General features: G+C 41.3%; 2 protein-coding genes across 2 annotated transcripts; both read right to left on the reverse strand.

Annotated features, from left to right (window-relative positions):
• Window positions 1-1,149: 1,149 nt before the first annotated feature.
• On the reverse strand, window positions 1,150-10,795 carry ccnl1a (cyclin L1a). The gene is made up of 10 exons (XM_073480711.1): window positions 10,468-10,795; window positions 10,145-10,219; window positions 9,247-9,356; window positions 7,067-7,187; window positions 6,810-6,874; window positions 4,271-4,370; window positions 4,032-4,136; window positions 3,581-3,834; window positions 3,366-3,464; window positions 1,150-3,206 (listed from the first exon to the last, which is right to left on the reverse strand). Exons 1-10 carry the CDS (start codon window positions 10,711-10,713, stop codon window positions 2,735-2,737), a joined length of 1,647 nt encoding a protein of 548 aa, XP_073336812.1. The 5' UTR covers window positions 10,714-10,795; the 3' UTR covers window positions 1,150-2,734.
• A 4,186-nt stretch (window positions 10,796-14,981) lies between these two features.
• On the reverse strand, window positions 14,982-43,398 carry LOC141020083 (uncharacterized). Its single transcript, XM_073495139.1, has 6 exons — window positions 43,226-43,398; window positions 32,998-33,073; window positions 28,647-28,811; window positions 26,342-26,545; window positions 16,422-16,741; window positions 14,982-14,985 (listed from the first exon to the last, which is right to left on the reverse strand). Exons 1-6 carry the CDS (start codon window positions 43,396-43,398, stop codon window positions 14,982-14,984), a joined length of 942 nt encoding a protein of 313 aa, XP_073351240.1.
• Between the last annotated feature and the right edge of the window lie 23,239 nt (window positions 43,399-66,637).

The following is a 66,637-nucleotide window of genomic DNA, read 5'->3' on the forward strand; positions in this document are numbered from 1 at the left end:
CCCAAAAGAAATCCGAGTGTTATCCATCCTCTGGCAGCCCAGAGACCCAACTGATTTTAAAAGTCATTATTTACACCCTCGATGTGCAGTCGAGCTTGTGCACCCACTTAAGATGTAGTGGGCACTAACACTTTTAGCTAAGCAGTCACAGTAAAGACTCTGGTTTAAAAGAAGGTGTAAATAACATCTTTTCAAAATCAGTTTGGGATCTCGGGGCTTTCGGAGACTTGACTTACGCTGGACGAGCTGTATGGAGCCATTTTATAGTTTGTTTTTTGTTGTTGTTGTTGTTGTTGTATGATATCATAATATTGTGTTTTTAGTCCCCATCTGCTTCAGTTGTTTAGGAGGATGCTACAACTCTGTTTTGCTGTGAAGCTCCAGAAATGTTTTGTGGACTATGAAACTTCATCTGACTTTCCATCATCACGAGGGTGAGTAGATAATGACTGTATTTTTAATTTTTGGGTGAACTTATCCTTTAAGTGGATTTATTGCCAGAAAATGACTTTGATACTGAAGTAAATTCAATATGAGATACTTTACTCAGGTACTATTCATATGGTTGACCTTTACTTTTAACAGGGTATCTTTACATGATGTTTCTGGCACTAAGACTAAAGATGGTCCCTGGGATATTTTCAAATGCTAAATCTGTTTGGAACAAATATCTATAAATTGGCCAGATGGGACTTTGATAAGGGTATTTAATTGTTCTTACTTTCTTACATGTGACTAGTCCTGTGCTGCATACTATTACAACTTATTTTCTTATTAAAACCTAGTGTATGGAATTGTCCAATCAACAAGTATGCTATGTCTGTGGGAAGACATGAGTATTTATATAAGTAAGGCCAGCAGCGCCCTCTGGCTGCCACAATACAAACTTACACCGAGTTTAATTCTACCTGCTGCTGCAGTATTCAGCTTCACAGCCGCAGTAGATGTGACTCAAATTCAATTACCTCAAACAACAAGAACCAGGATCGTACCATGAGGGTTCATGCAGCTCCGTATAATGTGATAATTAAGCGTTCTTTTAAATCCGATACAACAAAATGAATACAAATCGAGTCATGAGTCTTTACTTCTCTCACAAGACGTAGTATGTAATGTTGTTCAACAGGATACATAATAAAGACAATACAGTTAAGTGGCTTAACTCATTTATTATTGAATAAAAATCGAACATGAACACGTGCAGACTAAAAACCAGTGTAACAAATTGACGACCCTAAAATGTTCTGAAATCAAGTCTGCATCCCCTGCTGTAAAAAAAAGAAAAACATACTACTATACGTTTGCTTTTTTTAAACTGTACAAAACACAGCTTTAGCAACACATATCTGTCAAAAAAAAAAGGAAAACAAAAACCACTCTCCTGCCTGTCCCCTAATGTGCAAACATATTGATCTTTCCTGAATGATCATTTTTATTTTACATTTATTCATTCAATCCTTCCACTGAGCAGTTGGCTTTTATAAATCAAAGCGTTCACGTATTGTCAGTGGATATCGATCCATCTTTACACTGTAAATAAGTTCCTTTTCCCAAAGTCAATAACTTTACATGTAAAACCAATAACACAAAGATAGGCTAGAGGGATGGTAGTGGTGTGTGGTGTATCATGGGAAAAGAAAGAAAAACCTATAGGCGGCGGAGACTGACAGCCTGGGACTGATGTCATACTGCACTGGTGCCTTCCTTCAACCACTAATCATGTCTGACCAGCTGGGTGAAAAAATGGCTAGTTAACCACTGCATGCTGGTATTTACTGCTGCAGCCTGGGTTGCTCAGATGCACACATTCAATCTACATAAACACATCAACCACCTCTGCTAAATATCAGCTACAGGTGTGTTGCTGTGTCGACTGAGAGTCAAAGCAAAGAAAAGTCTATTGCCAAGACATTTGTGCATGCAGAAGCTATTATAGGATTCAGGCAATTCCAACAATGTTTCCATGAATGCCTTCAATGTCGAGGCTTTATTAGTTTTTCACAGAGACAAATTTATCATAACAAAACTAAATGTTGTGGTATTTGGTTCACGCCAGTAAAATTAAAGAAATCAACATTCCTGTAAATTATATAGTTCCAACTGACAGGTTCAGGATGCATAAGAGAAACCCAGAAACAAAACTTTGTTGGTATTAGGTTGGTAATATACCCAAAATTAAACCAAACATGGCGTGTTCTCTTAATGACGGCTGAATTGTAGCATTTGTCTTCGACAGCAGCTGAATGTGTTGACTTTTTTTCTTTATGCAAATTCTCGGTCACATGAATGGTTGGAGGTATTTGGTTTACTTCCGGTACGAGTGTCAATATTCTGAGAGTGGACTCTACAGTGACGCAGGAGACATCTTGTGTCCATCAGGAAAACTTTAGAAATGACGCATTTGCAAAATCATAGATGGAGGGTCTTTTTAATGAGTACATGTAATTTTTAGGATTTTAACAATAGAGTGTTTTTGTGGAAAAAAACAAACAAATTATTAGTCAAAGTTAATTAGACAAAAGGTATGTACATCTATAAAAAGTCTGGAGGGGATCTCTAATCTTTTGAAGAAAATGCGAGATGTGTCTGCTGACAAGACTCCAGCTAACAGTGAACTGTATTCAACAGCTTTCACAGAACACGCCACATCTGATTCAGTTTCAAGTATACTGAAAATACTTCAGTGACCATCAGTCCTAGAGCTCGTCTCTGTGTGTGTTTGTGTGTGTGTGTCTCAGCGCCGGTGACGGCTATGTCCTGAGTGCCCACTACTGCCGTGGTGTTTGCTCTTGTGGCTACGCTCCCTCTCTCTGTCCCTGTCATAGGACCGAGATCTCTCCCTCTCCCTCCTTTCTCCTCGATGACCACCTCCTCGCTCGTGTTTGTGTTTCTTTGTGGAGAGGTCATAGGAGCCGCGGTCTCTGTCTCTTTCCCGGTCCCTTTCTCTGTCCCGGTCTCTGTCTACTTTGACCGGAGTGCGGGACCGTGTCCGAGAACGCGAGCGCTTCCTCTTGTGACCAGATCCCCCGCTGTTGCTGTGGCGTCCGCTGGGCTTTGAGTCGCTGTTGCCATGGTGGCTGGTCTTGGACTTGAGGTGGGGGAGGAGGGGTGAGGGCGGATGCCGGCGCGGCGATGGACTGCGACTGTGAGAGCGAGATCGTGAGCGAGAACTGTAGGTCCCTGAGCGACTGCGTCTGCTGTTGTAACTGTGGAAACAGGAGAGAGAGGAGGAAGATGAGGCACACATTCAGGTAGTTAAACATAAAGACCTGTTAACAATCCCTGTAATAAAAGTTATTGATCACACAAGTTAATACTTAAACCATTAGACTAAGAATGTCTTTACATATTGTTGGCAATCTTACTGTCTGCGAGGGGATCGAGATCTAGACCGGGAGCGTGTTCTAGAACGAGATCGACTTCCACTCCTGCTGTTCCTCCCAATCTTCACATCTTTCCTTAAACTGGAAAAAAAGAAAAAAAAGATCAGACTTGTGAGATTTCAAAGACACACTTATACAAACACTGGATGTTTACTGGCAATAACAGCCAGCTCTTAAAATGTACACGTGTTTCTTACCCATTGTGTGGACTCTTGTTGGCCTGAGTCCGGTTGTCTGGCTCCTTCTTAACTGGTTTGAGGGTCTGGGGGTTCGGGGACTTCTCTTCCACCTTGACCACATTTGGGGAACAGGGCTTGGAAGCAGGAGAGAAGCCTCCCAGTGTCGACAGCGCAGGGGTACCATCAGGGTTCAGACCTTTGGCCTTCAGCTTAGCCTCCGCCAAGAACACCTTCCTCCTCTCCACCTCCTTCTCCAGATGGTCATAGTTGGGCTGGGGAAGGAAGAAAAAAAAAATCACTGTCACTTTACACATTGACAACACTCAGGCACGCTTATTTTAAGACATTTGTTGTGACAGGCAGTTCCCCAGGAGTCTTTGACATGTGTCACTGTATTTCCACTGGGTAGAATGTGATGACCAAAGGTCATATCAATACAGAGGTAAGAAAACCACCTCCCAAAACCTACCTTCTTCCTGGTGTAGAGTCTGAGGGTGGTCACACAGATCTCTTTGACCTCATCGTCAGTGGCTCCAAACAGCAGGTACCAATGAGGTCTGGATGGCAGAGGTATCTGGGAAAAACAGGCACAAAAGGTTAAAATATTTAAAGCTGCTATGTTGAATGAGCTATTGTGACAGCATCTAGTGTCAAAACAAGACCAACATAATAAGCATTCATGGGAAGATGGAAAAGGTGTCCTCTTACCTGCAGCGCGCGGGCAGCGAGGAATATGCAGGCACAGGCGATCGTCTCTGCTTGGAACCTCACAAACACATTTGTCCTCAGGGTATCATTCATGTAGTTCCTATAAAGGCAAAAAGATCACAAAAACAAAAACATAGCATCTTCTCTACACAAAGTCACTTCACACTCATACACACGTTTTAAGTCATTTCACAGCTTTAACCACACGTTATCACTGTAGGTCAATGCTCGGAAACATTCATTATCTATAGAACTAAATCCTGATCAGGGCTTTATTTTACTTTATATATTGTCTGCTAAACATTTATATTTTTCCATTACCGATTAAGCCCAAGCTTAGTCTTACATATAAAATCTTCATGACCAAGAATTCTGAGGTCACTGCTTTCTGAACATTAATACTGTAAATGATAATTATAAAAGAGGCACAACCAGCACTTCAAATTAATCAGAAGCCCTGATAAATATTTAAGAAACAGCTACATATTTTTAAATTACGCAGAGCCGAAAGATATGCATCCAGATCTGCAGAGTTTAACTTTGTCCATTTCTCTCTGGGGCATCCATGGGAGTGCTGTATGTCACAGGTAAAGCATGAAGACATAAATGGGAAAAAAGCTACTGAAGACCTGCCAAGACCACCTTACCACAGTATGACCTGGGAGTAACTAGATTAAGAAATGTGATGATCAAGACAATGACACATGCCTTGTGGGGGACGGGAGGGGGGCACATGCAGGCACACGGATGTAACACACTCACTGAGAATGCATTCTGAGGGAAAAGGAAGACAGCATGTATGGTGGCATGCACGACAGCTAGACTGTTAGAGACAGTAGCAGGTAGATGTACATGATGCAACACTGTACAAATATTCTGACAACTTTAGAGTTTGTATGTTGAACCATGAGGTCCGTGGCATTCAGGTTAGAGAGTTTAACCACAAAACAGCAACCGCTTTCCACTTTAAATAAATGCTTTCCAACCAAGAGTTGAAACTGAGCCCCATAAGACCGCTGATACTGCAAGCCCTGTTCTACCCTGTGGCATTGTAAGACACTAAAAAACATTAGCCGACAAGCTATGCCTCGCTACTCAGGCAGAGTGAAATCTCTGTGCTACAAAACAGATTATGTGTCAGTGGGTTGTCTAGGGCGATGGATAAATTAGATTAGAGAGCATTAGGAAAGACAATATGGAGAGTACAGGGTGGTGTGAGCATCTATGTCCTCAAGAGACATAGAAGTCAGAGAGACAAAAAAAGTGAACAGAAACATGATGGTGAACCCCAATAAACTAACAAGAGGCCCAAAAACAGGCAAAAATACTAATCACAAAGCAGTGAGAAGTCATTTCTAAAGTGGTGACACTTCTCCATATGCATTCACTGTGTATGTCAATTTTCACCCATCAAAATCACATGTTCTTCTCCTCAAGTAATTGGAGAAAAACCTGCCACGCGATAACTTCCAGTCTAACCTGCCTTCAAAAACGACCTGACCTGCACTTTGGCAGGTTGGTGTCAACTGCTATGCCAACACTACTATAGATAACACATGGACGTTGAATTCTGACTGCTGCGAGGGCGAGACAGGTCCTTGGAGACAAAATCTGAGACCGGATCAGCCTGTAAGACAGACACATGTCTGGACACCATGTCAGTTGGGGACAGGACACAGTATACTACTGTAAATATATAAAAAATGGCAGGTAAACTGGTCAAAAAAGTTATTCTACTCTGGCTAAGTTTACTTCATTCCTGGATGCGAGTAAACTAGAGAAAAAAAAAACTCAGAATATTAATGTATCTGTAGCTACTTGGCAAAAATAGGTATTACAATTAAAACCTTTGTAGCAAGACCAAAAAATACAAATCCTTTTGGACACCCAAGAGAAAACAAGACGATGTTGGCTGTTGGGAAAGGCCCGCCCGCCCCCTTCAGTGAATCTTGGCATTGGGATTGGCTGTCTGGAGAGGGGCAGCCAGCCAATGGGGGGAGCTTCCTGAGGTCATGTGGTTGGAGGAGGCAGAGTTCAGAGGTTCTTTATGTGACTTACCAGCATGGACTACCCTTTAATCAAAGAGTAGAGAGAAAGGACAAAGTTAAACCAAGTTCCCTGGACACCGCAAATCAAAAAGACTTTACAGCAAAGCCATGTAAGGGCAGACAAGAGAGTGAGACACGTAACAGGATTAGACAATAAAACAAATTGCTCCATCAGAAAGGAAAAAAAGAAGAGGTGGACGGGTTCAATGGAGTGAGGGAATGTCTCAGTCAGACCTGGGCAAAATGTTTGTTGAATGCTTTCCAAATTTGTGCTTAAACACATGAAGGGTACTTGAATATCACTTATCTGACAGATGGGGTTTCCACATATGGATGTGTTGCAAGCACATAAATCAAGTCCTCTTCAAGTAATTCAACCATTTGAAACTCGTTCAACTTAATTTTTTAGCCCAGGTCTGGTGGCGCTTCTTGCAGACATGACAGGTTGCTGCTGTGGGGGATGGTTTGTGGAGTACTGGGAAGGAACTTACCAGGCCGTCTGGACCAGTGTCTGGTTCTTCTCACATTCCAGGACTTGAAGGTACATGACGATAATCTGGAATCAAAAAATGATTTCATGAAAACACAGAAACAGACTCAAGTGTGTCATACCGTGTGTGTTCTGAGAAGTGATAATAATCTGAAAGCTGCTTCCTGTATGGTTGCATCTGCATGGAGGACCAAATTTGAAGGTGCAACAGCTAAACTACACAACTGTGTAATAGTGAATAGTATTACTCTAACTCACCTTGTGTGGATGCTTGACATGGACACAGAAGCCCAGCTCCTTCAGGACCCGCCGTTCCGCTTTGATGACTTGGTTTTTGGTATTTATGTAGTTCTGATCAAGTATCAATGAACTTGGAGTCCTAGTTTATAAAGGAATCAAAATAAAATAATGTTTCCCCCCTTCGAAATGAAAGTTAAAAAAGAAAGTGCCCTTTTGTTTCTTTGTACTCTTTTCTTTTTTCCCGTTTCAACCAACTCTGAGCAACAGGCTTAACTGTTAAAATGCCTGACATTTTGCTGGGGTTTGTGGACTCCTGTGGTTCCAGTGAAAGCTTATGGGATCTGAGAATGGTCCTCAACCTCCATCACCCTGTGTCACAGCTTCAACAGAAATATCAACTTGCCCACATCACTAACTCAACACGCAAATACTTTAAACTGTCTTCAATCTTGAATTATAAACTGTGATAAAATGCTGAACTACTATAAATAACTCATGAATCATCACCTATTCTCCTGTACTGTATACACCAGTATAACATAATGCTTCTAAAAAACTGACTACTTCTCTTTTGTTTATGGAAAAGCGGGGTAGCCAGAATCAAAAGGAGAAAATATCAGAAAAATACAATTTTCTTTGTCCAATGTCTACTTTTCACTGCAAACAGAGTTCTATACCAACCTAAAACACACTTCTGGTTTAGCAGATTTCTCAAAACGCTACTGCGACACACAAGCAGATCTAAACATGCCATTAATATAGTAATTATAACAAAGAAACCCCTCATCATTCTAAATTAATAAACTTGGATTACATGCATTCTGATTTATAAATGTGTTCACAGACTGTGTGTCAACCTCCCTATTATGAACCATCAGCTTCTTACACCGAGTACTTTTCACAAGAACAAGAAAGAATCTACACCACAAGAACTGCATGAACAGAACTTGAAAAAACCCGAATGACATCTTTTTACGCCTGTGAGTAGAACTAGTACTAACCCTTTTCAGAACTGATAATCAAATTTCAGATCCAATCCTATTTTGATGTCTCAAATAATAGATTTAGACGTGAATACTGTCATGCTACAAACCGCATGCATGTGAAAAATTCCCAGGGTAAGTGTAATATCTATTTCTAAACATTACACTTTACACCTCAAATCTACATCTTCAAAAAAAAAAAAAACAGACTTACTACAAGCACATCAGGATTGTTGATACACTTACTTCAACGCTGAGTCAATTTAACAACGTATAAGGCAAAACTATTAAAACTACGGTGCATGCACTGACCTTCAACGAAAACATAACCCCTAAACGACCACAAGCATCCAATTTATAACTAACTTCAACGAACAAGGTGATATTTCTATAAAAGCCATGAGGAACAGTTGGTGAATGGAGTTTTGCTCTTGAAGCACAAACAAAATGCATGGTGAGGAGCAGTCAGATGAGAAAACTACATTACCCAATGGTCCGCAGATTGACGGACAGATACCCAAAGCTTAAGATTGAACCACAGGAGTCCTCAAGGCGCCCCGGGGGCCAAGGACCTTCGGCCAACCTGTCATCCCCGATCCCAGTGCCCCACGGTGGCTCAGACCACGGGCTTCTCCCACAGGAGGGCGTGGGGTGGCCCTGGGGGAGGAGAGACCCCCTTGCATCATGGTTGTCATGCCGACTGCTTCGTCTTACGTACCATTCCACATCACCCAGGGTTTGGTAAATGTAGCTGGTCGCTGTTAGTTGGTTGCAAGGGAAAAAAGAAGCCAAGTTAATGCCAAGGCCTGTAATACTGACATGTACAGATTTCTATGAAGACAAAGGCACCACAGAAGATTAAGCAGTGATGCCTTGTCTTACAATATTTAAAATGCACTCCAATTTTTTTTTTTTTTTTTTTTTTTAGAGTTTGTTGAGGTATCAATTCCGGTGTAATGTCAAACTACTCTGATGTTATATGAAGACAATTACACTCTGAGACTACGAGTGAAGCGGAAACTGAAAAGTTTTAAAATGGTTTAGAGTACATGGATAAACAGAAGAGCACTTTCACAGCAAAAACAGATCATCACCATACAACATACATCATATTGGATAATACAAAAACAAAATCAATACAACATGTTGCTTGTAACAGAAAACATACTTTGTTATTTCCAATAAATGACAACTAGATTCAATGTCGATGCTTACTTTTTGCCTCTGATCTGCCTCAGGTGGTGGAAAACATTGATGACATCTCGTATTCGTCGTGGCGCTTCTTCGATCTTGGAGGCCAAGTTGATACAAGCCATGGCGACAATCTGGAGAGAAGATAATTGAAGCAAAAAGGTGGGAAGGAAGAGTTCAATAACTGAACATGCAACCAGAGATACGGTGCCCACAAATGTAGTAGACTTAGGCAAGGGGACAAAATATATATAAATAGAAGATATTCATTTGCTAAGAGCCCAGAGATAATGTCATAATTGCCTGTTTAAACTATGGCATCTCTCATTTCAATATCTCTAGGAGGATTAACCCATTACGAAGGACAATGTAAATCTGTGACTGATTCAACGCAATACTGAAATGATTTGTGCACCGCCCACCATACAAATATACATATACCGTTAGAGAAAACTGTGCCCATTTTCTTTCTAGAGACCAGACTTTGTTCATATTTAATCATATCAAACACCTAGTTACAACTACATAGCAATATATATTACAAAGATTGATAAAATTGTGTACGTAAGATGGCAGTGATGCATTAAGTCACGCAGAGGAGCTAACCAGCCACCACTAGAATATAAGAAAACGTCTAAGAACTGACTGCGAGGTAGATATGTTTAAATTACTTATTGGTGTCTGAACTGATGCCTTTCATTAAGCTTAAAGTAATAATGTTTTGGTTTTTAGAAGTTTGAATTCGTGAATTGGTCCGTTTTGATCTTCACGGCACCCCCTCTTTGTCTTGAAACTGATCATAAACTCTGGTACAACGTATTGCCAACATGGCTGCCACGAACGTAACCACAACGTTATGCTATGCTAACATTATATGCTAAGCATCGGCCTGACAATGATCCATAAACATGCTCGGACTTACCTCAAAACTGTGTTTGACGAAGGATTTGGAGTAGAAAAAACGATGAAAGAGCACCTGCCCCGTTGCCATTGCCACCTGTCGAGAAAAACGCAGGGCATTACATCTGTACTTTGTCTTGTGTAAGCTGGCCTAACCTTGCACAATGGACCGCCGCCATTTTACCTCCACCACGCCAACGTCAAGGAGCTAAGCTAACATTAACAAAATGCTAACAACCGGGCTGTGCCGTGTTGTGGTTTAGAAAACCCTATCAACTTACGCCCGCTGTGAAAACATTCACACATGTATGATGCTGAATATTATAATAACTCAAGAAGGCTCACCTGGGGTAACCGGAGAAGAATGCCCGCTGACTGAATCAATTCACATCCAAGGATGCGAAGGTCGGTCTCCGTGTTCAGGTCGAGGCCATCGAGCATCGACGGCGTCGGAGAGAGCCTTTCCTCCGGTATAAGCGAGTTATCGATTGTAAGGTACACTTCCGAGTAAACTTTGTCACCGATGAGAATGCCATCGTTGTTTGTGGACGCGTTGGAAGATACAGAGAGAGGACCAGCGGCCATCTTCATCCGAAAAGGAGCAGTTTACAGCTTGTGAGCTCAGCCGGCCTCGACGAAACGACAGCGGAGCAGGGAGACTGACAAAGTACGTGACGTCACCATCCTGTTGAGACTTTGCACATCCGCGGCGGTAAATAGTTCCGCAATATTGAGTAATTGAACAAAATAAACACGAATTGACCTGAAATGTAACATGTATTAAAACTTAACGCAATGTTAATCAATTGGTAACTACTTTACCCTTTCTTGGTTTGTTCCTTTTTCTCACCTGTGTATAGATTACAACTCGAGCATAGTCTAAATAAAGTTGATAACGTATCAACAGATAAATAGTGTATAATGTTTTTTATTGTTTTCCTCATTACAAATGGTAAATTATCTACTGCTACCTTCAGAGCCATACGCAAAGTTCGTTATTTAAACTTCAAAAGTATTTTAGAGGATAAATAAGTGCGTTTGTGTTTTTTCACTGTAATGTCTGGTCTGATGCAGCAGTTCTCTTAATCCAAGACAAGTGTCTCTCATGGGAAACACTTAAGTATCCTTGACCTAATAAATAATGACTAATGAACCAGACAATAGCTGATGGTTTAACAGTTTCATTGTCATAATAAAACGTCACAGACTCTTTGAGCCCGCAGTTATGGAGAATTGTATATTAGGCACGTATGACTATCATCTCTCAATTAATTTAGTCAAACTATGGAAGCTGTGGCTTTACGGAGGCTCAGTTTTGCCATTTAATTATATTCCCATGTGTTCCTTAAACGTCACATCACGTGTCGGCAACACACGCCGTAGATGTTTGTCATTTCCGACATCACCCGAAGGCAGCAGAAGGAAGTTAACTCACCACCAACGGTTTCTGTGACGTATTTTACGGGAAAGTCCGGACTTCTCACCGATACCTCTGGAACATATCCATCCGCCCATTTAAAAAAAGAAAGAAACCATAGCAGTAATGCCCCTGATGTATGTATTTGTATGGCTCATTTACACAGAGGGTACAGGAAATCCGTGAGATCTACTCAGTACTTTTATATTAACATATTTAATTCAATTTAACATAAACCCAGGGAGGAAGAGCAGAGCAAAGCGGTGCAAGAGAAATTCTGAACTGAATTTGAAGACTCCATTGATTGTGATAAAGATAAAGGTGCAGCTCCATGGCATTGTTTGTGTCAAAAAAGGTGGAGCTCCATATGAAGCAATACAAGGAACATTGTGTTCACTTATTGTTCAGCCCCCAAGATTTCTTTTTTTTTTTTTTTTTCAAGTTTTGAGCCTTGCAGTCACTGAAAACGGACAGCAGAGGGAACCGGAGGCACACCAAGCTTTCTGAAAATTGGGTGCACTGTGTTAAGCGGATGGCTTCCTGAGTTTGTAGAGTTTATTCTGTGAAGACTCATTCACTTTGTACCAAGTCCCCATCTCTGACCTGATGCTGCATTTCAGTTGACTGCAATGTTTGACTACACTGCGCCCACAATGCTGTAGTGTGTGTGTTGTACTGGACTGTGTGTTTCGGTGAGTGTTGAGTTCACAAACATGACTTTGGGGGTTTACTGTCTCCGTTGGTTTGTTGGCAAAGAGAGCCAGTTATGAGACCTTAACAAATTTAGTTATATCATTGGTTTCTGGCCTAACACAGATATATCAGTATCAGCAAATATGATAATAAAGAAAAAAGTTTGATTGGGATCATTTATAATTGTTAAATTCCCAGTGGAGTTCTCTGTTTCAGGGCACTTGTGTTATTGTAGAATATAAAGTTCAGTTTTTAAACTGTAAAATATCCTGCCTCCGTGACATATCTTTGCCATTAGCGTTGGATTGCCTCATTTGAGGGATCATTACAAAAAACCGTGTGTATATCAGCCGATATGTCGATATAGGAACTTTTACTTGCCAATATTGGTATCAGCATCGGCCCCGAAAATCGAGTATTGGTCGGGCTCTAGTGGTTTCCACCATTTTTGGTTGAGCCCCATTACAGTGAAGCAGTGCAGGTGCACCAGTAGCTCAGATGGTAGAGCATGCAACCCATGTGCAGAGGCTTTGTCCTTGTTGCAGTGGCTCAGGGTTCGAAAACAATGATTCACTGGTTTACATTATATGCTCACATGATAAATAAAGTTGTTTTTAATCAAATTACCACAAACAACTGCCACATGGTAATCCTGGGGGCAGATTATTTTCCAGCACTAAGAGGTCTGTTTTTTTTATTCAGGTCTGCAGGCAAACATAGTGAAGCCGCCACATTAAGTGCACTGTGTGCAATGTACACGGGGACAGCAGGGTACATACACGGCTCGCAGAGGGAGGAAATGTGGTGTTCTGTAGGAGCCCAAGAGCAAATTATTACCCTGGGTTCCACTTACAGTTTAATCCTGCCATGGCTGGTTATTTCCTGAGGTTATATATGTGTTTGCATGTGAGTGTCTCGCTGTAATAATGCAAACATAGCATAAGGGTCTACTTTCATAACCTGTTTGAGGACACACACAGATTTACCTCCTTGGTTTTACTAATACAGCACAAGAGGTGGCAGACTGAGGTCTCCTTGTCCCTGTCATTAACCAACACCTACAACCAGCACCTCCGGCCCTCACACTTACGCACTTACCACGATGACAAGAATACTGAGCATTCTTTCTCCGGTTGCCCGGGTGACACTAATTATAGGGTGTGGGAGGGCTCCCGGGACGGCAGAATTCCGGAACGACCATAACGACGCAGGAGAGAGGCGTTCAGGGACGCCCAGTGACGAACAAGGGCTTAGTTATACACACACGCCACTCCCTGGAGTGTGTGTATGTGTGTGTTTATGAGCAACTTGCACAGATTCCCCAGGGACACGTGTGCATGCCTGCCCTGCTATGATAATTACTGCGGAGTGATCACACTCTGAATGCGTGTGCACGGCATGCGTGTGTACATAAGAGTGATTGTGCGTGTGGGCTTTTGTTAAGGGTGATTATATTTTAATGTTTGAGAACGATCAAAACGTCATTTATGTCAAGGTAATTTACACTGTGTGCCTGTTACGCACATATCAAGTAGTGTTTCAAGGAAATGCATCTATTCAGGCCAGATCGCTCTCTCACACACACACACACACATGCCCCATGGCTCTTTTCTCAAACACACGCACACAAACCAGGAAGGACACCGGGTCAAGGGCTACAAAGCAAGGGCATGAGCAAAGGAAAAAAGCCCCAGTAGAAGAGCAGAGTAGGGGGGGAGTAGAAAAGAGAGAGCTGACTGGATCAAAAATGAAGCTAAGGCAGAGATAGCTGATGAGGAGAGGCGGAGAGGGAATCACCTTTTAGCAACAGAGTCAGAGGGGCTGAATACCAGAAGAAGGCCAAAGAGATTAAACGAATAATGACACAAAGACAGAGAGATGTAGAGACAGAGATACAAAGAGAGAAAAAGAGAGGGGACGGGGGAGGGGGGTTGTGTTTCGAGGGAGACAGGAAATAGAAAGTAAACCCTTTTCACAGCCTGTTTAAGGGGGGGACTGTTGTGCCTTTATTCCGCATCGCCATTCTCTATATAAGGTACAAAGACGGAATGGGGGATCATTGTTGTTCCGCCTTTAAGCAGACAGCAGAGGTGACAGCGCTGAATCGATGTCTGTGTAAAAAAGAGTGAGCTGGCGAGGTGACAGGGGTGTCACATGTGTGCAACCCACAAGTGGGAGATATAAAAAAAAAACTGGTGTAATGATGGGGTCTTCTTTCCAGCAGTATTGTGGGATTTGAGTGGGAGCAGGGACTGGCATGGAAAGAGGTTATCTCCTCAAATACACAGCAGACACACAGGTCACGGTGCAGAGCAGGAATAAAAGGAAAGATCAACGGTCAGGACTGCATGTGCAGGGAGAATGGGAGCAGTTGTCAAAGGGTCAGTCTGGAATAGACGCCTTTCACGGCAGATATTCTGACTTGTCAGAGCAGGAAAAGCCCAGGTGTAAATAACAACCACATTAATGATGGCTACACGCCACAAAGTGTCCCAGAAAGTCAAGGCAGTGAGCCAGCCGAGCCCTGCAACACCCTCACCTAAGCCTCTCACACACATACACTACATTGTGGTAAAGACCATACAATTGATGTCCTTCAACGACATTGCGTGATTACTGAAAGTGAGCGATGGGGGTGTTAGGAGAAAAACAATTGCTCACTGCAGACACACGCACACATGGCAGAAAGTCGTGTAATGAGTAAACACACACAAGGCCACGCACTCAAACACAGGAAGGCAACAAGAAGTCAGCTGCAGAGCACAAAAGAAAATGTTACGTTACCACATGAAGGGGAAGATGACCTGTTGTTTTCATTAAAGAGGCCATTAGGGATTTAAGTCAGCTCAATCAGGATGAAAAGAAATAATCAAGGTTCATTAAGATTCATTAGGAAATCTGATTTAAAAAATCTCCTGCATCCAAATTGATCAAATTAATTTCTCTACTGAGAGTCAACGGCAGATAAAAAAAACCCCGACTGGTTTGTTATGTGTCGTAGGAAATGTTCCACTGAACCCCCTGACAAAAGTGTAGAAAATTAGATTTTAATGGCACTGAATGTTCTCTGTTGTATTTCAGAACGTCCTCTCCACACAGGCCGAGATTCTCAGCAGATAAACTACACTTTGTGTTCGTGTGTGTGTGTGTTTTTTTGGCAAACGGAGGAAACGTTGGCACGACAAAATCGTTATCATCCCACCTTTCTGTGTGAGCGACTTGCACATGCATTGTCTCGCAGATGGATTGGAAGAGAGGGACACGGGAAGTCAAACTAAAAGCTTTCCATGTGTGCCAGCGAGTGGGGAAATTAGTTCCATGCCACACACACACACACACACACACACACACACACACACACACACACACACACACACACACACACACACACACACACACACACACACACTTTCTCCCATCATGCCAATTCATCCCAAATGTAGAGGGAGAGGAAGAGAGAGAGAGAGGGAGGGAGGGAGGGATGGAAAGACCTTGCACGGAGTGAATGATGTCAATAACACACAATGCCTGAGGGGAGAGTGCTGCGTAATTGTTGAATGTGTGTGTGTGTGTGTGTGTGTGTGTGTGTGTGTGTGTGGTGGTGCTTGCCTTACAGTTTCTTTTGTGTTTGCCTGCCTTTTGTTTGTGTCCACAGGTGGCGAGGGACACACTGTCATGCTCCTTCAGCCCTGCCCTTGTGACAGGCTGTGTGTACATGTGTGTGTGAATACTACGAGCGCGTGTGGGTGTTTGTCTGTGAAATCCTGTGCGTGCCACTGAGACCGCCTGAGCCGGGTTGTGAGAAAACAAGTGCATGTCTGTTGTACAGTGTGTGCCTTGGGAGTGCACTGGTGTACGAGCAGGACTCAGTATTTGTGTCTTGTGGATAAAGTGTGTGAGTGTTTGTGAATGTCTGTGTGGCTTTTAGAGTAAACTCAGATTTTGATTTTAGATTAAAATAAAACAATTGATTTGAAAATACTACTTAATAATATTTCAAAACTACAACATATGAGGTTTTTCCACAGGTGCAGTAAGTGTTTAATACCCTCATGTTTTCCAGATTGCTCTTTACAGTCTCTCCTTCCTCGCTGTCACTAAACTAACCTTACATTTGACTTTGTTTATTGTGCTGCTTGTTTTCAGTCTGGGCAGTGTCCCCTCCTGCCTTTTTTCTCCACCACCGTACCAGAGCTCCAAACTCCTCGCTGCTCCTCCTCCATCTTTGTCCCAACCTCTGTCTTTGTCTCCGCCGGCAGGGGAGGGTTGGAGTGTGTTTGGGGAGTTTGAAGAGCGACTAAGAGGTACCCTGGATTGACTATGGAGATGGAAATGCTTGTTCCCCGGGGGTGTGTGTCTCTCCATGGGGTTCAGAGGAGACCTGGAGGGGCCCTGATGAGACGCTGGGGATCGCAGCCCATGGAGCTCCTCTTGAACTTGAGAGAGAGCAGCGGTCAGCCCCTCCCTCTCCTCACACTCCCTTCTTACTGTCTCCTGGAGTAACGCTACCTAGAGAGCGGTAACACAGAGACAGTAGATCAGGAAAGTGTATTAAATATAGTACTGAGAGCTTCTTAAACAATATTAGTTTCCCTTCAAGTAAAAAGAATGGCTAATTCTATATAAGCTTATTCCGTTTCATTCTAAGAGTGAGATAAGTGATATGCTCTCATGTCTGTGAGTACAAGCGGTGTTTAGCTTAGCTTTGCATACAAATTGGCCTCAAAAGCCCAAAAACACATCCACCAAAACCTCTAAAGCAGACAAATTTAGGCCTCAATATTGTATCTGTGCGAGCTGTGTACTATAACTGTTTCTTGGCAAACAACAGCTGGACCAAAAACAAACGAGCCTTGATATCACAGTGACATATCTAGGTTTTGCTATTGTCGTTTGTGTACAGAGACGAAAAAACTAAATCCGTGCTCACTGACGGTGTCGGCACATGCACAGGAATGCTTGGTGGAAGGATAAGTTGTTGCTCAGCAAGAAATAGCTCCAATGTGTAACTCCCACTAAACCACAAATTGTCATTTTTACATTTCTTTTCTTTAAGTATCTGATATTAACTGTACTTGTGTATCAAAAATAGTTTTCGGGCAATAAATGTACTTAAATATCAAAAGTACATGTACGTATACACTGTGGAGTGTTAGTTACTAATATGTTACAGCTGAATATGAGGCTGCATGATTTAAGATGGCCGTAAGCTGAGGGATAAGCACAGATTATGATTTCAGAGAGTGGAGGAAGAAGAGAGCAAAAGAGATTCAGGCGAGGGGACATGCACAAACCAAGCAGACAAAGAAGGAAAACGTTTTACTAAAATATAAAGAGAGACTGGGGTGCAGAAGACGATGGTGGTCATTCTGAGCAGCTTGCTGACACTGAGAAAACCAGCACAATCAACGAGACGCGGTCAGAAAGACCCACACAGGCAAGTTACCCTAACACAGTCACAGCGATCCAGTATTACTAACACGTACAGCACTAAAACCTGAGCACACGATGTTGCACAGAGAGAGACAGCATACAGACACAACAATCCACTGACTGGAATACAGATATGCATGAAAATAAATACACACATACAGGACATACAGGATTGTATTTGTGTTTACAGAATCAGCAAACAACCGTCTGTGCTGGGAGGTCGTCATGTGATACGTTACGTTGTTTACATCCTCAGGTCTACTGAGAAACGGAGCCTCTCACTGAGTCAGATCTGATTAAAACAAACTGCAGCTCTTGTTATGTGACAGCCAGACAGAAAGAGAAAAGCTGCTCACTTCAAGTCCCGAGCCAAAGTAACAAGGCCCCTCATAGCTTTCACATCGCTCTACATGCATTTCCTACCACTATGGCGCACGGCCATGAATACTGATCACTGGCTCATTTAATTACAAACACGTGCCATTTGAATGGTTTACATCATTACGACCATCTGCTGTTTGATAACAGACGCGTCTTTCATGCATCCCAAAATGGTCGGCTGACAATCTTGAATACTAGAATATAACAGAAGTTTCAGGCAGAGTCCTTTTGGCAGTCATCATAAGTCACTGGCACTCACATTTGGCACATATTTTCTGGCAATATAGTGACATACAGATTGTTTAATAGTATATAATAGCTGTAGTACATTTTAATGGTATCACATTTAAAACAAGGCCACTTCACTTTCATCGAGGAAATTACACTTTAATGACACAACGTAAATCTTGATGACCAGGATCCACTGAGGCCGCAAGTGATAATTACAGGATAACGGTGAATGCTAAAACATACAGACGAGGGACAAATTAAAGGGAAAGCCTGTATAAATGAGTGGAGAACAGTGTTATGCTGTTGGGGGCATTTTGGTAGCATGGTTTGGGCCCACTTGTCCCCTTAGAGGAAAGGGTCACTGCAAATCAGTAAAAAGTTGGTCTGAGGGAGAACCTTTATTACCTTTTTTCCTTTAATTTGTCACCCGTCTGTAGTTATAGTAGCTCAGGAAAAAGATGAATAAAGTCAGAAAAATAACTAAATAATGTCAGCTATACAACAATATCTATCTATAGTTTGCTAACATCAGCCACCATAAGCTACTCCTCCTACCAGACCATGTAAGGCTGTAGCTGCAAAACCTCGGAGTGTAATTAATTGATCAATGGTGCATTTTATTGCCAATCAATTAAACTTCAACTTATATTGTTGAAACAATTTAACTAATTTCAAGAGAATATATTAAAGCAACATTATGTAACTTTTTGACCTTAAAATAACAGCTTCAATGCTGAAACTGTGGGGGGCGCCAAATAGCACAAAATGCCAATTTCTACATAATGTTGCTTTAAGCTTCCAATCAATACATCTCTTTGCTAACATTAATGTAATCCACACTTGGTCTGTGTTGTTCATCATGTCATTCAGAACTGTGTCAGCATGAAACCCATTGATATAGTCTGCCTAAATTGCATGATAGAGAAAACACAATAAAATATGGTGTTTTTAGATGGATTAAACATAGTATGAGACTTTTAATATTCTGATAAGCCAGACCAGTCCATCAGTTTCCCCAGTAATGTGGTCCTGTCGGATATATGACACTGCGTAAGGAGCTCCCTGTTGCCGCAGTGCAGAATGATTATAGGTTAAAGGATGATCCAAAACATATGTTGTGATAGTGGGAGTTGTGTGTGTGCTCCTGACGGTAAAATATAGCAATTTTTCAATTCAATTCAATTCAAAGGGGCCTTATTGGCATGAAAGTTTTACAACAATGTTGCCAAAGCATCAAAACACAACTTGTCCAAACATTCGGACAGAACAAAACAAATAACAACACAAACACAACACCAAGATTGATTTACAATAATTATATATACAGCATATACAGTGTGTGTGTGCGCGTGTGCCTGCGTGTGTGTGTGTGTGTGTGTGTGTCGGTCATTCACTGTCCCTCAGGTTGTGGCATGTTGACACATATTGGGCAGCAAGATACGCCCTGTCTCCTTCTCCCAGGAGTATTTTTAATTTTGATATGTCGTTCAGCTCTTTGAACTCTGAGATTACCGAATTAAACTTATTAAAATAAATGTTCCTCGTTTCGTTGAATGTTTTAAATTGTAGGAGAAAGTGCATCTCTGTCTTAACCTCACCTGTCTTGCAGTGACCACATGTTCTGTTTTCTTTTGGTTGCCATGATTGTTTGTGTCTTCCTGTTTGGATTGTCAGTTTGTGGTCACTGAGCCTGTACTTGGTGAGGATCTGTCTTTGCTTTCTATCTCTGACAGTAGAGAGATATTCTGCTAATTCATAATCTCTTTTTAGGGCTAGATAACATTCTAATATACTTTGGCTTTTAGTTTCTTCTTTCCAATGTTCCCGATAGGTTTCTTTACATTGTGTTATAATTTGCTTTACTCTGATTGGTGTTTGGAGAGCAGTGTTGTTGTGAGGCTGGTCAGACTGTGTCTGAGAGGGGGCAGTTCGCCTCAGTACCAGCTGACATAGGGGACTCTGTTCTGGGCTCAGCTCTTGAGTTTGGAGGGCTTTGGAGTGGAGGGTGTCTCGGGGGCTGGATTTCAGGTTGTTAAAAAAGTTGAGCGTTCTCTTTTGAATGTTAATTATCAGTGGGTATCTGCCTAATTCTGCTCTACATGCATTTGTTGGTGTGTTTCTGTGTACGTGTAAAATGTGTCTGCAGAATTCTGCATGTAAAGACTCTGTTGGATGTTTGTCCCAACGGGTATAGCTCTGATGACTGAGTGGACCCCAGACTTCACTACCGTACAGCGCAATGGGCTGGATGACACTATCAGATATTTTAAGCCAGATTTTGACAGGAATTTGGAAATTATAAAATTTTCTATTAATTGCATGCAGGGCCCTTCGAGCTTTTTCTTTTAGTGCATTCACTGCCATGTTGAAACTCCCTGATGCTGTAATGGTTATACCAAGGTAGGTATAACTCATGCTATATTCAATGATATGATTATTTATGGTAAATTGGTGTTTGTTCTCCTGACATCTGGGGCGTTTTTGAAAAATCATGACATTATTTTTCTTCATATTTACTGCCAGGGCCCAGTTCTGACAGTACTTTTCTACTATGTCCAGCTGTATATCCAGCTGTAGCATGTATCTCTTCACTGCCAGGTGCTTAACCACTGTATGCACATATGTTGGAAGAACCGTCTTGACTTGTCAGTGTACACATCTGTCTGTCAATGTACGTACATACAGCTCTACCATGGGGATCTCTCTCTGTGCGTGTATGTCCAAATCTGTTCAATGGGGGAAATCTGCCACTGATGAAGGACAGACACATAGTTTTTACACTCACATTTTGTGTGTGGTTTTCTTCGTATGTGTCTGTAATTGTCAACATGTGTGTTTGTGTTAATAGGTGCCTATATGCCACTACTATATCCATGTTCCATGTGCAGTGTGTCACGCCTTAAGCCATTGTATGCAATCATTGTCAGGGTGTGTGTGACAGTTTGCACACATGTGTGGGAGGCAGTACATGTGTCTGCAAGACTTGGAGTGTGAGTCCCCTTCCTGTTCGTTTATATGCAGGCATGTGTGAGATCCTGTGTGTGTGTGTGTGATGTCGTGCATGCCAGTCTAGCTGTAGAGAGAGACAGCCATCATTAGGGGCTCCTAGTGAGAGCAGGATTATAGGGCTAGTAGATGGAAGTCACACGCAGACCCGCAGAGCCCCTGCTTTTAATCTAACACTGTAAACCACATTCCACCGACAACACACACACACGCACACAAATTATATACCCACATGTGTAAAAAACGCAATCAAAGACCCTCAACAGCATATACTGTATGTAGGGTTGCTTTCAGGCTTGCATTAAAAGTGAGCGGCACACCCAAACGCAGATACAACATTCGATGATGCACAGATGCTAATTTTCGACCTTGCGTGTGCTCTGTGTTCTGTGTAATGTGACCTCAGTGCTGTTAGTGGGAGGTTAAAGGTCAGGCGTCTTTTCCCCCCAGACACAGTGACCTTTTCCTCTTGTCCTGGTCAATCTGCAGCACAACAAGTCAGAGAGCGAGAGGAGGGGAGGGGGAAGGAGACTATAAGAGACAGGGAGGGGGAGAGTGAGAGAGAGAAAACATAAAGAAAGAAAGACAAAGAAAAAAGAGGTTGGGTGGGGCAGAGAGAGAAAACAAAAAGAGTTTCAGACTGAATAGGGCGCTACCAGAGTGTGTTTGGGTGTGTGTTACTAATTTCCAACGTCATCTCTACACTGTGTTATTCATAGAATAACATGCGTGTACATTATTATATATAAAAGTGTTTTTTGTTTTGGTTTTCCCTTCAAAGTGATTGTTCTGAAGTACTGCTTGTGTATTGTTTTGTCTTTGCTTTGTATTGTTGTCTAAATTGTGCATGCTGTATGTGACATCTTCAACTATAAATTAAAAAAAAAACATCTGCAGTACTACTGTTATATAATATTTCTTAAAGACATTAGTCTTCAATTTAAGATCCAAACATAATGTTAACTTTTCAATTCCTTCCTTTTTGTCAATAAAGCCAACAACAGTGATGACTTGTTGGATACAACTGTAAGTAATGTCCAAGTTCATGGAAAACAATGGGAAATAATGGCAAATATGTCCTTTAAAGCAACAGTTCATCCAAAAAAGAAAATGTGTTTAATTTTGATCAAAAACTGAACTAAAAAACTGAAAGTTGGGTGAAGTTTCGTAGTCCAGAAAACATTTATGGAGCTTCACAGCAAAACAGCATTGCAGAATTCTCCTAAACAACTGAAGTGGATGGAGACTGGTTTTAAAACGTAAAAAAACAACCAGAAAAAAAACACAGAGTGGCTCCATACAGCTCATATAGTGCATTCCAAGTCTCCAGAAGCCCAGAGATCCCAAAGTGTTATGAAAAAAGACTTTACTTATACCCTTGATGTGTGATCAGGCTTGTGCACCCACTTCAGATTGGGTGATAATTTTGGTGCGAAAAAGGGTCTTTTCAATAACTCTTTTTCAAATCAGTTTGGGATCTTGGCACTTCTGGAGACTTTGATTACACTGGATGCGCAGTATGGAGCCATTTTGTGTGTTTTTTGTGGTTGTTTTTTCAAATTTTAAATAAGTCCCAATCTGCTTCAGTTGTTTAGGAGAATCCTGCAACGCTGTTTTGCTGTGAAGCTCAAGAAATCTTTTGTGGACTACGAAACTTCACCTGACTTTCTATCAGCACAAGGGTGAGGAGATAATGAGAAAATTTTCATTTCTGGGCGAACTTATCCTTTAAACACTTAAATTACAGTAGCACAGTTCTAATCTTTTTGTTCAGTGTTGTGAAATTGAAGCAGATTTTCTCACCTGATTTTTGTTGCTCAGTCCTAAAATGACACTTTCGTCCTGGTTATTACTTTGATGTCTTGAAAACTGCCTGGGACGAAAGGTCGCTCGTATGCCTCAACGCTTAATAATGAAAATGCCTATTTGACGCTGCAGCAGTATCTTGGCAACAGAGCGATATCACAAGGTCATGATCAAAACCTGATTATCTCTACCCAACACACAAGCACATACAAACACCGATAGATCAATAAAACTTTTATAAAGAGATGGTTGACAGAAGATTGGGTCTGAATTAGAGATAACAACTGCGAGAGATCATTAGAGACAGGACAGAAGAACAGAGTCAAAGGGCGAGGACTACAGAAAGAAAGGAAAAGAAAACACAAAGGTTATCCTGTGGGATTATACTGATTGATCTGCTCTAAAACTACAAGCACAGAGCAGAAAAAAATGACCTCTTTTAAATTAGATGAGAAGGAACAGAAAGAAAAGGGTGGTGGGGGGAAGGAGCTGCTGTGCCGAAGGTCTATGAATGACATAAAAGAGCATGTCAGCTGTGAAATTGGCATCAGGGCACCTTGAACTGGCTGAACCTATCCGGACAGGCACTCTGAGAGGGAGACGGTTAAAGAGACAAAAAGGGAGGGCTGGTAGAAGGCTGTCGAACTGCAGCAGTACAAAGCCAAGCTAGATAAGAGAGTGAGGAGGAGGAGGATGTGATGAAGGAGCGATGAGAAGATACGAGACGCTGATTTGACTTAGTGAACAAATGGATGCACATCTCCCGCCTTAATTGATGAGTCTTCTGTTATATTATTTGTATTTACATATCATCTGCCTTTACTGAATCCTCCTCAGCTTTGACACTGAACCATTTTGCCAAACAGAATTTTATAGAAAAGACCCCGTTGTTTTGCAGCTTTCAATGAATCTTCTATGGTGGCACACAATGGACAGTATAGTCGCGTTTGAGCAGTATATGAACAACTGTCAACTGTTCGGCACGAAATGTGAATTTTCAGTGGGATCTTTGCCCTCTCATTTATAATTCAACTGGTAGTGTTTACATTTTCTACAGAAGACATCCTCGCAAAAATGAATATGGTGTTTGGCTGACGGTTTTATATGTCTTCAGGATTTTAAAGGTTTGTTCGCACGTGTTATGTTTGTACACAAGAAAAAACGGCTGTTTGCTTTAAGATTTTACATTTTTAAAGCTGCAGTAAATCATATATTATATTAACAATGGATGTAATGTGAAAGGTGTCGTTTGTATTGACAGCCTAACAGTCAGTTATCATCGGATCTGAATTTCCACTCAGTTGCGTGTTAGCATCTTTCATCCCTTTGTTTTGGTTTTACAACATTACTTTTTAGGTTGACTCTCACCGTTCTCATCAGCCTGCCCAGCACCGAACAGCAGATATAGTTAGCAACTAGCTGGTGAACAAGAGCATTCAGCGAACAAAGAGCCATATATTTCCTTCTTGAGTTGGCGGAGAACAAAACCAGAGCTAAAAGAACATAAACATGACTCAAAATGAATGCTAATTTTGCTCCTTATGTGCTGGATGTGTAATTAGGCAACTGTTCGCCAGCTCATTGCTGTAATATATTTTATAGTTGTTGGTCCCCTGAGTTAGAACAGAAGTCTTGAAACACGCTGCCCAAAATTCCTGGAATAATCCACAGAAGGACCTGAAATTGTCAGAGGTGATTATCATGGGGAAATTAGGTCAATTTTAAAGATCACTAGAATAGTACTCTTGGTCAGAATGTTGTTCCCTTCGTAATCGTATGTATGTATCAGGTTGCTTTTTTTTTCTTGATTTTATGTTGCACTTAGCTGAATATTGCTAACGTGCAACAGTTGGATGTGTATGTCTGTATTGTGTTTACTGTTGTAACATTGTTTATACTGCCCTCTTGGCATCACTTTATAAGGTAAATGCTTTGTTTAAGGCTTGTTTTGCTGCCCCTAAGGATGCCCCTTGCTACTACTATGGCAAAAAGATGAATCAACACTGTTTTTAAATAACATGTTACACTTGAAGAATTTGCTGGCCCTGTTTCCAAATCTCTAATTATGAAGCTTATGTGAGGAAAAGAAAAAATAAAGAAGCAGGATACAATCTAGGAGAAATGACAATTAAAGATCTAATCCACACATATATTAAGGTTTTCCTTTCACAAGTTTAACTACTAGAAACAAGATGTCTTCTGTATGTGCACTGGAGGATTCAGGTTTCCACATCACACTTGTATTTGCTGAATACTGGACCAGGATTGGCTCCCAAACTATTTTATGATGTCACAAATTATGCTCATAGGCCTGCCTCTTAAAATCAGGTTTCCACTGGGCACAGCAAATATTTCACACTTTCAGTAGATGAATGTAAGAACAGTCTTCTAGTGTCAAACTCTGCACATACATCATTCTGCACAGTGAAGCTCGAACATTCAACTGTGGGAACAAGAAGAAAAACACATTTCAACCACAGGGGTACTTCACCTTTGAGGGGAAGGTTGAGCTAGAAGACCATAAGTGTGTGTGTTTGTGTGTTATGACTTTGTGTATTAGTGGTCAGGCAGCTGTGTCGTGACTGCTCTTCTGGTGAAATTGTTAACAAACACATACAAAGACCGCGATACGCACATACACACAAAATTATCAGTCACTCTTGCTCATCGCTTTAGGATGCTCTCCTTCCTGTCCTGTCTTTGTTCTTGTTCCTTCACTCGCTTTCACTCACTCCCTCCCTAACACACATACACACACACACACGGACACACACACAGTTGCCTTCCTACATTCCTTCCTTCCTTCCTTCCTTCAGGCTCTTCATATGTACGCCTCATCCTGCTCCCCCTATGTACTGCCTCCCTCTTTTCACTTTTTGTTCCGCAATTTAATTCAGCTCCACTTGGATGGTGCTGGCACAGAAATCCATCACTGCACTCTCTGCTGCCAAAGCAAATATGAACTCTGTCTGCCTCTATCTCTCTCGCTCTCTCTCTCCATTTAAACCCCTCTCACTCACTTCCTTTAGCTGTGACCACACTCACACAGACACACACTGACTAAATTTAATCCAGCTCTGTTTGAATAGCATTGGCACAGAAACCCCACCAGGAGAATATATAAAACGAATGCAAATCTCTCTTTGTTTTTACATGTACAATGACAGCTGCTTTTGTCTCTCTATTCTTGTGAGGACAATCGAGCGCCACACAACTGAGGAACATCAGCATCATGCATGCACAGACACACACCTCTTCTCGCAGTTCAGCATTCCTCTCAGTCAGCAGCTGTAGTTCAGCTTCAGCTCGGCTCAGCTGTAGTGCCTCCTGCTGTTGAGAGCGCCGCAGCTCCTGGTGAACCTCTTCCTCTCTCATCCTCCTCTCCTCCACCCTGCTCCTCCTCTCCTCCTGCAGCTCATCTTGCAGTCCTCGTAGCTCCTGCTCTCTCTCCTGCAGCTAGAGAAAGAGACAAAATAGATTCCAATTTGTGGATATTTGACGTGTTTGGCCTAAAACATTGAAATGTAGAGTAACTAGGAGGACGGCTTCGGATTTCCCGCCTGTCATCGCAGCCTCAGACCACAGAGACAGCAGCTGCTTTAAAAAAACACTTCGCTTTCCGGGGAAATCCTTCTGCAGGTAGGCGGATGTTAGGGTGGTTACCACACAGCAGTGTGAAAACCCCTTAAAACATGCCTTGTGTTTGTTATTTTACCCTGAATGGGACCATGATTATAAAATTAAGATCATGCTTCATTGAAGAAGACTTGAAACCAGCGATTAAGACCATAAACTCCGTAGGAAACTGATGTCTGAAGTAATGAAGTGAGAAGTAAGGTAATTTTCTCATAAGCTTCCATAAAATCTGACTTCTTTTTGGAACCAGTGAAGTCCCAATCTGCTGGCTGGCTATTTAAGGCACTTCTACATTAGTTTCACTTCGCAGACCTCGAGGCGCCGTCAATATTTTATACAGTTAATGTTTTTTACACTGACTCAACCAAATATGTTCCAAAATTACAGGGGAATCCAGATGACGTGAATGTGACCAGGCTTTGGTGTCATATGTCGGGGGCAACATATTTTCTGGGTTGTTTTTTTTGTCTACAGTTTGCACAGGAAGTGGGTAGGAGGGGAAGTTGCAGTGCCAGACACAGTGGGAGCTGAAGAGGTTGAGTTGGAATGCTAGATTTCACTACCTGTCACATTAATAGTCTGTTGAAGCTTCCTCATGTTTTGGTCATTACTCATACTGTGAGAGAGGATTCTGTGGGCGGATTTATATTTCAGGGTGTGGGTAAAAGCCAGTTCACCTAATGTGTCATTGTTTTCTGTTGTATCACCCCCACTGTCTGGATTTAAAGTCTCTCTCTCCGAGTCTCTCTTCCATCTTTATCCCATCAGTTCACGCAGAGACTAACCACAGTGCCATCCACACTGTCTGCATGCATGTGTGTGTGTATGTAGTGTTTCTTCATAATGGTGTTTCCCATGATGTGGCAGGCATGTAAGGGAACTAATGACACACACACACACACACACACACACACACACACCATACACACAGCATAAATAGGCCTACAGACAGTAACATAGGCTGACCAGACAGGAATGACACGCAGGAACAAAGTGGGAACTCCCGGTCTAAAATTCCTTGAAGGCAAAAAGTCACAGACAGGCAGACAGTGGACGTGAAAGGGAAGTGAAGCAACCAAAGAAGAAGGATGGAGAAGAAAAACATAAATATAGTCAGTGTAGCCCTAGTCTATCATACATCCTCTGCAATCACTGTCCTCACGTCATCTTTTCTGATTTCCTCTCAAAATATGGTGAATGAAACCAGGAAGGAAACAGGAAAACTAGAGAAGAGGGAATGGAAAAAAACTGAAAAGAATAAAATGAAAATAACAATTATGCACTGTCTCTTACAAATTAATTTCATTTCTACATTTCTACATTGTATAATTGTGTTGTAAGTAATTGTATTTTCCGTCATGCATTTAAATTTCAACTTAAGTAAAAGTACAAAAGTATTACCATCAAAATATACTTAAAGTACCAAAAGAAAAGTACTTATTAGTCAGAATGGCCTGTTTCTAATAAAGTGTATTATATTAAAGTGCATTTTAATTATTGATGCATTATTGTGTTCATCACTTAAATGTTGAAGCTGGTAAAGGTCGCTACTTTATATACTGTAGTTTATATGATGAGTAGCTTGTGTTTTTTGACTTAATCTTAAAAGGAGCAGTATGTAAGATTTGGCCACCTGTAAAATTCATACTCCAAACAAATAGGGGGCAGCATACTGTGCATAAGTTTTAACAAAAAATCTTACATATTGCACCTTTAAAAGTAAACAGTTACTAAAATGTCAAATAAATGTGGCGGAATGAAATGTTAAATATTTGCCTCTGAATTGTAGCGTGGTAGAAGTATAAATAAAGAGAAAATGCAAATACTCATGTACAAGTACATGAAGTACAAGCACTTCAAAATTGTACTTAAGTACAGTACTTGAGTACATGTACAGTTGATGTTCAGCAGAGGTATTCACCTTCTCCTGAAGCTGTGTGCTGCCTCGCTGGTACTGAAGAAGCAGCAGTTGGTTCTTCTCCCTGTCAATCATAAGCTCTAACTCCGCCTCCCTGCGAACCTCCTCCATCTGCTCCCTCAGGTGCAATGCATTCTGGGTTCTCTGCTCTTCCAGAGCAGCTGAAAGCTATAAAGTCAAAGATGCATTTACAAACCAGTTTATTTGTTGATTCTCACACACAGTAACGCCAACACTAGTGTACAAAAAGACTTTACCACAATATCAAATACACTTTTCATCATCAATAACATTAGTGTATATTTAGTGTGTGATGATAACTCCAAGTAGAAATTCAGTCTAGCCCACATCCTCAGGCCTGTCTCTAATTCAGAGACCTAAAAGAGGCCATGATGTGTTGATTTTTCAATGATGTAAACAGGAAGGAGGAAGGTCACACACAGCTTTGTCACAGAGTTTAACAAGAAGCTCTGAGACAGACGTGAGGAGACAGCAGTGGTGTATCAAATTGCTGGGTACAAAACACTCATACAATGTGAAATACATCTAATGAAAACCATTGAAAGGTTTTGTCCTGCCAGGAAAGGTTTGTGAAAAGAGTTGGCATTGTTCTGTAACCCTTTAAAAACACATCAGTGCTTCTGTAAACACATTGACTCTCAAAATACTTTTTTCTATCCACAGTGTCTAACCTCTAAAAGACACTAGACAAACGTGTTATTGTTCCATGTTGGGTTATATATATTATCGCTGGTGCGCGCTCTAAATAGAAGCAATGTCTTAACCCCTTTCAAAATAAACGAGTGGGACTTTGGTCATGCGAAGCTTTGTCACAGAATGAGACTGACCTTGTCATCATACTGGCAGCCAAAAAAAAATGAAAATGCCAGTTTTGGCTTTTGTAAGAATGGGGCTGGAGTTGAATGCCTCTTATTTTTATTCAGGCTAGGCCAAGGATACCTTGTTTTCTAAAGATCAGACAAACTGAGCGTCGGCACCATGGGCTGGGATCATTGTGGCTGTGAGTGAGTGTGTGTGTGTGTGTGTGTGTGTGTGTATGTGTATGTGTTTATCTGTGCGTGTGTGCGAGTGTGAAAAAAGAGAAATAGTGGATGTGGGCGTCAAAAAGAAAAGGGCGGATTGGCGTGTGAAAATGTGTATATTTGGGCCTGTGTGTGCGTGTGTATTATGCTTGTGGTTTGGAGACACTGCATGAAAGACTAAGATTGCGTGTGTTGGATCAAATGAGAAAACACCACTTCCTCTTTGCAGGGTGAATGTACGTGTGAAGAGTGTGGATGGTTTATGTGTGTATATCCTTTCGTGTGTATTTGGATGTGCTGTGTGTATGTACACAGCTGTTGTTTGTATTTAAAAAAGTGCAGAAGAGTGACCACTTCCCTTCTATGAGTTTAAGTCAGGAAGCCTATAATGAACAATAACCTGTATGGACATGTGTGGGAGCCATCATAGTATTTACGTGTGCAGCACATGTTTTACTGTGTGCGTTCATCTGTCATACGAAATGAGTGAGATTTTTACAGTTTACAGTATGGTTGGCACTTTTTGCGATCTCTCTTTAATCACGGTGACCAAAAACGCTTGATGACATAGTGGGTTTCTATGATGCAATTTGTGGGGTGAAATATGTTTTTGCTGCAGAATTGGGTCAGTGGTTAAGATCAAATATGTCTCAAATGAAACATAGAGCTCAAACAACACAACAGTTAGCAGAAAAAAAATTCAACCATCGGTGCAATACACTGTATATGTGCAGTAAGTATCTGAGACATCTTGAGGTTCTGGCTGACTAGTGAAAACTTCCCGACTGATGAGCCACTGAAAAGATGATGGAGAAAATCTGGAGCGACATCGGACCAGATTTTAAGGTAAAACAACATATTTGATAACCCGTTAGCTAATGTTAGCATTCAATCACTTCCTAGCTAACATTAACGTTTGATTACATCCACTTTGTTTCACTTTCAGGTTAAAATATATACTATAGTATAATAGTGTCAAAGATGTGCACTGATATTTTAACACTGTAACACTATCAAACAGTAATGTTAGCTAGGAAGTGGTTGAATGCTAACGTTAGTTGTTGTCTAACAGTTGTTTTACCTTAAATAATGGCCTGATGTCTCCTAATTTTTATGATCCATTGTCTTTTCAGTTGCTTATCAACCAGGAAGCATTGACATTACAAAAAATTGTATGATTCCTATGTTTTTTTGGCTTGCAACCAGAAACACATCAGTACAATATTCGAGCTTCCCACCCTGAGCGTGATGTCAAAGGAAAATGGGTGCCATGTGAATGTGGTCTATTAGCAGACTGTTTTATAAAGAGCAGGAGAGGATGGTGATGACATGACAGCTAGGTGAGAAGGCTGCCAAGCGAGAGACCACTGTTCGAGAACAATTCAAGACCACCGTTAGCTTCCCATTTCCACCGACAAAACCAGAAAATAGTGGAGACAACTGCCAAGCGAGTCAGTACTGTTTGCCAACCATTTCAACTAGGTTATTTGTGTGACCGTCTGAACATTTTGAATCCATCTTTGTGGCAACAGAACTGGATATTTTTGACAAGATTTCGGGACATTTTCTAGCCGTGTTTGTGCCGACAAAACCGGGTATTTTTAGCCAAAACGTGTTTTTTTCTTCCCCTTACCCAAGGAATTTTTGTGCCTAAACCTAACCAGATCATAAGCACAACGTTGTCACAACATAAAATTAAAATTGAACCTAAAAATATGTAAAGTTTCAGAAATGTACAATGCCAACATTTGTTTTGCTGATTGTTTTAGGTTACCTGCACCTGTGTAAGTGCAGAGAATTCCCATTTTTTTCCTAAATTTTATAATTCGTATGCAAAGAGTGTCATGACTGGACAGAATTAAAACAACAACAAGTCATGATGGTAGACAGCTAGAGCATTGGACCCCAACCTCAACATTTGTATCATGGTCCTAAATCTTAAAACCCGTTTTTTTAAGCAAAGGCACAGCCCTTTAAAATGTACAGTAACAAAAAAATTATGTGACCGAAACAAAATATGAGACAACAGTGATTCGATTTTATTCGTCTCTTCGTCTTTGTTGTGACATGGAACTAAACCTCAGTGACTCTTGCCGCCAGACAGGCAGACAGTCAGACAGTGCAAAAGACACTGGCGCACTGTTTGACTAATAAAAGACAGACTGGTTTTGTGAGCGTGTGTATTTAGTTTATCTGGTGTCAAACAGACTGGTGGTCTTGGAGCCTCATAATCTTATCCACATTGTGTGTGTCAGGATCCTCCCTGTTAAACTCCTGTGAACTGTGACAATGGCTTGGATGCTGTCCTAACGCCTATTTACTCCGACACACTGGAACGAAATGTCTGCCAGTCATAAACTGATACACCCACAGCCACTGAGTGTTGTGAGTCATGTTTTGATTTGTTTGAGTTCAAACATACATACTTGAAACATTACATCTATAAAGACCATATATAACCAATACCAAGACACACTAGGCAACGAGATTACACTACAATAAGTTAGATTCATGACTTCTGTAACTTTTTGTTAGCTTGTTTTTGTGTTTGTTGTCTTTGAAATGCAATTCAAACATTTTCTTAATTCTTTATGCATGTCTCTGTAAAGCACTCTGAATTGCCTTGTGTCTGAATGGTGCTGTATAAATAAACTCGCCTTGCCTTGGTAAAACTTTAAGCTAGTTATAAGGATGTCTGGGTCGTGTTTTTGTTTTGCGCCAAATCCCAATCCGAGTCCTTAATGACTACCTGCTGACACTGGACCACGCAGTGTTTATTTCCCCCTGCATTACAAACACCTTGTCGAAATGGATAAGGCTTTATACAGCTGATACAAAGCACAAAATAAAATACGTGGATCAGGACAGATCCTGATCCCCTTTTATTGACTTAATGAGTTTGTTTCCTGCTGTTGTTATCACTGCAGTAACTTCAAGCATTACTATTGCTAAATGTAAAAATCACATCATAGTTACTAATCAAAAAAGTATGTCATTATTTGTGTTCTAGATTCTCAGATAACAGCATAATGAGGGGATGGAAAATAATGTGCCTTTTCATGCACGCCTACTCAACAATCAAGATATTCATGAAATTCAACACATTCAAATTCAATGCCCACTGATATGTGGGCATATTTGAGGTTTGACTGGCAATTACGTGATAATTCATCTAAGGCGAAGTTGCAGAGAAACACAAAAGTAATGTGACTAATTACTTTCTACAGAGAGGGAAAAAGGAAAGCAATGCATCCTTTTTAAATAATAAAAAAAAAGTAATGGCCTTATTGTCAGTATTGGTAAAGAATTACCTTTGCGGCTGTTTGCTGTCTGTAGTCCTCCTTCATCTTGGTCAGGGCTCTGCCATGGGACTCTATCAATATCTCTCTGAAAACACACACACAAGGAAAACAGAAATTATATGAATACTCTGAGCAACACACACGCACACTGAAGCATTCAGTCATTCAGATATCTCATTTTGAAATTAAAGTATGCGCTGTACACATAACATTTCCTCTAAAGTACGTAGCATCAGGTCAACAGCAACATCTGAAAACGTGTTCAAATGGCAACTGCCTTGAGGACCGAATAACTCATTCCCTTACTTGATACAGCAGTGACCGACATTCTTCCATCTGTCTCTAAAGCCCTTACCGCTCCGCTGTAAATGCCTTAAGATTCCCACATGAGACCAAATAACATCTTCACAGTCACTGGCTGCTTTAGCTTCTGGACTTTTACAAAGACCCTCTGTGCCCAAAAGAGACCCAAATACAGACAGAAAGCGGAAAAGGAAAAAAAGCCCCACATCAAAGCCCACCCATGCTCAGTGGCTGAGGGACATTATGACCTGTCTAAATCTTGAAAAGATCTGCTGCTCAGTTTGTGAAGCGAGAAAAAAGTTCCAAAAGGTGTAGCCACCTTTCCTCAAATACTTTCAGAGACTTCACTCAAACTAAAGACTTAATCTGACACTCTTCTTTCCTCTTTTGTCTCTCTGCTAATTTCTGCCTGTAATATGGTCTTCTCTTTTCGTTTTTCAAAAATTAAACCTGACTTCCAGCACCTTCTAGTACTACTTCAGGGATGATTTATATTTGGTATTCTAGCTTCTAGACAGGGTTAGTGGGGTGGGGGCAATTGGAACAGGATTGCACGATACTTCCCTCTTATCACAGATGAACTTGTCATAGCTGTCGTGCACTCTGCAAGTTTCCTGTGTATATTTCGTTGACTTATTTAAATATTCTTGAGGGAAAAAGAGAGATGACATGCAGTGAGGAAAAGTGTAAAATCACCCCTCTGACACACACGCACGCAAGTTTGCATTAACCAGTTTTACACTGCAGCACTTTCTGCAGCTGAATAGATAAGTAAGTATGCCAACATCACATCTACATCAGTCACGACCCAAAAAGCTCTGATAATATTTACACATGCTTCTCTTTTGATGATCCTCTCAGCATGTCAGGTTGCATAAAGAATATATAATGAGAACACTCCCAAAAGTCTCTGGGGAGAGAGGGAGGAAGTAGAAAGAAAAAGACAAGAGATGGAGTGGAGATAGCTAGAAAGGGTGAATTTCATGGGTTTGTTGATCATCTGTCCAAATACAATATGTCATGTCAGCAGCTGGTCCGGCTGATAAGATGTGAAGCAGCATAAATCTTAATCCAGCCCGAGACAAGTCGAGGAACTGACGGTTTATTAACAATGTTTATACAGTGAGAGTTGGCGGAAAAGGCACTTTGAGGGAGCTCTCAAAGAATGTGAGCAGCAACTAGGATTCTGCTGGAAGAACCCACAGAAAAACAAAGACATAAAACACATTAAAACTTGGCCAGAACTGTAATAATGACAGCAAGTCATTATTTTGTACTGAGTTAATGCTCTAAGAATTCTGGGTGTTGCTTTGTTTCATTTGTCTGTTTCTAAGTTTTGTTTGTGTTTGTTCATGGATGGTTGCTCTTTTATTGGTTGTTAAATGCACCGTTTTTCAGATTCTAAAATATAATTTGATTTTAATGATTGCTTGAATTATCATAACCTGATGCACCAGATGGTTTGTCACACAGAACCATCTGGGAATCTGTCCTTGGTAACTGTTTGGGCAAGGGCTGGCAATTTCAATAAATATTTTTCAGGTGATTGGATGAACATGTCTATGATCGTCTATCTTGGGGTAACTTCAACCAATCAGGCCAAGAGTAGGAGAGTGCTACCAGCAGAGCCAGCTGGTAAATCAAACTCTTGCCAAAGCCTGTCGGTAAAACAGCATAAACATATATTTACATCTACACTAACCCCATGAGGAGCAGACATTGTTGTTTTCAAACAAACAGTGGCTTTGTTACAGCTAAACTACGCCTGTAGCTACCAGGTCCTAGGACGCTGATTGGTCCAAACCACTGTGGTTTGGACACAAGCGCATCACTTGACGCCTCACAATCACACGATCCAGCAAATCCAGTTGGCTCACAAATAAATCAAGGGACAGTTGTTAAGAATTAGCTTCAGCTACACATGTACAATACGTTGGACACTGCTTCTGCAACCGTCACTGTTTTCTGTAATTGTTCCTCACTAATAAACTAATAAAGTAAAACTACTGAAAGCAAAGAGCAGAGAAAGCTGTAAACACGTGTGAATATTGGATCTTTGCAGAGTCATGAACAGCAAGTCATTCAAGTCATACACATAAAAAATGGTAGCCCTATGTGTCACAGCCACTGCCTTGTAGCACTTTGTGTGTGTAAGTGGGCCCATCTGTATAGAAAAAGCATGTGAGCTAATGTCTGTGTGTGTGCACACGCAGCCACACTTGACAATGTGTATATCTGATAGTGGACTAGATGATCTACAGTATAATAAAGAGCAGCAGCTACATTCCATCTCTTCCTAGTCGGGGCAGACACAATATTATTCACTCCACTGGCTCTGGCTAATCACATCAGCCTACTCACCACACACACAAACGCACACACACACACTGAGAGAAGCACAAAAATAGATGCAGACAGACAGCTACGCATGAGCGCTCCCCAAGAGTTGCAAGTTTGATGCCAAGATCTGACTCCTAAAGCTCATTTAAATGTGTCCCGGCCTTGTTAAAAAGACGGGATTCAGAGAGGAGATGTGAGCTTAAAAAAGGCTGTTGCTGTTAAACAAGCATTATGAAACTACCCACCAGTTCTGCAGCGAAGTCTCAGCTGGTGAAAAACCCCTGGAAGTGAGGATTTGACAGTTTTATGAAGCCGAAGCCTTTTTAATATGTAACAAAGTGCTGATGCACACAGTGTTTGTGTGTGTCTGTGCGAGAGAGTGTGTCTGAGTGCTTGCGTGCTGGTGTCCCACTGTCAGATATAATTCCGGCTGTCTGATTATCAAAAAAAGTAGACCCCTGCGAAGGTACCAGAAGTTTTAAAATCAGCTTTGAGCCTGCGTGTGCGCGTGTGTGTTGGTGCGTGTGTGTGACCCCCCGGGGAGCGTGAGCGTGCAAATTCAGCCCTCAGAAGGAGGTCTGGGGGGATTACAGGGAGGAATGATGGGAAAATCTGGGAGCACTCTCTCATTCACTCACACGCCAGGCTGCTTTTAAGGACAGGCAAGTGTGTGTATGTGTGCCGTGTGTGCAGTGTGGTGTGTGTGCAGCGTGAGCGGCTGCTACCTCATCAAAAGGCATAGAACATTTTTCCACTTTATGCTGATACGATCTCTGCGTGCCCAAGCAGACAAAGCAGGCTGACTCGACTCCAAACGGTATCCGATTTTTACGGCCGAGCTCAAGGGCGATTTGAAATAGAATTTTACTGAGCACGAATCAACAATGCAGATCAACAGTTAACAGGAATCTCTGCTGACATCATCTCATAATCCTCGATGCCATTTTCAGGGACGCATCTCTCCACCTGGAAAGATGATTAAGATTTCAAAGTCAGGAATACTTCTCACACCACTCGCCCTTGCTTTCAAAGCAGGATCGGGCCGCCTTGTAAAAGTTTGACATATGAATTTACAGCGATTGCAATTTATGACAAGTGGATAAAAAAGGACTGAGAGCCACAATAAAACTAAAGACCCAGACAAGTATGATATAATACTTTCCACTATGGGAAAAAGGCTGAAAAATGGAGAAAATATAGAAACAGAAGAGAGCCGTAAACATAGCTGAAGGAAGCATCTTAAAGATGCGTTGCTGACATTAATCTTTTAAAGTCTTTTATTAGCCTAATTGTGTTAAGCCTGAGGCTTTAAACCACTTCTCTGCGTAGAGGCAGACAGAAGAGAGTTTTTTGGGATCATAATTTCTGTCACGAAAAACATTCCTCCGCTGCTTGAAACCACTTGAAACAAGTCCTCTCACATTTAACAGATGGATGAGGAACCGCACAGATACTCCTGACCTCTCTTGACTTTTAAATCTTTTACTCTCTCCACTTTCTGCCACTTTCACTCCCCCCCCCCCCCTCTTTTCCTCTCTCGCGCTGTCTCTCTGTTTTTAACTTTGCGTCAGTTATGCCGAATCAAGGGCAAGCTGTCACGTTTCATGTGTATGTGTGTGTGTGTGTGTGGATCGTGTGCGGCCCCTGTGACCCAGGCTGTGTGCATGCGAGAGCCAGACAGTGTGTGAAGTAACCACTGCAACCACAGTCACGGTCTCCATCCCTCCTCCCTCAACCCCTGCCTCCCACCCTCTCTCCTAATCTCCTTTCCTCCTTCCTTCCTTCCTTCCTTCCCTGCCTGTTGTCCTTTCATGCTTCTTTCTATCCTCTTCCCTCTAGTTGTTACTTTCTCCCTCTCCACTCTCTCCCTCACTTTCTTCCATCCCACAATCCCACCACCCCACAATCTACCCTGGCCTGGGGAAACTACTGTCTGATGGTTACTAAGTTTGTCTTTTCACAACTGGTTTTCATCAACATCTGCATTGTTCCATATTACAAGACATACAGTAACTGCAGGTCCAAGTCAACCTATAGACAACAGGGAAAGTTACCCTTGTTAGTGTAACTGAGTGACCTTTTCCAGCAGTTCAAATCATTTGACTGTAATTAAGTTTGTTAGTGTTATACAACCGTCCCTTATTTTAAAAACACAGTTTTGCAGGACAGATTTAGCTCCTAACTGTCATATACAATGCTCAATACATTATTACGCCAGCTCATTCCTCATGTTTTATTTTGTCATTTTTATTTTAAAAGAATCTAGTGTTGTCTAATGTCTAATGCATTCATACAATGAATGAAGGCCTGCTTTGAGTTTCTATACAGCGTCAGAAACGTTTTAGTGTCTTGACAATAGCAAAAGCTATATAGTAGATTAAACATAATGGGTATGAAGCTATAATAAAGCTATATTTTCTCTTTTCACAGCCTTCTCATGGAGTTTTAAAAGCCATATTAACCCTGCAAGAGGGCTTATTACACAAGTGATATGTCCTCTGTATGAATTTTAACTCTACAAAAGAATGCAAGACCGTTTTAATGGTATTGCATAAACAGTTCCTTGGTGGGGGGATGAGGGCTGCTTCTGGTTAGGTCACGCAAGAGAGTGGTTGGCACAGAGGATATGCAGTGACAGGGTGGCACAGAGGGTGGAGCATGTGTGAATGAGATAACAGGGGTTACAAGGGGACAAAGATGGAATCAGATGAATACAGGAGGCTTGGTAAGGCACAGCAGAAGTGACGACAAGGCAAAAGGGGCAGAATAAATCGGTGCATGTGTGAGTCTGCAGGAAAGATGTATGTACAAGGGAACAGCGCGTCCTTTCATGGGTCAGTGGAGGTCATTGGACGTGTTCAAATCTCTTGACTCTATAACGAGGGCTAAAAAAAAAAGTGTTGGAATGTGTGTGCGTGCGTTATGTGTGTATGTGCAAATGCTTGCGGCCGGTCACAAAAAGTGAGTACAGAGAAGAGTCAGTAATCCAGCCTTTTCCTCTTTGAGCCTCTCTAAACATCTGAGGAAAGGACATTTTTACACACACACACACACACACACACACACACACACACACACACATTGACCATCAGACCTCCAACAACGGATCCCAGTTCAGCTGAGGACGCCGCAGAAACACAGACTCGGGAGTCTCTTTGTGTCCCATGGAGTCATTGATATTTATTTGAATAATGAGATCAACTGGAAAAATATAACTGTTTCAGCCTTGAGCGGAATGTGTCCACTTTCAAGTCTGCCACTGAGTTTTAGCTTCAAGATATTTGGGGTTTTTTCTTATATTTCTGCAATTTGTTGGCTCATAAAATTAAATAAAATCTGATTCTATCACCTTTAATTATCTACAGCAAAAAGTGCGGTTGTTTTTATTCTCTTTGAACGGACTGTTCAAAAGAATGTTTTAATCAAGGGACATTTTCACAAATGACTGCTGATCCCTACCCATCATCAGACTTTGACTTCATTAAGCAATGCTCACTGTTGTTTGTCCTTGCCAACAGCAGAGAAAGGACACAGAATGGTAAGTTTGAACTTGTGACAGTAAAGCACAGATGAACTGATGATCAAAGCACTTTTTTGATATACTACATATACAAGTATATCAATTTGTCATCTCTTTGACACTCCTGCACTACAGGATATATTTATTCAGTGCCTTGGTCCTCGAATTTATTACTTGGAGAGACAGCTGTGGAGTAAACAACTACTCGGGGAAATATGGCCTCCCATGACCATGTGTAAGTGTTTCTGCTTGTACTTTCGATGATTAATCTTTCATATTTGTTTCACGGTGTGACAGCATTTCATATACTGTAATTCATTATGGGGTTTTCAGGCCATCCCTTCTCAGAGAGATAGAAAATAACAGTTTGATGCAGAATAAGTTATAAGGCCCACAAGTGTAATCATCCCTATGCTGCGGTATAAAGAATGTTTCTGTGATTTTAACAGACTCACTTCCTGTCAATGCAGCAGCATCTTCTGAGTCTGGAGCACAATTCTTCATAATGCTACCAGGACAAATTGCAAGTTGCTTTCAAATACATAATAAAAGATGCCTTCCTTTATAGGCATAACTCACACTCACATTCACAGAACACAAAAAATAAGACTATAAGACAGTAAATAGTAGTCTTGGTTGGCTTGTTTACTGATTACTCCAGATAACTGCAGTGATTAAATGTCAATGTGTGAATTAGGACTGTTTCGAATACCAGTTTTAGGGCTTCAAAGCTTGTATTGTAATACTTGTATTATATCATGTTATATACTATTACTGTCATTGAGAATATAATGAAAGACAAGAACATGAGGGGAAGACATCAGCCACGTCCAACTCATCCTGCATCCAAATCTAAAAAGTCGACTTGACAAACGTGCAAGTGTTGACCTGCTGCATGCATGTGGGAAGGGTCAATCTTACGCTTGCCACAGCCCAGCTGATTCCATCGTCCCTGTCTCTTTGTCACTCTTTTTTTCTGTGACCAATGCAACATCCGTCACCTTAAAAGAAAACATTTGGATTTGGACGTCGATTATGATGGCAACAGTAGCTGGGTCAGCCCTAGTGTGAATACACACTTAAGCCCTATCCACACGTACACGTGTTTTCTCAAAATGAAGCTTTTTCAATGCATTTTGGCCTTTTGTACACATGTAAACGGCATTTCAGGTCACTGAAAACAGAGCTTTTGGAAAACTCCTGCCAGGGTGAAGTTACTCAGAAATGCCATTTCCAGTGTTTACGTCTGGACTGGAAGAAGCAGAGGTTTTAGAAATTATAACACACACACAGTATTTCGGTTTGTGTGGTGATGGAATGAATGTTATATTGTTTGACGTTATATTTGGAAAGACACAAACTGACATTGATGATACAATGATGGAAAGGAGAAACAAAAACAGCTGCATACAATGTTTTATCTAAGTTATCCAAGAAGACTCTGTGAAGAGCAGTCACTTTTCCTGTCTGTTTATAGTATTTTCTGTAGCTAAGCAATCGACCAGAGTGAACAGACTTTTTCTAAACTCTGTTTCCAAAAATACTCATGTAAATGTGGACTAGGCCTTAGTGTAGCTTTATCTCAGATGGCTTTATGATTCTTATGGTGGTAGCATTTCCTTGGTCCTCAATGTTGTTGCAGAGGAAACTGGTAATTTTTTTTTGTTTTCACAGAAATCTCTGGAGGGGCTCAGCTCAAATAGAGTGTCCTGGGGTCATAAACTGGTTTTGTTTTGCTTGACTGCTTAATCTGGAAGTAAATAAGCTGATTCCACCGTCCCTGTCTTGTGTTTCTCAAGTCTGTCACCAGAACATACTCTTGATTTGAACCAACCATGCAGTCCTGGTGAACACAGCTCTGGTGCTGGGAAGACTAGATGTCAAAAATATCCTGAGGATTTGTTCCAGGACTCTTATGTTGGAGAGGAGCACAGTTTTATTGTCTGGTGTCAGAGGTCGAGGGTGTTTTTCTTATTAGATTCTGGCTGGTGCTGTTGGATATGAGATAAGTCTGCTCTTCACACTGAGGTCATGTACTGTAGCCCAAGAGAGCTGAATACATGGCAGATTTGTGCGTCTGTATATAAATATTATATGGGTTTATGGGACAGCACTGTAACCTATGACCTTCAGCTCACCCAACAAACATCTCTTTCTAAGAGCTGAGAAAGAGTAACAGGAGGGCGCCTGTCACTGAAAATATATATGGTGCAGGAGAGCTGAATAGATGAAAGATTTGTTTATTGGTATATATCCAGTAAATCATACTGAGCGATGGTGCAGCACTGTAACTTATGACCATATAGTCGAGGTCCTGCGTGGAGAGACACACACAGGAAATACTCAGTTCTAACATTTTGCATCAGAGTTGTTTAATGTGTCTTTCATGTGTGGTTGTGCTTTCATATAATTCATGTTTTATTATGTCGGTCCTTTCCTTAAATTTATATTTGTTATTTGGGGTTATTAAGATGAAACCTAAGTTATATTAGGTGTAACCTTTTGAGAAAAATATAATAAAGGATGCAAAAAGCGTGTTATCAGACATTGCTGCCTGTTGGCGTCTGTATTTTTCTGATTTATACAAAAGATGAAAAAAGGAGGCCTACAGGTTAAGAAAAGTGGACACATTTTTCTGCTTTTAAAAAGGAATAAGATAATGGAGATAACATTGTTTTGATCCGACAGTGACATCACAACCTCATCTTTACTAGAGAAATTAACTTCAGTTTGACTGAAAGCTCCCGACACAGTGCTACATTTCCCAAAGGTTAAATGTAGCACTATGTAACACCCCTGAGGTTTGGGCTCTGTCCAGCTTTATCTGGAACAGTGCAATCAGGGACATGTAGTCAGAAAAAAGAAAAAATAGAAAAAGTATTGACCTGGGTAAACATCCATAAATGCAAGGCTATTGAGCGGTGGGCTCGGCAGTGTGTGAACCAGCCGCACAGAGGTAACAGCTCCCAACACTCTGTTAGAATCACTCACTCTGCCCCCTCAGACAGTGGCAGGCGCTTGGTTGGTATGTCGACAAGAACACATACACAGGATTTATGCCTGTGCTCACCCCGTGTCCTCAGACAAAAAAGGGTTGTAAATATTTAACATTAGAACAAAACAGTGCCAGCCAGGCACTGAGAAAGCCACCAGTCTGTGGTTGCGGTGTCACAAAGCACAGCCAAGCTCTGAACCCGGCTCTCTGTAAGCTTCAATTACTCACGTCAACCCAAATCAGCCACTTTTGACATTGCGGTTCAATATCTGACAGAACCTTCCCATGATGGGTTTCTGACGAGCTTTGAGAAGGACTGCTACACGAAAGTCAACTCTGTGTTACATGAGAGAAACTCACGAGCATGTCTGTGACTGAATTACCGCTGCCTCATATTTGGTTTCTCTCATTTGTAACTGTTTTTATATGTTAATGTCAGCATAAGCAGCAGTCCGGCACACGTGCACTGTGGAATAATTGAAACATTTTACCATCATAGTGTGTAATACAGTAACACTGTAACTTTTTGGGGCTAATATAATAATAATAGATCTTGATTCAGAGTTGCAGTGAAAAGACGAGACAGATGTCTACTTTTACGAGTTTCCTGATGTAAAGATACTGCAGTTACCAAAGCAAAGCTAACTGCTGCTAGTTAGCTCAGTTGGCCACGCAGCTAGCAGTCCTATTAGCTGACTCTGCTTGGACTGGGAGCTTAGAGAACCAGCACCAGGAGAATGTTTTCTTTCTTCTTCAGCTTTGTGATTTGTGGCACCACTAATTAAGAGTTTAACACACGAAATTCTTCATTATCAGAGCTGAACATTTGAATCAGAGAAACAGATTCAGTGAAACAGTGAAATATTCCAAACTGTTCCAACTTTGGCAGAAAGTGACATGAAAGTGTATGACTTTATCACACATGGTTGGAAGCTGATTGAGAAAATAAGTTTTAAGGGCCTCTAAGATGGATCTGTTTGTGTCCCAGCCTATTGCTGGTGCTTAAGAATCAGATGAATCAAAAGATTTTTGAATAGATGTCGATGTAAACATAGCAGAGCAGATATCACAATCACCACCTCTCTCTCCTCAGCTCTCCCGTTTCCTGCTGGACCTTCTCCACAGCTTCCTTCAATCGCACCACATCCTCTTCAGCTGCGCAGCACTTCCTGTTCATTTCTTCCTCTCTCTGCTCCAATGACGACAGCTGCTTCTGTGCGGTGTCGCACCTTTGTTGGCACGACAACCACATCTCGTTTTTCTCCTCAAACTCCCCTTTTAACCTGTTGACACACACACACACACGCACACACACACACACACACACACACACACACACACAGTGACTGTCTATACTGTGATATTCTAGAAGGAAATATGTTTCATCTGCATGTATATAGGACATGTGCATGCATGCTTTTGAACAACCACACAGACGCACACACCTGCAGGCACACAGTAAGTCTGTGCTGGCAGGTCAACAGGTGAGTGTAAGCGTCAGAGTGAGTCTGTTACATAAGAGAGAAGCTATTTATTCTCCAACCCTATCAGGCTGCTTATAGTCAAGTGGTTGACACACACAAACACACCAGAAATGGGCCACACACTAAATTCAAACACACATGCTGTTTGTCTTTTTACTAAAACAGACAGGCGAGGTTATCTACGCAGGTCAAGTTCCAGATCATTGCAGTGTTTTTCTGACAGTGAACTTTGGTATGTCAAGTAGTACTGACGAAAAAACACTTTCTGTTGGTACGTGACAACACAAAGCAGACTGAACAAGTGAACACTTGGTGAACGTGTATATAGTTTTGTATCTGTGTTGGTGTGCCTCAGTGCAACATTACTGCTTCTATTTGTAGATTTACTCCTTTATCAGGGCACGGACAAGTAAATGTTTTTGGATTAAAGAAAGAAAGAAAGAAAGACTGAGCAGTTAAGTAGTGTCTTTTTTTTTTTCTGGTGATCCATTTTCTAAGTCTGATCTAAATTGTTTTTTCTCTTGTGTTCATGACTTGAGAACTGGTGTTTTTTTTCATGTGTGAAACCGAGGGGAATTACTTTTTAGTAAAAAAAGAAGTAAAAAAAGATGTTAATGCGATTACAGAGCCGATAACAGAGCCTAGAGAGAAGAAGAGAGAGAGAAACAAGAGGAGTGAGATTTTTTTTAAATCTGAGATAGAAAGAGGGAAGAAAAAAGACATAAGGGCTTCAGCTGCTTTAATCTAGTATGGGTTAGTTTGTTGTTTTTGTCATGTATTGTAAGGCTCAACACTCATTTTGACAGAATTTTCAGGTTTTCAAAAATGGAGAAAAAAATGAAGGAACTTATTCTTGCAAAACTTTTCCAACAGTTCTCAAGTCACAAACACATGAGAGAAAACAATTTCGATCAGACTCAGAAAATGTATCACCGGAAAAAAAAAAAATTCTTCACTTGCCCCTCAGGGCTTCCATAGATATCAGACACAGGAATATCTGTTTTCTCATCTCATCTCTCCTCCGTACTCCGAGGAAATGTTGGCAATAAAGCCATTAGAGCAAAGTGAAACTGAAAAGATTCACAGCCCATTCAATTTTAGAGCAGCAACTACGAGAGTGATTGTACCTATTGATTTCTCTGCAGAAACCAAAGCTTCTTGACCAGATAAGCTCATTTTTTTCCCCACCTATGCTCTCCAATCTTGGACAGTTTGGTGAATTGTTGTCTCCCATTACAGCTATCGAGGGGGCGCTCCCTTCCCCCCAACCTCTCATCCTTTCTGAAATAGCCTCCGCCGCCCCCCCACCCCCCCAGTGGAGTGCTATCATATGTTGAGCTGTATAGGAGCCAGAGGGTGAGATCAGAGACTGCTGTGTGGGAAGGGAAATAAATCGACAGTGTAATTGAACACACCAGGCTGCCAGTGGCTTAGAAAAAGAATACCGGCAGATACCATGTGAAAAAATACACACCCCACATACATCTAACGCCTGCATGGAAAGATGAGAGGCTCTGTGTGTATATGTCTGTCTGTGGGTGTACACATGTGGGTTGGGTGTGTAAGCACATGTGTCTGCCTGCATATTAGTGTGATGCACTCCAATGGAAGCGCCACTGCGCCTCTGCATATCTACAGTATGTGCGTGCCTGTGTGCACAGATGCGTGTGTATGTGCTTGTGTGTTTGTGAGAAACATGACTCCACGCCAACTAAGGAGTGCTTCCATCTGTTGCGCCAGCCTCACACGAGACTCTCCGCTGTGTCACTGGCACTTTATGGAGCCTAAGATCTCCTCAACTGATCCAAGAGCAGATCTCAGCTGACACTAATAACCCCACCTCTCTCTGGGTCGAAGGAGGTGGAGACCAGAAATGAAGCAGAGGAAGAGCCTGATTTGGAGGGAAATGAGTGGGATGAGTGCAGGGATTGTGGGAAAGTTGGAGGAGAGATGGGATGGGAAAGTATCAGAAGATAAAAACGAAAGAGGAGAGGTCGATATACCTGAGTAGTTCTTTTCTTTGCTCTGTCTGTTGGCGCAGCTGCTCCTCTCTCCGTCTCTTCTGCTCCCTGGAGACACACAGTGCACGACACGGTCATTCATATTCCACCATTCGTTGAGCCAGCAGATTACATAGTTTCCTCCCTCCCTAAAAAAATGTAATTCACATTAATTGCACCCACGTCTCACATTCAGGCAGAGGGAAATACAATCTCCCAGAGTATGTTTTTACAATTTCAACTGTCATTGAAAAGTACTTGAGCAAGATACCAAATCCATACAACTGCTCCTCTGTGTACTCCTACGCTTCAATCTCCATGTGGAAGAAGCTTAACAATGAATTCTCCCTCTGGGATCAGCAAAAGTTCAACAAGCTTCCTGCATATCATGACTCTAGGTTGTCATTTTTGACAACTAAACAACTTTCCCTGAGTAACTTAGGGTTTTTTTTTTATCAGTTGCTGAATTCAGAGTAAAAATACGCTACGTGCTGTGTTTGTTGCCATGTGTCTGAAATCACCTGGCACCTCGCTCTTGAGAAAGTAAATTGGAAATCACTTTTAATTCTAATTCTGTGTGCCATGACAGTATGTGGTACTCTCGCCTCCTGTGCACACACCCACACACAATCATACACACACACACACACACACACACAGACTTTACCCTAACCCTCCTAACCCTGTCGGCTTCTCAGCCTAATCCCCTCCCTGGCGGCATGATCAGTTAATGTGTTTGTGTGTGTGTGTGTGTGTGTGTGTGTGTGTGTGTGTGTGTGTGTGTGTGTGTGTGTGTGTGTGTGTGTGTGTGAGTAGCGGGCTGTCTAGCCCTGTGACCTTGCAGCCACACGCAATGAGGATACAGAGTGAGAGGGCTCGCACGTCTGAGCTCACAATCAGACAGCCTGTTTTCACTGCGGCTGTGGGGAATTATTGGGACGTTTTACTAAAGGGGATTCATTGAAACAGACACAGCAGCTCATCACTCCATTAATAATTTATCATATCTGCATCAGAACAGACTGTAGGCTAGTAAAAGTACAACATTTCAACTGTATCAGGTCAGTCACAGACAGACAGAAGCACAGAAAGCGACACACACATAATCAGAGTAATACACTCACAGCTGTTTGGCACCAGTTATCAGCCTCCCTCTCTTTGTACCTCTCATCACACATCTCCATCCCATTTCCTCTCTCTTGCTCTCTTTTTTTAACCCTCTTTTCCTCCCTGTGCTGTCACAGCTACTGGTGATTTAGAGCAGGCCCCTGAGTGCTCCCACACTGCGGCGTACTGTCCCTCATCTCTATCCGTCCCACTCCTACTTTGTGTCTTCAAGGTCAGAGATGACGTGATATCTGACTCCCAGCTGCCTTCTCCTGTTCCTGACTTTTTTTTGTCTCCAGAAGTGAAAAGGTAGTTGAGAGACAAAGTAATTAGAGTAAAAGAGAGGCTGGTGTTTTTGTGAATTACTGTAGGGCGCAGGGTTCACTTTGCAGTGATGGAGTCGGGGAGTGTTTTGGGTATTTTTTTGACTCCAGGCACGTGATGTACCAACGTGAGATTTCGAAGAATTTATCACCATGCATCATTATGGAACGTGTTTGGGGCAGGTTCCAATCATGACTTGGGGGTTCCTGAGAGGAGAGGTGTTAAAATTGTCTCATAAATTTCCTTAGAAATGTGTATCCAACGTGACCTGAGGACTAAACAAAGAAACCGTGTAGAATAATGAATCATCGTGTTTAGGAGCAAAAGAAGCGTGCTGGTTGCGCAAGACTGAAACGAGGCAACCACAGTGGATCTGGCACGCGTAATCACAGCCTGAGAAGACGCATCACTCAAATTATAGACTGCAGACGGAGCACATACCTGCTGCCTTCAGCTGACTCTGAAGAGAGTTAATCAGCTGTTGTGTATGACAGACTCTGATAGGAATCAAACATTAATCTTCACTCTGCCTTCTTGGCCATAATCACGAGAAAAATGTTTTGTTTTCTGTGTAATTAGATGTGTCAACCGGCTGATTGTGCATCATACAAGTGAAACGGACAAGAAAAACACCCGCAAATTAAAGTGAAGAAGAGTGTGCATGGTGTGTAGCCGATCCAGTCCAGGCAGACGGGCAGCAGACGGCGAAAAACATGGTGAACCTTGACACTGAAATTGTAGAGTACCAGTGACACCCTGCTGAGCTTCTCCTCCCACTGCGGTGCATGGCAAGTCACCAAAACACCAAACAGCCACATAAGAAGAAAAAGCCTCTCTGCATTTCAGGAAAATAGTATTTCTTATGCTACATGTGTTTGTGCGATAACAGAGCCTAGAGAGAAGAAGAGAGAGAGAAACAAGAGGAGTGAGATTTTTTTAAATCTGAGATAGAAAAGAGGGAAGAAAAAAGACATAAGGGCTTCAGCTGCTTTAATCTAGTATGAGATAAACAGAGGACTGAGGTCAGGGAGGGAGACAGAGAGGCGTGAATGTGTGTGTGTGTTTGTTCTCTTGTGAGAAATGAGGTCCTTGGATACACCCTGAGATCAATAGTTATTTTACTGCCAACCGTCACACAGACACGGAGACACCGTGCGCGCACGCACACACACGAACGTCGACATGCACAGGCACGGAGCAGTCAGCGTGCATCAGCCTTATGAAAACAAGCTGTATCACATCAATCACATCAATCCTTTGCTCTTTCTCTCTTGACCTTCACTCATTCCATCATCCACTCTTTCATCTCTCCTCCCTTGCTCAGCGCATCCATCCTGTCTTTCATCTATCCCTCTCTTCCCTCTAATCCATCCTTTCAACCTGGTCCGCGTCTGTGTCGGATGATCCACGTGTTCATCCTCTGATGAAAGGATGAGCTCAACATCTCCTGCCAATCAGAATGCGGCAGGAAGCTTCTCAACACGTTTGACATACGTGTCATTCAAACGTTGCAGGAAGGGGGCTGCGACGCTCTCTGTGCTAGTTTGAGTGCCCTCAGGTAAAGTGAACACTGTAGCTGCCCATCACTCCTGTGGGCTTGTTATCATAAAAAGCACCGCTGCGGAAGTCCATTATGAATCATTTGGGGGCACAAACAAGATAAACAAGCTAAAAAGACACATGAGTGTGTGTAAATAGTCATGACAAAACAAGCTGCCCTTGAGTGTCTCTGTGGCATGCTGATCAGATTGCATGCTAGGATCAGAAGGATTCCACAGCCGCTCTCTGTCCTCAGACCGCCCCTGAAATATGTGTGTGAGTGTGCCTTTCCAAGGCAACGGGGCTGGCGCCACGGAAACGCAACAGGTGCGTAACACTGATGTTTGATGGAAGTGTGGGTCAGAGGTTGGGCAGTTGTCATGGCAACAGCCCTTGCACACAAACAGTCTGGTACTTTTTGTTCTTGGATCTTGAGCGAGCATCAAAGGTTCAGGAAGCTCTGGAGCTGATATGATGCATAGTGAGACTGAGAGGATACAGAGCGCGCACGCGCGCACACACACACACACACACACACACACACACACACAGAGCGGCTGTGGAAGAGGGTGTTTAAACAGACGACCAATCAGCATCAACTGGACAGTGAAAGGAGGGTTAGCCAATCAACTCAGACATCCCATCTGGAGGTCTGAGTCTAGACCTCGTGTGACTGTCTGTCACGCATGGCACAGAAAGAGAAATCACTCGGGGGTGTTTTTAACTGTGTCAGTGCCGGAATGAAAGTACTGTAATCAAGTACAAGTCTGATGTGTTTGTAATTGAGTTACTTAATTTCATGCTACTTCATACTTTTACTAGATGTATTTGACAGTTATAGTTACTATCTAGATTACAAATTAAGATTTTTTTCCTTAACATATAATAAATGTATAAAATAGGATACATTTTTTGTAGATTAAACTAATTAACAGTGTATAAATAGTAAAGATGAGCTCAGCTTCAACAGCAAAATGCTAATTTCAGATTTATGGGTCTGCTTTAATGATCTAATAATATAAGATATAAGAGTCCAACACTTACAGGGGCCATCTGCACTGATTACTTTTGTAGTACATTGTGCTAATAGTACTTCAACTCAAGTTGTAATTAAGTATTTTTACAGTGTGGTATTGCTACTTAAGAAAAAGACATCACTTCATTTTATGAACAAATGTTTCTAACCTTACATTTTTGGCAACAGATTAAAATTAATATTACAGTCATAACTTTAATATTTGGCTAAAACTCTAATAATAATATAAATATAATGATTGATTATACAATAGTAAGAAGGGGTGTAATGGCACACAGAAGTCACGGTTCGGTATGAGTTCAGTACAACAGGCAAAAAGTAATAAAAGGTCCCACTTACGTAATGATGGTAGTGCAGTTACAGTTTGTTCCACCTAGTTAAGACACTGCAATTTTGTTTAATTGCATTTAAAAGGACAATAAAACAAAGGAAAAGTTTGCAAATAAATAGATAAAGATTAAAGAAGTTGCCTTTAAAAGACGGTAACAGAAGCAAGCAAATACATAAATACAGATTATAAAAAGGTTATGCATCTAACTTATTGAAAAGCCAGTAAGGTAACAGAAATGTCTTAAATCCTGATTTAAATGAGCTGTAAGGCCTTAGCAGACCTCAGGTATTCAGAAACTAAAAGCTGCTTCATATTAGTCTTATGACTGCATGCATCTAACTGTGACGTACGTACCGACTCGGTTAACAAATACACGTACTGATACACCCCTAATAGTAATAATATTCGCTCAATATTGTCCTTTAGTTGATTTACTTTATACGATTACCATGACAAATACATTACAGCATGTAAAAGTATGACATAAAGGGTTTTTTGTTGTTTGGAAATATCATCATTAAGCAAAAAGTGAAGGTACATATAACTATATGCCTGAAGAAAAGGCCTACAGTTTAGGTTTCATACTGTACACAGTGCTGCTATGTCGACATTAGAGCTGCTGTTGTGAGTCCCTCTTTTCCCACAATCCTTTACACACACACTCACACACACACACACACTCACACACACTCTTTATCATGCAATAAAGTCTCAGACTTAAGCACACTCCTGCCCCTCCTCCTCCTCCACATACACCTCAACATGCAACATGGCCTTAAGGCTGATTCTCTATAGCATATGTCCACATGTCTGGGTGGGTCGCGTGCGACTGTAAGCATCCCCTCCATCCTCGCTGTCTCTGCCCTGATCCCTGTATTGGATGGCCGTGCACATTCCAAACACACACACACACACACACACACACACACACACAGAAACAAACAAACAACTGTTTATAATGTGCAGCTAATCAGTGATGGAACAAAAACACTTGCAATACCCTTCCACACAGACGCATGTTGCATAAAGTCTTATATGTACATGCACAAATTCAAGTTCACCACACATACTGCATAAGATAGTCTTTACTGTAAGTGAAGGCAACAGCACTTTGAAACTGATAAGAAAGAGAGAGAGAAAACATTAGTAGTTTCTAAAGGTCAAAAACAAAGTTCATGACAAAAACATTTGGGTGAGCCAGAAGGAGAGAGAGACTGATGAGGCGGTTCGAGAATGAAAAGGAGGAAACATTAGTGACCAAATAAGTGCGTCATCTGCAGTCTGTCAGGTCAAGTAGTCCTTTCATTTACTGATTATCAGATAAAGGCAACATTTAACATTTACTCCCCTTACATGTGGAGGGAAGTTTGTTTTTTTTATCTATCTTTATGTGTTTTCCTGGGGTTTTTTATCCATTTGTTTGTCTGTGTGTGCACTTTTGATGTGGTCTATTTTACACATATTATAAATGACATCAGAGTAACTGTGTGATGTGTGCAAACACTTGAAAACGTTTCCAGTGTGCAGCGCAAACCAGTGTCATGACAGCACCAAATATGAAAAAATGTATCCAAGTAAATTCTTAAGAGTAAAAAAAGAATGGCCAAATGACCTGAACAGTGACCTGCTGAAGTATTCTTGTAAATAGCAATAGAGAAGACTGTACACTGTGTGCATTCAGTACTTCTGTGTTTAAGGAGTACACTGGCTTTTAGTCTGCTTAGCTAAGTTAAAAACATTTAGATTTCCCCGTGTTGTGCCATAATCTGTTTTCCTTAATTTTAATTTATATTTTTGGAAATTGCATTAAGAACCAAAAATGGGCTCACAAAAAACACTGACGATGTACATATTTGAGATACAAAATACTAAATATAGCATAAATGCTACAAAATCCATTTGAGGCTGACTTCTTGAAAATCAGAATAAATAAGACTTACAGACTAGAGTCACGCTAGCGGCTCCGCGAAGCTGTACTTAGGCAATTTGACTTTGAGCTAAATACTAACATCAACATGCTAACATGCTCAGAATGACAGTGCTAACATGCTTATGTTCAGCAGGTTTACCATGTTGGTTTAGCTTTTTGGCATGCTAACGTTTGCTAACCTGCTAGCACTAAACTCCAAGTACACCTGAGGCTGATCGGAATGTCATCAGTTTTGCAGTTTTTATACTTATAGTAGTAGTATAGTAGTAGTTATAAAGACATTTCACAAAAAGACAGATGTTAACCTCATGGTGGCGCTAGAGGAAAAGTCAGGAGATCATCAAAGTGGGAGGAGTCATTTTCCGGGGACCACAAATGCCTTTACAAAATGTAAGGACTATCCATCAAATAGCTGTTGAAATATTTCAAGTTGAGAATTTAGAGTTTAAAGGTGCATTTGTACAGTATGTGTTGAGGGTGTGTGTGCGTGTTTGTCTGTAAGGAAAGAAAGGGGAAAAAAAATGTCAAAGGAGCTGCAAGATGTTTGAACTGACAGAGCTTCATCATCAGCATATTTTCAAAAGCCACAGGGACATACTTTTTCTGAAGTCCTAAACCCCTGACTAGACCTTTGTGTGAGTGTATACAAGTCAAATCCTCTGTTGTTGCAGCTTAGCAGGCCCGGTATGTGGGACAAGAGCATTTCCTGGTTTGGGCGGTGCCAGTGGGGCTTAACAGGACGTTTTGATTGGTTTGCGGAAAATTATACATAGAGCCAAGCCCTGCTGTGACCTGTTCCTCACCCGGCATATTCCACATACCAAGATGCACCTGCGTCCCCATCTGTGCATGTGCATGTTTTTCATAAATGTGTGTGTGTGTGTGTGTGTGTGTGTGTGTGTGTGTGTGTGAGTTTTACCACATACTGTAGACACTTACATCAGCTGCTGAGTTAGGTGCTCTTTCTCTTCTTTCATTTTCTGAAAACCCACACTGGAATGCTTCAGCTCCTCTTTCATCACTGTTCAAACACACAGAATGGAGTTTACTTGACACGATGAAGATGCTGTAAAAGCTTACAAAAGCTTGCCTGCATATAATGCTGGCTCAAAGCCAGGCTTGTCACCAGAGGCTGTTACACACCATGATTTAGAGAAAGAGAGAGACAGAGGAGCGAAAAGACACAGACAGGTACAGTAGGCAGAGTTTTCTATCACATTGTTACTTCACACTCAAGCAAAGGAGAAACCCTAAACCAAATGAAACTATCTATAAGAGTGACAAGATTGGACAGAGAAACAAAACAAGAGCCGGAGGAAGAGGAATACAGAAGAAAAGACAGAAGTTCCAGACAGAAACATGAGAGCACCTCAAACAAGAGGTGAGGAGAAAGAGTAAGAAAAAGAGTAGGGTTAAAAACCCAGGTGGAAAGCTGAGCCATGAGGAAGCGGTTGAAGTTGGGGAGTGTGTTGAGAAGAAGGGAGTGAGAGGGAATGTGTGCTCAGGGGAAGCCATGAAACAGTACACCACAGTCTGGTAGTCTTTGTTTTTGAGTGTCTGATATAAAGTAGCTGCTGTATTGCTACTGTTTCCTCCCATCACTGTCTCTCCACTTTCACCTTGACAGTTATGATGCAAGGTGCACAAAGCAAGGAGATGCAGTCAAAAAACAAAAGGCCACAAAAATAAAATAATGAGTAAGAAAGATGAGATTTAATTAACCAAGTAGTTCTTTAGAAAAGACGGAGCAGAGCAGGGGCCTCATGCCTGTCTTCTTAAGTTTCAAAGACAACAAATATCCTACCCACCTATTACAGAAGCAATTGCTGTGTCGCATCCCATCTCAGACCTTGTATCTTAGCTTAAGAAATCCTAGAACGGTAGACTTGTTTTTTCAAACGGCACTCGTCTTGTCATGCCTGTATCTGTGTTCAGAATATACACAAGACTGCCTGTCACTGACAAGCTAGCTTGCTAAAATAGACAAGAAAGAACGGGTGCAAAATCTTTTGCTTCGATGCATGTCGGTGGAGGAGATGGTTAGGGAAATTCAAAGCTAACAGGGTAACGTCAGTGCTAGCTTCTCCAACAGGAGCTCACAGGAGCCTGACAGGCAACATTATGTTCATTAACACTGCTAATATCAATGTTAATGAACAGATTAACATTGATATTAGCTTCTCAAAAGGACTGACATCAATGTTAGCCTCTCCAACAGGCCAACATCGATGCTGGCTTCTTCGAAGGACTACCATCGATGTTAGCTTCTCCAACAGGCTAAAATCAGTGTGGCTCTCCGACAGATTAACATCGATATTAGCTTCTCCAAAGGATTAGCATCAATGTTAGCTTCTTCAACAGGCTAACATAGATGTTAGCTTCTCCAACAGTTACAGTTTGAGTAGCCTTCCAACTTTGGTGGCCATGTTGTTCCTCATCGTCACTGTCATTGCCATACAGGACCTAACAACAGTGGTGCTGCCATTTTTAGCAGTACTTTTGAGTTTAGGACCGGGTCTATGCCATCCTAGCTTAATAAATTCTTCAGTTAGGACAATTCTAGAAACATGTTTCTGTAATACCGAAATTTCTAAACGTCATCCTAAACTGAGATAAGATAACATTAATTCTTAAAGACATTTTAAATGAGAAGACATCTAAGTGAGCATGTTGCAAACTACAGTATGTATGATTAATTTCTACTTGCTTGAATTTGAACCTACTGTGACCTTGCAAAGACAGGGAGTGTCGCATTCAGAATTACATAACAGGTTTCCAGGCAGGAGAATGCACTTAGTAAAAAAACAGACCTGGAAGAAATGCTTAATTGTAATATTTAGGCCTCATGTCAGGTCAGCAACTTGTCAGCCTGTAGAGCTCAACTTACTGAACTCCAGGCAGGAGTGGATATCACGCAAGGGAAAAGCTCAGAGTCTGAATCGTGAGTAACTTGAGACACACCACTATTATCTGGATACACCACACGTAACTGTCAGTAGTAGAAATATTTGCATACTGGCCTTCACTGATAAAATTCAAAAGCAAGTCGAGACAAGAACTGCTCCTATAGGATGTCTTTGCATCAAAGAGACAGACCTTAAAAATATATTGGTTTCTAAGTTACAATTGCCTCTCTTCATGTTTGGCGGACAAAAGTTATGTGTGTAGTTCCTTGCATGGCCAACAGGCTAGCAGTGTGAACAGTGGAGTGTGCACTGAAATATGTTTGTATTTGTGTGTGTGTGTGTGTGTGTGTGTGTGTGTGTGTGTGTGTTTGTGTGCCTGTATGTGTCTACTGTATATGGAGACAATGGTCTGTGAGGGTCCTTCAGAGCGTTGCAGCAGAGCACAGTGGCTGTGGCTCTGGAGAGCTCTCAAACCGATCCAGCAATGTCAGCCTGACATTCTCTTCCTCCAAGTCTTTGTTTTCCTCTCTCTCTCTCTCCCTCTCTCGTTGTTTTTTCTCTTTCGTACTTCTCTTCACTGTCTCTCTCCTCTTAGTCCTTCTTCATCTATTTCTTCACTCTTTCAGCTGCTCTGTTTTCCCTTTTCTCTCCACATTGCGTCTCTCTCTAGCTCACTCAGAAGGAAGAGGGGGAGTGTAGGAGGTTCTCCTCAAAGCAGCAATACACCGATAATTGCTTTCTGGTCACTGTGACATGACAAGGTCCGCCAGGGTAAAGCAACACGCACACAGGCGCATGCACACTCAGATACTCACACAGATTTAGAAAGAAACACATGAAAATACAGAACACACAAGAATGCACGCACAAAAAAAACCACTTGCAGAAAGACACACAAGCGGCAGAAACACTCGGAAATACACACCATAAAAGACACGTCCAAACAGAAATAATTGTACAAAGGCTTGATGGAGCAGAGAGGCTTTGCAATGAAAGCAAAACAGCCTTTCTCTACAATGCTTCTGTTATGTGTCACAGCACTTACACACAGACACACACAGTGTAACAAGGTGGCTATAAACATTACAGCAACCTAACAGCAGCTTGCCACCAAGGTACTGAAACAGTTTTACACTAGTGTTGCTGTGCAGGTTGTTTGCAGTGCTGCTAAAGCACAGTTTTATTTACTGTAAAGTAAATCACAGTAATATATATATAAGTGTGCTCCTCCCCTTTGACATATTGACCGGTCCTCATAACAACCCTTTCTCAGTAACACTTTTATGACGATGGTTTTAAGAGGAAACATACCTGATAACTTCCGATATTTATGGCAAATCAAAAACATTACAGCATAATCAGCCAGGTTCCTTGTGGATAAACTGCACTGCTGGCCACAAATTTGGTGGCCATAGATATCTGTACCAATCCAAAAAAATAAACTGTAAGGAGAAAATGTCACCCTATGAGCAATCTACAACATAAAACTTTAAGAGATGACCAAAAGAGGTGCTGACATACACAGCTAGCTTTGTCTCTACTCACCTCATCACAAACTTCAGGGCACCTCATTAAAGAAACACTCACTGCTCTAGTCAATATAAACCCATCAGATGCTACAATAAATGCTGAGGTAGAAAACTGCTCAAAGTAAAACATACTGAGATATTTTAGGCAAGATTTTGAATATGCCTGCCTATAAATATCTGTGTTACATAAAGTGTAAAAAGAACAGGCTTTACTGAGAGTGTCTGTTGAGTTGCATCATGTTCTTTTGAGCTCAATAGCTTCCTAAAATTTAAATCAAATTCACTAGTTTCATCGGTCAGTGAGAGACACAGTACCACATAACTGATGAGAGTGCTTAGTTGGGAAAAAAAGGCTTATTCAAAGAGCAAATTGCATAAAACTACATACAATTAATTTCCAGGTTTATCGTTCAGAAAACTGTAATAAACTATATATTACTGGATTTGAAATCTCATTGGCTACATAATGCACCAATCATCTGGAGACTGGCGTGTGTGTGAGTGGCTCACTTGTTGACACAATCACTTATTGGCAGTTTCAGGCTCCAGGGCAGGCGTAGACACTCCTATCTGCTCATATGAGCTGTCAATCAAACGGCTGCCATCTCAGGTTCTCAAGTGTAGAAGTATAACGGCATCAGCGGTGACATTTTTACATATAAAAGAATGAAAAAGCATCTGTGATCACAGTTTTTTTTTGCCATTTTCTCACCCTGTCATCATGGTATACTGGGTTTTGGACTAAACATAATAAATACATATATATTAATAACATTCTCTCATGTCATTGATTTCCTTCACAATTTACTATGTTCTACAGTAAAAAAAGGCTTTAAATTAACTAATTTCGACATGAAATATTTTGCAACACGCATAAATTGCTCCCACATAAACATGAGCATACATAGACACACCCGAAGCCTCCTGTTATGCTGGGATATACATAGTATGAGGCAACGTATAAGGAGCTAGCTGATTCTTATACATTACAGCTACCTTCACAGTTACATATTGACGCATACACAGCTGCACCGTGGAATTCTTACGAGAGTCTACAAAACAATAATATCACATTCTTTCCTGGTTGTGTACCACAAACATTTCTGGGTGTCTGCCTAGTTTATTATGCGTAATAAAAGCAATACCTCTAAACCACAGCAGCGTGGGAAAAGACGTCATGAAAGTAATGGAGACCTGGAGGAGTTTAGCTGTTACAGCCTCCGGATTATTTTCACTTAACTGGAAAATGGAATCTACAATTTGTCTTCCCAGAAATTTAGTGCCACGTGAACAAAGAGACATGTTTTTAACAACAGGCTTCAGACCTATTATAAGATCACTGTTTGTATCACTGGAAGTCAGTTTATTTCTGATGCGGTCCATAAATCTTCCAATAATTGATGTGTGTCTCAACATCATCATTTCCTACCTGAACATTTTCGTAATAGCACTCTTGGAATAAACAGTAAAACGCAGACAGAGACACACAGATAACTTGGAGACAGTGCAGGACACGGAGGTGATGTTAACTGTTTGCTAAGTTGTGTAAGAACATATTTGATGTTTCTATATTGCTGTTGTCAATATAAACACACACATACAGAGTTGGCTTCCAGGCAAATGGATATCATATAAACTAAAGATGGCACAGGGTGTTGGCAGATGGCTGCGGTTCAAGGATCGGTCACACACATACGGATTCACACACCCTTAGTCACGCTTGCGGCCTTTCACCTTAATTTCACTGTCAACCCTCTATCCTCTTTTTCAAAAGACTGAGGGAAAACTCCCACACTCTCCAAACTCTATGTCCATCACCGTCATATCAAGCTGTAAGAGTCAGCTGCTGACATCTGCACAAAACGAACAGAGATTAATCATGTTTTCACGTCTCTCTCTGCTCTCAGTGCTCGTCTTTGTCTTGCTCTCTGTAAAATTCCACACCCCTTGAGGTCTTTTTCTCGTCTCCACCCTCTTCTTCTCCACCTAACCATAAACCGCATTCATCTGTTCACATTAGGCAACCTCCTTATGTTTCTCTCTGTCTTTTTTCCTTCGCTCCTTCTCTTTTCTTCTGCTGTTTGACGCTAACCACAGAACGCTGATAGACAGGTAGCACAGTTGAATTGCCAGCTAACGCCCATATCAGATTGGAGTCATGTGCAGGTGAGTGACTAAGGTGTGAGCTTTGTATAGGTCTGAAGTATGAAGAGGTTGTAGGGTTTTCACACATTCAGGCTGGGTTGCGGCCTATTTTTTTGGACATACAGCAAGAAAATACACCTATTAAACACTAAATGCATTTTACTGTTCGGTTTTGAGATTACAACAACATTTATTACACTAGGTTGATGAAATGCTAAAACGAGAAGTCAGAAGAAAAATTAATCAGCATCTATTTGGATAATTGATTCATTCAAGCAAAAATGTCTGTGTTTTCATTATCTCATGTGGTCATAAATTGGATGCCAAACTGTTAGCCAGACAAAACAAACATTAAGAGATGCCTTTTGGCGTTTGTAAATTGTAATTGCCATGATTCATCTGTTGAGAAAATAATCTGCAATAAATCAATAACGAGCTGGTTGCCGCTCTAGATTGATGCATTGATTAATATACTGATCGGGCCTGTCCTGAGCCTTGTAAGTTCTGTCAATTTCTATGTGCAGGTCAGGATCCCACAGGTCCACGCTCTGTGCCACGTGTAACTTATCCTGCCCCACTCTCTTGTTCTGTTTCACATGTCCTATTTTGTATCCCATTTGTCCTGTCCTGTGCCTTGTTGCTCTTTTTTATTACTGTCACCTGCTTTGTGCTATTGTGACCTGTAAACACACAGGACTAAAGTGCAGCTAATTAAGTAACTTGAAAACTTGAAAAATGTCAGGCAACATTTCTGCATTAAAATGTGCAAAAACGACTGGACCTTTGTTATATATTTTCTTGAGTTGTGTACTTACATTATCCAAAATGTTTCCGACAATGTCCAAACCCAGAGAAATCTTTAAATTAATTCAAGGCAACAGTGTGTTTCGTTTAGCTGCCTGCTGCTTTAACTTCCAGGGAAACTCAGAAAACAACTGATGATACATCAGACAGTGAAGAAGAACAACTCGACTAAATGTAACATGAATAAAAGTTCGATACAATACCTCCACGCTGGTTTATGATGTCATTTAACTGTTGCTGCATTCGTGTGCTCCTCGGATGGTCCCATTTCCCGAATTTGGAGGTCGTTCATGTGCATCATGTTAGAATGTGGGAGCAACATGGATGCCAAAATGAAGTTGTTTTCCAGTTTATCGCTCAGAGCGTTTAACCAACACATTGACAGCTGCTTCCAGTATTTGAGTGACAAAGTAGCGCAAAGGAAAAAATGCAATGACACACAATCCGTGGCTTTGTTCAAAGTTTCTTACCACCAACCCAATGTTTACTTTCGTTCACCATGTTTCAGCGTCAACTTGGCATTTCCAGCAGCACATAAACGCACTGTGTGTCTTTTGGTTCATTGTTTTAAATACTTTGCGTTTAATTAGGGGAAATTACTTCACAACAGAAGAATTGGCAGCTGTTGGTCCCTAGATTGGTCTGATACACATGTGCAAACCACAGGAGGCAAAATGTTTTTGTTTTTTTCGTGATTAAATTAGACAAAATATACATAAATGTTGATTTAAAGACAGAAAATGTAGGCAATCAAATGCAATTTTGTTGAGTTACACTTTTTAGTTAAGGCTCAGCCACAAAAATCTAGACTGATGTATTACAATAGTCTAGTTTTCAGACCCATCAGTTTTCTTTACCAAGACAATAAAATTGTAGATTTCTAGATTTTTCACATCACCAGGACTACCACCAAATCTGTCCCGTGTTACAAATAGTTGCCTTTTTGGGAGACAAGACACGATTTAAAGAACAAAACACAGCTTACAAAAGTAGGATTTTAGCCCAAAGTTAAGTGTCCGACTGTGAAAGTGTAGATTTGTTTGGGAGAAGATGTAGCTTTCTGTGACCATATGCTCCGTGTCCATGTGTGTTTGCATGTGCGTGTGCATTCCTGGGTGTGTATTTTAGTACATCTGTTCGTCCGTGCAGCAGCTGCCTTTCATGCTCACGTCACTGAACAAACACATACTCACACGGCATCAATACAAACAGCAGACGACTTTCTTTTTCTTCCTCTTCCTCTATCGAACTATCCCTCGTTCCCTTCCACACACACACACACACACACACACACACACACACGGCAGCTGTTTGGAACATGCAGCAGAGAGAAAAAGACCCACCCATGAGGTGAGCTGGAGGTTAGCTCTCCTTTGGGCATTTACTGTCATTGACGAACACACACATATACACTGACACACACATACACCTCCAGTGCGTCCTCTTTCTCATAGTCTCCAAAGTTTATAGTAAGAGTTTCATCAGTTTACAACATTAACACACATATACCTGTGAACACACACACACATTCTTTCCTGCCTAAATTCTCTTGAAGGGTTACCGGAGTTTGTGTAGCGACCGCAAACACACATCTACACACAAAAACACATTATAGTCATCCATTGTGGGTGCTGCCCTCAGAACTAAAAGAGTCCACGGCACAGTTAAACTAATATTTATGATTCGCTTGACTCTCTTTGACTCCTTTTTATCCAACGTTTCTCTTTCATGTCCTGCTCTGTATTAAAATACACATAAATAAGCCTGAATATCTGTTTCTCTCTCACTCGATCTGTTTATACTTCCTAAAATGTGAAAAAATTGGCCTGAGTGTGTGCATGTGTGTGTTACCTGAGAACACCAGTGTGCTCTGCTGCAATATCTCAGATCTGAAGGCCTGCCAGGCCCCCATCAGCTGGCTGAGGAAACCCCGTGCATCTGTGAGCTCATGGCCAGAGGAGCGGAGCGTGGAGAGAGTCGCTCGCAGGGCCTGCTGCTGCCGCGCACACACACCTCTGCCAAACACGAACACACACAAATTGACAGCTTGAAAACTCAAAACTGGCACTTGAAGGAGTATTTCACCGCTGGAAAGATGGCCCCTGCATAAAACTGGGCTGTCTATGCAGTAAAACGACTTAAATATTTTTGGAAATGGTGACTACCTGACTAGAGAAAACAGAAAAACTGCGGCAGTATTCCCTTTTGCTCAAATGGTAGGAAACCTACAACAACCAGAATGCAATGCACCACAATAGAGACATTAAACACTCCTGCTGATGGGTAATGTCCTGCGAGTTAGGCGATTTCTTGGTTTTCACTTCAGCTAATAACAAACAGTATTGTATTACAGCTAAACAGTTAACTATAATATGTTTCTGAAAACATTTTAGGGGAGAAATAGGTCTAGTAGTAACATCATCTTGGTTTATACATAAGTTTATCAGCACTGCTTAGTTAAGACAGTTCAGTCAGAGTTTGGTGAGACTCCCCCTCTCTCGATCCTCACTCCTGTTCCTGTTTAACATTTTGTCTCAATAAATAGCCAGTATTTCATTGCTATGTCACAGCTGGCTAAAATATCTGAACATCTTTGGGAGCTGTCACATAAAGATTGAGACAGGACCATTAATAGCTACCTAGGTAGCTGTTAACAAGAGCTATTAGAGTGACAAGTGTGTGAATAAGACGACATTAACCATTAAAGGTGTTGCTCGGAAAGAGTGTAGCTAGAATCCCAAACAGGCAGGGAAATGCCTCCTTAACAAATACTTTGACTGTGACTCTTAATCCCAGATTGCTCCAGTTGAGTTTATCAGTGTGTAAGAGCAGAGGACTGTGCTTACCGCTCCCTGGTGTGAATGTGTGTAACTGTGGGCTTTTGAAGTGGAGCATACTGTACGTTCTGTGACAACGTTCCCTGGATAGATCAAGGTTTTTTAAAAATGCAGCTGCTCCTTCAAAGCAAAGAGTTTTTTCCCCACTTGGTAATAAATACTGTATATGCCAATATCATAGCAGTAGTCACATACTTCAGCCTTACAGTTAATTCCATGACCTTTAAATATGTGAGACAGATACATGTGGAATAATATAAATGACACTTAGAGAAGGATGCTGACTTACAGGCTAAACAGCTCTTGAATTTTATGAACTCAAGTAATTTTTTCATTTATTGGCTGCTGCAGATGTAGGAAGTGTATAAAATGTAGAAATAGAAGCTGATGATGATGAAATGAGGCAATGACACATAAAATAAATTAAAAAAAGGTGAACATAAGAGGGAACAACAGAGGAAAGCTAAAGGACTGATGTAACCACAGTGTCCTCAGAAAAGGGCACAGCCATGTTTTACAGCACTCTCCCTTTTTCCCTCTCTCTCCTCCATCTCTCTCGGCCACAAAGAACTGTGTTCAGACGAAAAGCACTTTAAGCAACATGAAAGATCACTAGCTCAGCTAACACACAAGTCTTGGACACACACATACGTGCACACACACATGCTCAATCAAGTCAAAAACTCATGCAAAGCACGGACGAGGAAAACTTGTGCGCTAGAATAGAACATTCTGTTATTTCAATAACACTTTTGAAGGAACATATGGGTGAGAACACACCGAACAGTTTCCTTTTTTTCTAACACATACACACACACATGTGACACACAGGTGCACACACACACCTGTACAAACACGCGCAAGCCTGTATGGGCACAAACATCAAGAACATGGCTCGATCTTGCATGCAAAGTGATGTGACAGTTTTTTTTCCAGAAGCTCACTGGGGTTCGAGTGGTTGTTGTTTTTCTTATTCAGGGTTTGTGGCTTAAGGTGATCAAAAATGAACGGAGTCTCAGACGAGACAGGATGAGAGGGGAGACTCCGAGCTGCTCTGCAGTGCCTGAGAGACTGTGTGTGTGCGTGCGGAGCGGAGGAGAAGCATGGGCACAGCTTGTCACGAGAGCCAGTTTTATAATGTCAGATGACATAAATCATAAGGCTGACAGCACCAAATGGAGGAACAGATATGAGCCAGATCTGTCATCGGTGATAAGACTGAGATAGTGAAAAACAGAAAGAGGGTATGCGTTGGCTCACCCCATGGTTTACTCATTTAGCAGTTTTTAATGTCAACAGGCCTGATTAAAAAAAAGCACTTATTTTTCCTGACATCTCCACCTCTCTCCTCTGCTCCTCGGCTGTCACCAAATGCTCGATTTCTCCTCTTTATTTCCAGGAAATACCCAGTGGGTCAGCTGAATTAACTTTCTCTCCTCTGTTTTTTCCATTCTCTCTTTTATTGTTTTCCCTCTATCATCTCACACAGTTGTTTCCCATCTGCCCTGGCCTTCCTGCCGTGCATCTGGTCAAGGAGCTGAGAGCCAATCAGGTTGAAGCAAACCTTGTGCTCTGTTTTTTTTTTTTTTTCATCTTTTGTTTTTGTGTTTTATCTCCATCCTGTTTTGCTTTAACTAAACCTTTATTCTTTGTCTCTGGTTGATTCCTTACCTGAGAATGTCACCTTGCTGCTTCTCTTTTCCAAGTAACCGCTCTGCCTCCTCCTTCGTGGAAGCTGCTACTGCCAGCCTGTCGGGGGGGAGGGAGGAAGAGAAGAGAAGAAGAATGAGGGCGAAGAATCATGAGCAATATTCCCCTCATTAGAGAACGTAAGCCTCACGTAATGCCACTGTACTCCCATGGGGTAAAATGAGCTTATTGATGATGCAACTTTAATGATCGAGCGGGGAGGACGATCGTGATGAAATGGAATGAGATGAAAAATTAAATGGCTGCTCAGAGGTAATTGATCTAAAGAGATGGGCTTCCCTCTTCAGCTCGTCTAATCTTGTTTCAGATAATTCAATACATAATAAATTATTTTTTGAATATGCGTAGAGTCAGCGAAGCAGAGAGGCAAAATATTTAATAGGACTGAAGCGCAAATGTGAGATATTTGCGGGGGGGAGAGAAGAAAGTAACCTAATTAGTTTCAAAGAGCTGCAGATTTTGAGAGCAGCTCAAAGGTTCAGGCATGGTAACAGACTAGAAAGTTAGGGACCGTCCCTAAATCCATTACTCACACTTGCCGTGTTGAGCAGTGAAGTGCATATTCATTCGTGGCGAGGTAGTAGGCAACTGTAGCCCACTAACCCTAACATGAACTAAACTTAACCCACACTTGATGCACACTTATTGGAGAGCTCTTAAGAGTAATTCCCATAATTCAACATGGTCTACTGTACCACCACAGTCCAGTTGTTGGGCATAATGCACCCATTAGCTAGTTTTATTATCAACAACAATCTACAGAGACTAAAAAATTTATAACAGGCTGTTGACTTCTCACAAATACAGCACAGCAAGTGTGTGTATTGGGATGGATCCTTTTTGTCTGCACTGAGGAGATGTTTTCAGCCTGATTGATTCCAGGCAGGGGAAAACCAATCAGACGGACAGATTCCAGCAAGGAGCAATCAAACAAAGACTCATAAACAGTGAGATTGTATGACCTGGACACTTAGAAAACAGAGACGACACATCTTGTTCTTTCCTAAAACACCACACACAAATAACTCTGAATAGTACTGACAGTCAGACAGAGAGCGCAATAAACATAATGAGCTGCAAGTATCACAAGGAGCAGACTAGACAAATAGAGACTAAAACCAGACAGGTAATAATCCCGACCAACACAGTGTGATCATGAAGTGTAATTTGAACAAGATGCAGTGATCCTGCCAGGGGATTTTCTGCTTATTGGCAGCACTTTAGAAACAAACATGAGGCAAGCCAATTTGAAAGTGCAGGAGAGATGGAGATGCAGGAGAGATTTGCAAGAGCTCATCTTTGTGGTGAACAAGGCAGTTGTCTAAATTCCCTGTGTAGGAGAAGCCCTTAAATACAGAATAGTTCAAAGTAGGACTGGGCAGTATTTAAACGATTCATATCATTAATCGTGTATCAATATATCAATATTATATATAATATTATTATAATATAATATCAATATTTTGCTGCTCCGTCCTAGCATTAAAGAAGGGCTTTAAAGGAGATTTCAAAATACTGAGGTATATATTGTATATCATAATATGGCCTAAAATATCGCCCAACCCTAGTTCAAAGCAACCTACATTTGTGCTGTTGGTCCAGCCATTTGGTTTGTGTTGTAGGCCCAACGATATGTTTCAACTTGACATTTCTTTCCATTACAACTTTTGTGCAGGTTTTGGATTAAAATACCTATTTCTGTTGCTTCAAACATGCCTGGAAAATCTCCTAATATCCCATCCAATTTCTTTGCCACAAAGAATGCTAGAAAAGTCCCTGATGATTACTAAAATTACCCGGTTTTGTCAGGTGAAACAGGAAGTGAACTGGTCCCGAACAGTGGCAGTGATCCCACCTAGCTAATCTGGATGTAACATGACTTACAAATTTAAGGTATCAAAAACATACAATGCCAACATTTTATGCTGGCGACTGGGATGCGTAAGCCAAGTTATTTTTAAAATATGTCATAATACGCTGATTGCCCAATAGACAGCAAACTATATAGCTACGTAGATAGGCTTGTCCTGTTTGCCAGGTTGAAGTGATAATGTCACTTGTGTTGACACATTATGTCAAGGTCATATACAGAGTCAAAAGACTTGAGCAATTTACTTCTACAGTCCATTTTTACTCAAAGAGGATGTTACATTAGTGACCACAAAACACATGAGCAGTCTTATGGTAAAGATTATCCAAGCTTGAAAGTGCACTTTCTGTAGGATGATTCAGAGCTTTCAACTGCTATATATGACCACTTGTTATCACCTGACTGAATGTTCACATTCAGGTCACGTGATGACATCTGAGCCAGCTCCATTCGCTGAATGAAGATGCAGTTAAAAGCTTCGAATCAATAATAATGGCCCTTTTCGCTTAGATTCTCTTCGCCATGCAGCATATTGTTCCCAAAGGTCAAGAATGATCATCCGAGCACAGAGCAGCAGTCTTATTTGCAGGCGATGATGATGCTGTGTTGGTTGTATTCTGATTTGTGAAATATAACAGAGGTGCAAAATGACAGTTAATGTGTACGTATGAGCACTTTAAGGATTAAAATGGGCGGTTGTTTTAATGCATAGATTTATTCCTTTCTTGCGAAATGATGTACATTTTGTGGTTATATACAGTACGTCCCACTTTTCTTTCTCTATGACTGTTGGTTCTGTGTTCTCATGTTAATATATTTATGCTTTTTACTGGCAAGAGACCATTGCGGTTCAATCAAGGTCAAATAAAAGATACATGTTTTCTCTCTATATGTGAACTGAATGGACAGTATAGAGGTTAAGAGCAGCGTGAGGTGAGA

This window comes from Pagrus major, chromosome 2 (assembly GCF_040436345.1).
Source record: "Pagrus major chromosome 2, Pma_NU_1.0".
Lineage (NCBI taxonomy): Eukaryota > Metazoa > Chordata > Actinopteri > Spariformes > Sparidae > Pagrus > Pagrus major.

Bases quoted from the DNA above. Each gene is read 5' to 3' on its own strand.
- LOC141020083 (XM_073495139.1), bottom strand. From the start codon at position 43,398: ATGTGGTTGTCGTGCCAACAAAGGTGCGACACCGCACAGAAGCAGCTG. The intron at 33,074-43,225 runs GTGGTGATTGTG...GTGTGTTTTCAG, and splicing joins GGAGAGCTGAGGAGAGAGAG to AGAGATATTGATAGAGTCCC. The intron at 28,812-32,997 runs GTAATTCTTTAC...TTGACTTTATAG, and splicing joins GACAGCAAACAGCCGCAAAG to CTTTCAGCTGCTCTGGAAGA.
- ccnl1a (XM_073480711.1), bottom strand. From the start codon at position 10,713: ATGAAGATGGCCGCTGGTCCTCTCTCTGTATCTTCCAACGCGTCCACA. The intron at 6,875-7,066 runs GTGAGTTAGAGT...TTTTGATTCCAG, and splicing joins ATGTCAAGCATCCACACAAG to ATTATCGTCATGTACCTTCA. The intron at 3,207-3,365 runs GTAAGATTGCCA...CTGTTTCCACAG, and splicing joins TCTCGATCCCCTCGCAGACA to TTACAACAGCAGACGCAGTC.